We start from the raw sequence: 69,564 nt of genomic DNA, 5'->3' as shown, positions 1-69,564 counted from the left end.
GAGCCTGATTAATCACAAGTGTCAGGATATTTTATGAACAACCCAGCAGCAGCAGCAGCAGCAGCAGCAGCAGCAGCAGCAGCAGCAGCAGCAGCAGGAGCCACCAAGATCCAAGAAGGAGGAGATTCGATAGGAGGTAAAGTGAGAAAGATAAGAAAAGTACATTTATGGTGTTCTGTGCAGCTCTATATCAGCAAAGTGAAATGATGTTCAGTAGTAAGTGGATTGTTACTGCACAGATGATGATGATGATGGGAGATGAAACCATTCATACATTGGAGACAAGAGTTTATAAAGAGAGGGACCAGAGGAGAGTGGAGGCAGACCAGCATCCAGACCAAACCAGAGGAAAACTTAAGGCCCATAACAGTAGTTTTAGTGAGACTGGACTGTGGAGCACAGGATTCATTCATTCATGCTTATTCAGACCTCAAGTCAGACTAAATCCAAACACAAATGATTTCCCGTTCAAAATATGAAGTAGAGCCTTTGTTCTATCAAGTGTGTGACTTGTGATGCTGAAATGGAGATATATAAATCAGAATGCTTGTCTTTAGTATTGGCTGGCAGATGACTATAAAAGAACAAACAGAAACAAAGCTCTTTCAAGCGCTCTGTACTGTATTCAGAGTTTATTCACTGACAGACGCTCACAATCTGTTGTGGTTTCAAGCGAATTTAGAAAGTCTATATGAACGTGTGCTTTGTGTGCCATGAGCACTGAATGTATGCTCTGCCACGTCTGTTTTTTTTGCACACTTGACATGCTGTATTTTCATCTAGCTCTTTGCTGAAGTTGATTAAATAATGTAATTTGTAAAACATAACATGAAAGTTAAAAGCACATTTTAGATAAGAGAAGACTATATAGAATAAAGACGGGCTTTGCGTCTGGAAAAGGCATTTATAAGATGATTTTGACAAGCATGAAATCTACATAATTAAGGCATACTGTGTTCAGACGGGAGCGTGCTCTGGTCCACCCCCTGCTTTAAGTTTGAGGTTTCCTCTTGCTTTTCCCAGACAAAAATGAACCTAGAGGTGAGGCTGATTCTTCAAATTTGATTTTCATGGTCCACTGACGTACAGCCATGTAGAGCAATCATGCATGCACCCTCACACGCACCACTTCATTCAGATTAGCATATTACCAGCAGGGAGACGACAGTACTGGGAGTCAGCTAGTGTCTTTCTTTGCTCTTGATTGGCTGATGTCTGGATTCCCTAAAGGCACGAGGAGTAGTAGGAGCCGGGTTTATAACTGTCTTTGATGCTCGGCAGCTTATCATCACTCTTTTCTTAGCAGTAGGCTATGTTCATGAAACATGTATGCTAAGTATAAAGATGGTTTAAAACACAAAGATAATGTGCAGCCTGGATACAAAATCCTTTTTCAGCTAAAGATAAAAAAAAAAAAGATTGAGAAAATGCGACTAAAACAGAACCTGCACTAAACTGACTGGCCTCAAGCCTATAGTTTCACAATCTTTCAACATGAACATTTCCCTGAATAATATTCATTCCAAGAATTGTAGCTCCACAAAGGATTTCAACACATAATGAATAAATCAGAGTGATACAAATATTTCCATTATTAATAACGTGCGTTGAACGCCTTCATTAGTGGAACCAGAAATTCCCTCTTTAGTTTCACTTTGTATTTGCAGTAATTCTGATCATGTCCATCTACAAAGAACTTATTTCATAAACCAAACTAAACATTTATAGCGTGCTGCAAAAGTATTTGTCACTGATGCATGCCACATTTGACTCTATAGACGCTGCTATTACGCTATTATTATGCACCTTAACGCCAAGACAAGTTCCTATGTTTGCGAACTATATTCAATGACAATGACAATAAACCTTTTCTGATTCTGATCTGATACATGCAGAAGTTTCTTATCCAGTTGTCACATATTGGCATAGTGCAGTACAACCTTCAAACAAAGGCAGTGGAGGATGGAGCGGTCAGTGGTCCGTACAGTGGGGTGTGATTTAACACGTGGAGAACACTCTCATTACAGGCTGTGTCTGAGGAGCACAGGGTCAGACCTGATCCAAAGCCACACTGACAAGTGCAAATGGGATTGTACTGTCTGTCTCAACACCCTCCACACACCCAACCCTAAAACACACACTGCCCCATGAGCCGCCCTCCTCCTCCGCTCTCCCACAGCCATCACTTTGTCTACATTAGAGCAAACAAACACTGTGACACTTCAGCATGACTGCAGAGCCAGGAGCGGCCTCACTTCAATACACATCTTTTACTTTTACTAAATAAATAAACTCTGGAACCAATTTTAAAAAAGCTTGACTAGGCCTAGTACTCATCTGTTACCCCAGAAGGTTACACCACTCCGTTCACATAAATATGCAATTTTCGGAAATGATACACATAAATCTTGCTATGCTCGTGGGACCTGTGTGTGGGGCAAGGTGAGCCACACTGGCCAGCCCAGGCACCAGGCATCTTGATAAATCACTGTAGCCCACTCCTGGTCTCCAGACGGGGTTCTTGTTCACTAGGTGTTCTGAGTGACCTACACACACAGCTTCAAAATACGCCCATTTCCCACATACTTTTGTGCTATGTCTTAAAGACAGTGTATCTAACTAGCCCAGCGTGGAAACAGGAGATGCTGAATGATAAGATTTCTGTGGTTGAACCATGAATGCACAAACTTCTTTCAAAGGCAAACTGCATTTGACTAGAGGCTTTCAGTATTCATGTAAAAGGCAAACCTCAAAATGACCATGTTTCCTCACACCTAAAATATGTCCAAGTGACCAGCAAATATGTATGAGCATGACAAAAACGATGTTCTTAGAAATTTAAATAAAAATCATCAAATATGCAGCTCCACAATGCCACTGCTGCCTCTGAGACAGGCGTTCTCCGCTCTGTTCCCACGACATGTTTTATTCAAGACTGATTCTAAAAGCTGAAATAGAACAATTTCCCCTCGCACTCTTCCTCCCTGTTCTGATTTTCTGGTGAATAATTTAAGTATAAAAAAATAAACTTTATTCTGAAAACTGGCCAATAGATCACACATTTACATTCATCGCTGTTAGGTTTTAAGTGGCAGATTTGTCAGATTTTCTACATGATTAAACAATTTGTGGAGTGAGGGTTGAGGAGCTGGAGTAAGTACAGGCTGGCACAGTTATCATGAGTGTGGTAATGTCTCTGCAAACATAAGTAAAGCCATGCAGCCCACTGTCCAGGCAAACAATCTGGTTCGTTTTAGAATGAATTACAATGTAAACTTTGAGTCAAACTTTGCAATCTTTTTAATGACAGAGTTCTGAATTCCCTGAGAAAACCCTGCAGGTAACTAGATTATGGACGTGTGTTGGCACATCTGCTCCTGTTCTACTTTTCTAAACAGAGGAATGCTTTTGCCTTATCCCTGACTGACACTTCTACTAATGCTTTCACAGGAGGCTATTGTCCCCCCCAAAGTCATGTGCGCCGCTCCGAGCTCAACCTGCAGAGAGTTCGCACACGTGGGAGGAGTGGTACTCACAGGCGTTCAGTGTTGCGAGGGATATTCCGCGGCATGGTCTTCAGTCCGAGGCCGTGACAGTCCACCGTGGTCCCGCTGCAGGTACAGAGGGCAGGACAGGCTCTGGCTTTGTCCGGGAGCAGCACCAGGAGCAGAAGGCAGAGGCACATCCAGAGGGGAGCGCCGTGTACCCCCGTCCCGTAACCTTTCACCTGCATGATCACCTCTAACACTACTTCTCTCTGGGTAAAATCCTCTTTATTCTGTGTCCCAAATTGACTAAAGGCTTTCAGGGCAAATCCTTCTCTCTTCTCCCAGTTTTGGCGATATCCACTACTATTTACCAACGTGCTTTCTTTGTCTTTTGCTCCTGCGCTCAAACTCCTCTGCTGCCTCTTGTCTTGGCAGAGTTGCAGTGCTGTGGCGTGTGCACCTCCCTACCCTGGCGCTCTGCTCTGCTCTGTGTGTATGAGGAGAGAGGGAACAGGGCAGGAGAAGCAAGGAGGAGGAAGAAAAAAGCTCTTCCTCTCTCTCTCACACACACACACGCTCACACACACACACACAGTCATCCATCACAAGGATCTACAAATAGCAAGACCCCCCCACAGGCCCGACTCCACCCCTACCCCTCCCCTTCACACATACCCCCCCACACCCAATACCCTGACTGAACTCCTTCTGGTTCACCCCCCCTCTCGGTTTTCCTCCAGTCTATTCATATAATCCCAAATCTACTCTTCTTCTTCCTTTTTTTTGTTTTTTTTAAGTGAACCTTTTAGCTCAGGTTGGTCCGCCTCCATTGAAAAGAGGCACTATGTATGACACAGTGTAACCTCAGCCTAATGGGAGACGCCGGTAAAGAGACCATGAGAGAATTGTATGTGTGCGTCTGTGTGCGTGTAACGAAGGAAAATCCACTCGGGAAGCAAAGAATCAACACCTTAGTCTATAGAGACACAAAGGCGGAATAAATAATCTGTAATTATAGCTTTTAAAATGTGCATCCTGCAGGGCCACACAGAGAGAACGTCTGGAGAACAATAGTCTGCACTGTATCTAGAATCAAGCTAATATACATTTCAGTCTAAAAAATGCTTTGCAGAGTGAAAAAAAATGACAGCTCGTGAAATCAGGATGTTATAAAAATGCAAACACGAGTGGACAGAGCAGCAAAAGGAAACTTAAAGTATCAGATGGTTCTCATTCAGGTCAAAGGAATGTAGTGTATATTTATACTTGCAGAGGATGTCAGTTAGTAAAACAGTGTACATATGAGGCTATTCACAGTGTAATGAGATATTTCACACTGGTTTCAGGTTTGAGGAACGGGAGAGCGGAGCTGCACTTTGGTTATGGAAAGCTCTTTTAAGTGTGTCTATAATACATCTTGTGCAGGTTTGCTGCAGCATGAATGAATGCACCTACTTTAAAATGTATACAAGTCTACATAACTGATTACATTGTTATGGGAAAGTATATTTTGTGATTTTAGTTGAGAGTTAAAACGTTTCAAAATGTTGCAAGTCACATATGGAGCGTGACGAGTTGTAAATACACACATGCAGGTGTAGGGCCCCATCAGCACCAGTAAAAGTGTCATCACTGCATAGATCTTTCTGCCGTGAATGGCTAATTAAAGAGGAGACAGTGGTCTTTAGTGGTAATGGGGGGTGGGCGGCAATATCCCTCCGCTCTCACAGTCCTAATAAGAATGCACACAAACAGGAATTATTCACGTTTCCAGTGGGAGGGTGAGCTTTACAATGAGGTTATACAATGTGCCGGGAAGTAACGTCTTAATGTTGATCCTCAAAGATATTGAAGAAACGTGCTGTTTTCTTGGGGGTTTGTGTGCTCGCTAGATAATCTGAAGTTGATTAAAGTTTGCCTGAGTCATTTTTCAGTCATCATGCTTTGGAGCAGGAATTCTAAATAAAACGCCCCAAGAATTCTTGTGTGAAACAATAGCAGCCTTATGATGGAAATAGTCTGTCTGATGTGTATTTACAGAACAGGAGAAGAAACGGGGCCATTCAAACAGATGTTTACAACATATACTTACAATCCCCAACAAGCATCAACATGGACATCATAATGACATACTGAGACATTCTTATATTGTGGAGAGCTACATCCACTCAGCGGGCCCTCCCTCGCCCCCAAGTCAACCTGAAGGGAAATGAAATAAGTTTTCTAGTGAGGGGCAACTTCATTAAATTACTTTCAATATACACTTAAAACATGTTATTTGTTATTTCTTTCCTCTTTGTAGACATTTTCTTTGAGGATTTTGTTGTTGACCAAAGCAGATTGTACAACAGGGATGTCCAAAAGAGGCCCCGGGGGTTAAATGCAGCCCTCAGACCAATTTTCGTTGGCCCTCAGGCCAGGTAAAAATTGTAAAAATTCCAACATTTTGATGTTATACCTACCTAATATTAATGTTTCATGTCCTGTTAAAAGGAGTGGAGGCTCATCGAAATGTCAAATGTGGAATGGTTCACTTCACTGTCTGTGGCCCTCTGCTCTGTTTAAGTTTCACAATGTGGCCCTTTGTGAAAAAAGTTTGGTCACCCCTGTTGTAGAACTTATGGTTCCACTGATGCTTAATATATGTAGTAAAATACTGCCACCTGGTGGTTATAACCTGGTAAGATGTTCCTTGTACATTTGCATGAATTACAAAGGCAGACTCGGAGGGACTTGCCACTTGAGGTTTAATGGAAAGCTTGCATCAATATCAAAAATATAGTAACAGAGATAAACTTGTGCCATTACTGATCAGTTCAGTGGTCAACCTCAAAAGTAACACATTTACATTGGCCTTTAACAAAACTGAAAACAAATTGCCAGAAGCATATGAAAAATATATACATGCCATGTTGCATTTCACAAAAATGGACATAAATGAATGAAAAGAGTACAATGATACATGATGTAAAACAAAAACAATGTAAAAGGCAAAAGTAAAAAGCAATAAAAAAAATAAAAAAAAAACAGTAGTTTAAATCTTCTCAGAATAAAACTAAGCATTCATCCCAAACGGCTGAGAATCATATGTCCTACTGTTTCAGTCAAACACACACTAAAGCTAAAAATAATTATTTTAAGGCACATTTTAAGAAGATGTTTCAATTGCATCAAACATCTACAGTATGAAAGTAATAAAGGGTCTGGTTTGGTCTATTTTGGCATTTGCTTTTAAATAATATATATTAAATTGTTTTGCATATTGGGCCATTGCTACAAACAAAAAGTGACTTTCAAGTAACTTTAAACCTTCACAATTGTGGGAAAACACAGTATGAACATCTTACAATAACCTGACGAATAAATATATAAATTTTTTCAAACCTTTGGGGTTTCTAACCCACTGAAACACCAGTCATAACAATGACAGATTTCACAAGCTTTATAGAGAAGCCCACGGAGAAATGGAAAACTCCAGGTAAAAACATCTGAGGAAATCATTTGAATGCCTAGAAAATGACAGATCAGCTTTGATTAAACAAATGATTGAACTATAAGAAACAGATGCTCCAGATGAACTTACCTCCTAATCCTTCTTTGTTGCTTTGGGGGATCCACACATGCTCAGCTGGGGAGGCTTCAATCTGCCGTTTTCTTTATCCATTAGTATCTGGCTTCCCAACACCTTCCTCTGTTTCCAAAATATTTTAAAAAATGCAATTTTGTTTTTACAAGTTATGTCCAGTAGCATTTTGTAAAAGTTGTACAAGAAATGGGACAGTGTCCTTTGAAAAACAAACAACGAAAAAGCAAAAACAGGCAAAAGCTAAACGTAGAGGCACTACCTTGATTTTTTCTCCCAAAGAGCGTGAACGCCAATGTCTCCGGCAGACAGGAGCCTTCGAGTCTGAAGGACTTTGGACTTTCTCAAACTATTGAAACATCACACGAATATTCATCAACACTTGGATGCTTTTGGATTTGCCTGTAATGATTACCTGTTTGATGAGCTTTTTCTTCTTAGCCGACTCTGGCATCTTGTTGACCTGCTGGTAAAGCTCCCTCAGCGCTGACTGTGTGTAGTCCTGATGCTCTGTGTCACTGACCTCTGGCCCGCTCCTTTTTGTTGGGGTGCAAAGTGACACAGCAGCTGTGGGGCCATTTTTAGCTCCGGAACAAAGCGTCATGTCATCCTAAACATTCAGTCCACACGAGAGGAAAGGTTACTTTTTACACCTCTACAACAGCCACAGTGTCACTTATGTCACTAAATGTTCTGAAAAAGTTTCTTCCTTCAAATATAGTTGCATCATAAACCAGCAGCGTAAACATTGGGGTTCTGGCCGCAAGTCCAAAGAAGATTTATTTTTTCAGCCATTCTTTTACAAAGGCTATCATCTTTGTAATAGATACCATCCCATATAAAACAATGCAGACAGTTTCAGGATTTGTATGGGACAGCAGAAAGAAGGTTTGAGAGAATCATGGCGATGAATCCACATTTTTACATATAAATACAGTTTCCTAGTAGCGCCTGCAAAATAGTTGTTTTTGTATAATCTCCCATGGTGTTTGTGCAGTTTTGGGTCAGATACATGGTCATATCATAGCGATACTGAACAATTTAAAAAGCACATTCATGTTTATTGTCCCTCTTATTTATACAAACTCTTTAGGTCAACTTCTCATAGCCCTACTTGAGTGGTAATGGTAAATTACAAATATAATTATAGTAGTAAAATACTCACATTTGATTTTAGTACAGCTGATCCAGTGAAGTACAATCTGGCGTATTCTTTGATATAAGCAGGGGCCTTAAAGAATAAATACGCATTAATCAGTCATCCATAGAAGAGAACACAAAGGTTTCATTAATATACATGACGATATGAATTGCAGGTCATCACACAACATATGCATTGTATTATTTACATGCAAATTGTGTATTCACTTCCTTCTGTCCTTCTTGTAACTCTAGTAACAAAAGCACTTTCCCAAAGAATATAATTTTGTATCCACTAGCAGATGCAGGTCGACACATTTGACAGAATGTAATGTGAAATCTGCCAAACAGACGGGTGTGAAACGCACCTTGAATAACTTTTGCGAGTACCGAATGAGAGATGCCACCCCTTTATTTAGTTTCTCAATGTTTCCTTGCAGATCACTTGCTGTAACCTGTCAAAGCAAACAATACCCACAAAAGAAAACACGTTATTATCACGACAACACATAGACGTGCTGAGACGCGGAGACATTACGTTTTTGGGCCAGATGACGTGTGGAGCAAACATCGTGGCCAGATTTATGGCAGACATCTTGTTCACATGTTGGTTGCGTGCCGTGTGGTACAGAAGGTCCAGAAGTAGTTTCAGTAGGCTGCGGTTGGCGGGGGGCAACAACATGAAGAGCAGCTGAAACGCCTCGATCTGGCGCTCTTTATCGGGGACGGTGCTCTTATTCCCCAGTTCATCAAAGCGAGTCAACTCTGCCAACGAGACAATGTGAGCCCTCATCCAAAATGTATATATTTTATTCATTTAAAGTAGGGTGCACCTCCGATCTTTAGGTGAGCAAGATAGTGCCTGTGAGTGAGCAGGGGCTCTGGAAGTTCTCCCAGAAAGGCTTTGAGGAGAGTAGCAGCGTCGTTTGGATGAAAGTCGCCCGTCTCCAGGTCAATCTCTGCTCCAGCGTTTAGCATCTCTTTGAGGGTTGCTTGGCGTAGGCTGTGGCCTGGTACACGGAACAAACCCTCCACGTGAAGGTCTGAGGGGGAGAGGGAAAAAACAGGAGAGAGCCACAGGGCCAGGTGAAAGGACGTGAGCAGGTAGAGGCTGAATAAAGAAGCAGACCAGGCTCAAAACGAGAGCGTGAATGGGGAAGAGGGATACAGCAGGAGCAAAGTGCTTTCAGATAAATTATTGAAAAGGAACATTTGCTCCCTGTGTCTACTTTGAGCAGAATGACATCATCGGGTCTTAAAATAAGCCCTGACCTAATGCTAATTCACCATTCAAACTGAATTAAAAGAACTCAATTTTTTTTTGACAAATTACAACACCAGGCTCCAAACCAGGTCAAAAATGTAAGAATATGGTTACATCCTGTTCAATCCATTATTACAGTATTGAATAATTCAAAACAAAAAACTTACTTTTACTTAAGTATTCAATAAGTTGGTAGATCTGCGCAATTCCTTCTTCAGTTAAAGGTGCTCCAAAAACAAGGCCTTTTTCTGAATTAGGAAATTATGAAAAACATAATTAACCACATGAATCATTTCGTCACCGAAAGTTAGAGATATTTAGTGTGCTTTCTTAAATCCTGGCATGGCTATATTAATGCTTTTGATTTCTAAAGATTGTAGAAAAAGATTCAGTCGTCGTCATCTTTCAGATCGTTCATCCAAGAGTGATTCTCATCAGTCCTGGCTATTCAGATGCTAATCAGGTACAGTACTCATGAAGGCGCCAGCTAACAATAGGATTCTGATGGCCAATTACAGGGCTGTTAGGGGCGGGGCAAGGCAAGATTATTTGTAGAGCACAATACGTACATAAGCCAATTCAAAGTGCTTCACATAACAGGAAAACTCACAAAGACATGACAGAAATCACAACATTTTTCATTCAATTCAACAGTTTTGCTGACTCATGAGTCATACATTTTGTCTGTGTTTAGTGATCCGCCAGATGGATAACCAAATTTCTTGGACCACACTGGCAGACACGCCATCATATATTTATTCGTCATTGCCAGCGTGCGATGTCTCGAGAATGGGCACATTGCTATTAGATTGAGTCTTTCCCATGTTTGACCGTCCTTAGACGTCAACGTGCTATCTGCCTCTGCACACGTCTGTGCTGAGCGTAGCCATCTTTTACGACTCCACCTTATGTGTGGCGCTTTTGTATCTTTGACGACGGACCCAGCCTCGTCTGCCCCGCTCTAGCTTTAGCTTTTGCTAAACTAATTGTTCCAGACAAAACTTGGCCAAAGCTTTTAGAGTTAAAACTCTTGATCAGTGGGTAGGTAACGCCAGGCTCTTCCTGGACTTTGCAGTGGCCTTAGTGCCGGCTGACAATGTGACCAGCGTGTGTTCTAACCCTCTCCCCAGGCGCCTCCTATGCGGCTGCACTTGGACACCGCCACAATGAGCTATTGTGTCAAGCAGAATTATTTACATGTTCTATTAAAATTGTATCTAAATAGTAGTTTTAGAATTGTGAATTATCTAAAGACCTTTTAATTTAAAGAAATTTAAAAAAGGTGCTATTTTCAGGCTAAATGTCAAATAGTGTAAGTAAAATCACAAAGACATGACAGAAATCACTAAACAGTTTGACCTAAAAGAGTGCAAATAAAAGGGAGACAAAAGAAAATTAGTTTCAGGTGAAACTCACGGAGTAAAAAAATAGGAAAACAGAGCAGGACATCATCATGAGGTTTGCGATAAGGACTTAACCATTTTGCCAAAGTGCCCTGTGATCCAGTTAAAGTATTGATGTAGAAAGATGCTTTGGCTTAACAAACAGTAGAAACATATTATTGTGCTTCCCAGTGATGGGCCAAACGAGTCGAGGCTCACTTAAGAAAAGTCTCGTGACCAACATATCTACTGTGTCATGTGATGTCGCTCGTGTCAGAAGCGCTGCTGACGATGCAGCAAGAGGCTCAAGTCCGTCACTGTTTGTTTTGTGGCTTACTGGTGATAAGCCAGTAAGCCACAGACTGGTGGCTGACTGGTGATAAATATTTGCCGGTTTCTCTTAAGAGGGGTAATTGTGATATTTCACAATAACCCTGCAAGCCACATTATTTTACTATACTTTTTTATATTACAGCCTACTTTATTGTACAATATTGGCTGTTATTTGCTTTTAATTACTGAAATTGAGTTTTTTCACTAATTTATCCCTTTGTTTGCATTTCAGACTGAACGAGCCGTGTATTAACCGTGTCTGTAGAAGCAGTAGTAGACCAAACTTTTTTTTAGACCATCAGATGGCGCAATAGAGTGCACCACCACAGGGTCACCGCTGTGACAACCAGGGCTATGCTCAATATATTGATTTCTTGGCAGACTTCTTGGCAATACGTGCATCGATACAGAGATGCGTATTGCGATACATTTTAACAACATAGTCATTAAAAAGTGCAGAGTTCATCATTCTTAACCTACAGACTGACGCATCAATGCTAAATCCGAGAAGCTGAAAATGTGAATTTGTCATAAGACAGTTGTATTCTGATATTGACAGTGTGAACATGACATTCTAATGCATTTAGTTACTCTACTTAGTTAACACCAGTTTTAAGGGATATCCATGAATCAGGATGCGTATTGTGGACCCTGTAACGGGATACATATTGTATCGTGAGGTACTAGGCAATACCCAGTCCTACTAATGACTGACGTCATGCAAACAAGGTGGAATAGTGCTTTTGATAAGCTGTTTGTGCTGTGCTCCTCTCAGTCGAGGTGAGAAGGAGCTGTGGACCTGATCAGAAGCTGATCTGTGCAGAAGATGCTGCTGCAGCATGTTCACACAAGGCCAATTATTTGGCAAGAAACATGCAATACATTACTAGAATGTGTTACATATATTTCTATTTGATCAATTGGGTGGATGTATGAGGTTGTTAGAGCATAATGGATTTATAAATAAGTGCTTTGTGGATATACATGGGATTTCATACATTTTCTTATCCAGAGTAAATATATTACCCATTTGGTAAATTTTTAAGACACTTTTAAAAAATGTTTTTATCGGGATACATATCGTAATGAGGGGATTGCATCGGACTATACAAGTATCGGGATATATATCGTATCATGACGCACTGCTTCTGACAAAACTGCTGCCAATCTGCTGCTGATTTGGTTGCCATGGCTTCTGCCCAGGCTTTGTCAAGTTTGAGATAATGCTGCAATATCTGGAAAAAAACAGGGATTATTCTTATTTTTGACCCTCTAATCCTTTTAAAGAGGGGTATGTTTATCAGTAATATCATTAAATGTTTCAATGAAAAAGTCCAGTGCCCACTGTGTACAGCCACTTTAGTACAGAGCAAACGGAAATGCTTGTTCATTAAAATGCTTATAGACCAAATTTTAACTGTTATATTTGATGCATTTTGTGTTCCGCACACACCCGATTGGACAGTGGCCCCTAAAATCAAGACACTTGAAACATTGATAAATTTGAGACTTGTAGCTTACGTTAATGTCCAGTAATGTTGCGTTAAGTGGATCTTTAGATGGGGTGGGAGCAGTAATAAGCTGTGTGACGTTTAACTCATGACATTAGATTTCTAGAGTTGGTTGTGCGTCCTCAAGGCTTGAGTGCTAAACCCAAAAATGATAGCAAATTATTTAAAATATTTAGGGATTGCAGATCTTCATTAAAAAAAAGAAAAAAAAAGGATACCTCAAGGGCTATGTATTCATTTGACTTTGGTATTTAAAGATGCAGTTAACCAATATTTTATAGCTATTGCTACTCCACCTCCTTTGCTGGGTCTATCACAACAAAATATATTATAATAATCCAAAGAAATGTTAGCATGCGTAATTTGAATATTGAATAGGGGTAATAGGGTGATGGGCAGGTTGAGGCCCTGGCCCCTGACACTATCATTCTCCTTGTGATCCTGACTGGCTAAACTCTCAAAAGGTCCATGAGCCTTTAAGTTCATAGATATTACACTATGAATTATTTCAGACAGTGCTTGGCAAACCTTTTCGCTTCAGAAAGTTGAGGGAGCGCAGGAAGCCACCAGCAGCAGAAGTAGTAGGCACCCTGGGCTCAGCTTCACCACTGAGCTGTGAAAACTCGTCCCCGGGCAGGTCAATGAGCCGGGTGATGTTACTAAGGACCAGATCTGTGAAGGCCTGGGGATGCTCATGTCTCAGCCTCTCCACAAAGAAGTCCGGGTTGAAGATGACAGGCTGGCTCGACAAGGACTTTTCTTGGGTGTTAAATACGTTACATTTTGATGAGCTGAAAGAAAATGTCAAGATATTAGACAACCATTGAACAGTTAAGTGATTCTGCGAAATAAGTCATGGAAAACTAGGTAAATAACGTTCAACTAGAGTTAGGTCGTTAGTATAGAGGCAGTTGCTAAGGTAGCTAACGTTAGATATCAAGGCTAACTCTAGTTGTGTGTGTAACGTTTGCTCACATACAAAGTGAAAACCAGGCCTAACCTAATTCATGGCGTTGCATAGAACCTTTATGGGCAAGCTTATATATGCCCATATACTTTACAATATGTATAAAAAGCTCTACCGTTTGTCCAAGTTATGATTGTTGTCGGCCGCCATCTTCGTTTTGAATAGTCCACCGTTTCTTTTTTAGCCCGCCCCAGCGCTCTGATTGGTCACAGAGTCATACAGCATTAACTCTAGAAATAAGAGCATTGCTGCCGCGACGAAGGCGGCGGCCATCTTGTAACTGTAAAAGGTTTTAACGTTAGAATTACCTATTTCATAATATTCTAGAACTCAGCGCTCCTTTCAGGATTTTACAAATGCCACTTGATTGGTAGTAAGTAAATATGAAAAAAACATTTTTGCATTAATAACATTGTAGTTTAATGGAGACATATTAATCATTTCTGATACTTAGTAGTTTATTGGACTTATTAGGTCATTGAACTGGTTATAACTATAAGATGTGGATGGGGGCCCCACGTGGGTAGTGCAGTATGGGCCCCATGTGGGTAGTGCAGTATGGGCCCCATGTGGGTAATGCAGTATGGGCCCCATGTGAGATATAAGCAGGGTACGTGGGCATGGGTTATAAGTGGGTAGATGTATGTGGGCCCCACTAGGGTTTACCGACTTGGGCCTCGTGTCGGTGTATGCAGGGTTTACATGGGTGAACAATTGAAAAGAGTAGGGCACGCGGGACAGATTCATTAAATAAGGACTGTACACTTCAGTCAAATGAATAATGAAGCATGTTTTAATGAGTACAGGAGATTGCCTTGTAGGTCTCGAGCAGAGCACTTGGAGGTCACAGCTGCCGTTTCCTTTATTCAAAGGGAATGTTGATGTTAGTGTAGATTAAAGCACGCGTCCCTAAGCAACAACATCATTAATTTACTAAATCAATTGGCTCAATGGGGGTGTTGACAATTAGCAGTCTCAGAGTTCTGTTTTAATCAGAATCAAGGCAATAGAACATATACATTGGTTTACATTTTGTTAATGTAAACCAGAGCTCCTCACCAAGCTCTAAAGTAATTTACGGTGTGCCACAGGGTTCGGTACTCGGTCCAATTCTGTTTACTCTTTATATGCTACCATTAGGCAACATTATCAGAAAGCATGACATTAACTTCCACTGCTATGCAGATGACACTCAGCTGTATTTATCAATGAAACCTGATCAGAGCGATCAAGTAGACAGACTTAGTACTTGTGTGAAGGAGATAAAAACCTGGATGACACTAAACTACCTGCTTCTTAACCCTGAAAAAACCGAGGTCATTGTGCTTGGCCCTAAGCATCTACGAGACGCTCTATCTGAGCAGATAGTCACACTGGACAATGTCAGTGTAGCCTCCAGTTCTACTGTAAGAAACCTTGGAGTCTTATTTGACCAGGAGCTCTCATTTAAAGCTCATATAAATCAAGCTTGTAAAACAGCCTATTTCCATTTGCGCAACATCGCCAAAATCAGAAGAATCCTGCCTAAAAGTGATGCCGAAAAACTTATCCATGCATTTGTAACGACTAGATTAGACTACTGTAACTCCCTGCTTGCAGCGTGTCCTAAAAGCTCCATAAAAAGCTTTCAACTGGTTCAAAATGCAGCAGCAAGATTACTAACAGGAACAAAAAGAAGAGAGCACATTACGCCGGTGCTGAAGTCTCTTCACTGGCTCCCCGTCGAGTCTAGAATCAAATTCAAAATTCTACTCTTGACCTACAAAGCCATAAATGACATGGCCCCATCCTACCTCAAAGATGCTATAGAACCATATCATCCAAACAGAGCTCTTCGCCCTCAGAATGCTGGCCTTCTGGTGGTGCCAAGAGTCTCTAAAAGTACTGTAGGAGGTAGAGCGTTTAGCTACCAAGCTCCTGTGTTATGGAATCAGCTCCCGACCCATGTTAAATATGCTGACACAGTCTCTTCATTTAAGTCCAGGCTTAAAACGTTCCTCTTCGAAATCGCTTATGGTCAGACTAGTTAGGAACAGAAAGATAAACCCACAGCTTCAGCTACGCTGCCCTAGGAGTAACTATGCTGGGGGAAGTATGACAGCTTGAGCACTATCCTCTTCTTCTTCTGACTACTTATGCTATCAAACAATATTTATTTTTTGATTCCACTTGCAAACTGTTCACCGCCTTCTTTTCTTTCTCTCACTCCTGAGGACCTGTGGACCCAGATGCCCCTCCCCTGGTGAAGTGGTCCCTGCCCTGTGTGGACGGTCCCTCATCTGCCTGAAGAGTGGCTCCAGTTCGCCTCAGTCGGTCCCTCATCTGCCTGAAGAGTGGGTCCAGCTCGCCTCCGACGGTCCCTCATCTGCCTGAAGAGTGGGTCCAGCTCGCCTCCGACGGTCCCTCTTCTGCTTGAAGAGTGGGTCCAGCTCGACTCAGACGGTCCCTCATCTGCCTGAAGAGTGGGTCCAGTTCCAGTCTCCTCGTGTCCGTCTGTCCGTCTGTGAGAGTCGGATCTCTCCTTCGTCCCTCGCCACCACAGACATTGTCTGACTTCATCGCCACCTCAGACATTGTTGATTCATTTCTCCCTGTGGCCCTCAGAGGCAACTGTTGTTGTGATTTTGGGCCTTACAAAAATAAATTGATTTGATTTGATTTGATATACATATACTGACAACCAATAGACATACAATATATTTATTAAGACAAAAATTCACAGATTTAGCACCATAAGTGAAATAAACAACTGTAATGAAAATACAAAGGGGAACAAAATAGTGAGTACAATGCAAATCCTCTTAAAGTGCACGATGACATATAATATTAAGTACAAATTTCACTAAAACATAATTAACATAATTACATTTAAGACTTACAAGTTTTTCCAAGTTTGATAATGTTTTTGAAGTTAATAATTTCACTTTGGACATGTGCAGCTGACATACGAACATAAGTCATTCTGTAATTGTTATCTAGCAACTATTCTGTAAAGAAGGGGGCCCAATAGTTATTATTTGACAAATAAAAATTTACACAAACACATTTATTTCAGCAAATTAATATTTGAACTGTCAAAAATGTATGGATAAAATGTTGTGTTTTGATTATATTGATAGAGACATTACTTTTACAACAAGGCTTTTCTTAAAAAAAACTGCCACTTTCCTGATGAAAATCTAGAATAAATATTTACCATAGGTACTATCCCACCATGAAAAGCCATTGTACTACACTTGTACTCAGTGTAGTTGTGTTTTGTTTTTTCTTAAAAATATTAATTTTCATGTGTAAATGTTTTTATGATTTTTGTGCTACTTTGCCCCTGGTCACTCTTGAAAAAGAGGTTAGTGTTGTCTCCTGAGTAAAACATGATGGATATAATCTGAGATGCATTAGTGAAGCCAGATCCATACATGGTATAACCTTGAGTGCCTTCAGAGGAGAGATATGAGGTCTGTCATTATTCTCTATGTGCTTTGAACTACAAGCCATAGCCAATACAATTGCCATAGCAATTAGCAATTAACAATTCAAAACTAAATATTTTATATTTTGAATGAGCAAAAAGTCCTCAAAATAAACATCACTCACTCACAATAACCCATGAACAGGTTGCTTTCGGGACTCTCTAAATATTCAGCATTCGTTCAGGGGCAAGTTGTCCCAAAGCTCTAACCTAAAATAAATGAAGTTCCAAAAGTGAAACCTAACCTGATTGTGATACATTTGCTAACAAAGCCAACAATGCAAAGGAAAGAAAATGCAGAAATCATAGGCGTTTAATCACCTCAGACGAACTTTAGAATATTTCAAATTCCTACCCTAAAAGCATTGAGCTCGATGGTTTATGGTTAATATCTCTATAATGACTTGGCCTATCCACATGAAACAAGAACTGGCCGAAAGTTAAACATCTTCCCTGTCCTCATAGATTAACAAAGTTGTTTTTTTTTTTTTTCAGAAAGTGGTGCCATTATTGAACTCCAGGGATGTGAATGTTGCCAGTTGAAATTACTTTAAGTCGTGCTGCCCATTGGTCGAGTGGTTGGGACGAGGCGCACGTGTGCTCTGGGTGCAGTGTTGTGGGTTCGGGGCCCAGCCCCGATGGTTTGCTGCATGACCTCCCTTCTCTTTCGTCCCCATTTCACACTGACCTTTACCGTCCAGTAAAGCCTACGGGCCAAAGAAATCTTATACATTTTTTTAAAACTTTGATTCATGCGGATATTTGTGGATTTCTATTCTGGAGATTTCTTTCCAAAACAGTAAATCTCCCATCGAGTTATAGGCCCTTTCCCACCATCTGAGATTCTGACATCTAAGTCTAGAATGTGAACACAACCTATACAATCACAACACAATAACAAAAATGAATGTACAGTATTCAATCTTCTGTGTAAAGTATTATTTGCCTTCTTTTCAGAGGTGTCTCATGTGCGATAGACCTCATAGTCAGAATTGATAGACATTGACAAAGCTTTCTTGGGTTTGTTTGTCAGATTTGGAGGTCTTTGGTTTGCAGGGTGACCGTTGTGAACCTCTATTTTCTCTGGCCGATGTGCTGCCCTCCTCTCTGGTGCTGCTCTGCCTCAGACAGGACCTGCTGTTGTATTTCTGGAAACAGTCAGGTTGGAGCCGCTTCAGAGTTCTCCAACACGCTCGACGGAAAGTGTGAGAGGACATGCAGAAGAGTAGAGGGTCCAGAGCCCCGTTGATGTACCACAGAGGCAAAGACAGGTACGACTTTAGGATGGTGTAAACCGTGTGGACCGTGTCAGACCACACAACCACGTAGACCTGCATCAGGGACGAAGCAATGTCCGGGAAGTTACACACAAAGAAGGCCACCAGCACAGCACCTACAGCAAAAAAAATGTTATATTATATCACATAACGGCAGTTTTTTTACATTTAATTCTTTAGATGAAGACCTCGGTTGGTTGAGAACATAATAATTTTTCTTGAATTAAATCAATTTTCAGATGATTTATCCACACGATTTTACCACATTGCAAAGCCCTTGTCTCCCTTTCACTATACTCACCCATAAGTTTTAGAGCTCTTCTTTCATTCAGCAGTAACTTTCCGTTCTGATGGCACTGGACATCTCTCCTCTCTTCTGGGTTGGGACGTGTTAGGCCCATGTTTCTTCGTTGGCGACTATTCTTCTTGAGGTACAGTAAGATGAGCAGGTAAAGAATACTGATGGATACCAATGGGACCTGCACAGACAATTAGGCCATAGGCTGTAGCCTGTATCGTCCAAGTTCGCTACACCTGTCAAAGAACTAAAAAATGACTTCAAATATAAAATTATCATTGTAATATTAGCTCATGACCAAAAGTTCTCCACTCGCATCGCACCAGTTTTTTTTCTTCAGAAATGGCTGCTGATCAGTATATCTCAGAGCGTTTGGTGACCAACAAACATGATGTATTCAGGCCGCTTACGAAGATGAAGATGAAGACTTTCAAAGACCATGAAAAAGCCATCCAAAAGGTCTACCAAAGATTCTGATGTGAAAAGTGATCGCAACATATTTGCCAGGCTTCTCATAATTGGTCAAAGCAGCAGGTTAGATTTGCATGAGATTCTGTCCTATTCCCTTGGGCCAGTGTCATATCCTCTGGATGCGAATGATGGCACTCAACTTGCCAAGACTAACAAGGCAGCTCTCTTGGGTGTCATAGAAGAAAGGGTCAGTGACTGTCTGTTCAATGGAAAGCCTGATAAGGCAGCTCTTATGATTGATGGTATGGCTGTTTTGCATTCTCTTGGCTCTGTTCCAGGTACATTTGGTGAGATTGCTGATAGAATACTCCAGGTAGTCATTAGCCTTGCTTATAGGTATAGCTGCGATCGAGTGGACTTTGTGACTGACAGGTACCCTGAAATAAACATCAAAAATATTGAAAGATTACGCCGAAGTTCTTCTGGGACCCAAAAGATAAGCATATACAGTAAAGAACAGAAAACTCCAAAACAGTGGAATAAATTCCTTTCAGATGGCGACAACAAAGAAGCCCTTGCAGAGTTTTTGTTCTCTGTATGGAAGGATGCTGATCTTAGCTCACTGAAACAAGACACCTTTGTTACTCATGGAAAGGATTGTCATCTCTTGAGGTGTATCGGTGGACAAGTACATGTGTCAGTTGTACCAGAGCTGACTTTATGTGACCACAAGGAAGCAGACACTTACAGAGTCTTACTTCATGCTAAACATGCTGCTGAAGTGTTTAGCTCTGTGATCATCAGAAGTCCTGATACAGATGTTGCAGTCATCGCCATCTCACTGAACTCAAGCTTGCCCACTGACTTAAATCTGTTCTTCCTAACTGGTTCCCAACAACATACCCGCATGATTGATATTGGCAGAGTTACTTCTATTCTAGGCCATGGAGGAGGACTATCGGTCGGCCCCAAAGAAATTCTGGCAAACCGTCCGGTGCCTCAGGAGGGGGAAGCAGTGCTTCACCAAACACCGTTTACGGTGCGGGTGGAGACCTGCTGACATCGACTGGGGATGTCGTCTGACGGTGAATTCTTTGAGGATCTCCTTAATCCCACCGTCACGTATTCCGAAGAGGAAGCGGAGACTGAGGACTCAGAGGCTGGCTCGTCCATCACCCAAGCTGAAGTCACTGAGGTTGTTCGCAAACTCCTCGGTGGCAGGGCTCCGGGGGTGGATGAGATCCGCCCTGAGTACCTAAAGTATCTGGATGTTGTAGGACTGTCTTGGTTGACACGTCTCTGCAACATCACGTGGCGGTCGGGGACAGTGCCTCTGGGCTGGTGGACCGGGGTGGTGGTCCCGCTGTTCAAGAAGGGGGACCAGAGGGTGTGTTCCAACGACAGAGGGATCACACTCCTCAGCCTCCCGCGTAAGGTCTATTCTAAGGTACTGGAGAGGAGAATGCGACCGATAGTCAAACCTCGGATTCAGGAGGAGCAGAGTGGTTTTCGTCCCGGTCGTGGAACACTGGACCAGCTCTATACCCTCCATCGGGTGCTCGAGGGTTCATGGGAGTTTGCCCAACCAGTCCACATGTGCTTTGTGGATCTGGAGAAGGCTTTCGACCGTGTCCCTCGGGTGTCCTGCTTTGTCACCGGTTCTGTTCATAGTTTTTATGGACAGAATTTCTAGGCGCAGTCAGGGGTCGGAGGGTGTCCGGTTTGGGGACCACAGGATCTCATCTCTGCTGTTTGCAGACGATGTTGTCCTGATGGCTCCATAAATTCCCGGACCTGCAACATGCACTGGGACGGTTTGCTGCCGAGTGTGAAGCGGCTGGGATGAGAATCAGTACCTCCAAATCCGAGGCCATGGTTCTCAACCGGAAAAAGGTGGCTTGCCCTCTTCAGGTGGGTGGGGAGTCCTTGCCCCAAGTGGAGGAGTTCAAGTATCTCGGGGTCTTGTTCACGAGTGAGGGAAGGATGGAGCGTGAGATCGACAGGCGGATCAGTGCAGCGGCTGCAGTGATGCAGTCGCTGCATGCACTGTTGTGGTAAAGAAGGAGCTGAGTCGAAAGGCAAAGCTCTCGATTTACCGGTCAATCTACGTTCCTGCCCTCACCTATGGTCATGAGCTTTGGGTAGTGACTGAAAGGACAAGATCGCGGATACAAGCGGTCAAAATGAGTTTCCTCCACCGTGTGGCTGGGCGCTCCATTAGAGATAGGGTGAGGAGCTCGGCCACACGGGGGGAGCTCGGAGTAGAGCCGCTGCTCCTCCACGTCGAGAGGAGCCAGCTGAGGTGGCTCGGGCATTTGTTCCGGATGCCTCCTGGGCTTCTCTCTGGGGAGGTGTTCCGGGTATGTCCCACCGGGAAGAGGCCCCGGGGAAGACCCAGGACACGCTGGAGGGACTATGTCTCTCGGCTGGCCTGGGAACGCCTCCGGATCCCCCCGGAGGAAGTGTCTGGGGAGTAGGAAGTTTGGGAGTCCCTGCTTAGACTGCTGCCCCCGCGACCCGGCCCCGGAGAAAGCGGTAGAAGATGGATGGATGGACTTCTATTCTAGGTGCAAAGATGAGTGAAGCATTAATTGGGCATCATGCGTTTACAGGCTGTGACTCAGTTAGTGCTTTCTTTGGCAAGGGTAAAAAAAGAGCTTTGGAAATATTGACAAGGGAAGAGAGATTCTGTGATGCTTTTATCAGACTAGATCAAAGCTTTGATTTAGAAAATAATTCTGAATTGTAAAGGTTTGTTTGTCATTTGTATGGTCAGCAAGAGGTGTCGAGTGTAAATGAAGCACGGTACAACTTATTAGCCCTCTACCAGCACAGCTTACGAGCCAACTATCAAGCAGCTATTCAGGAGATCACTTAAGCAACATATCTGTGCACCTTCGTGGATGTGGATACTACACCTGATGAATTATCCCTCCAGTCCCCGGAAAACATTGACGAAATGCCAGACTCTGAATCAGATAAAAGTGATTTAGATTACTGAAGCAACAACTGAGCCTCAGGCTGAGCAAAATAATATGTCTGTTTGCCGTAACCCGACCGACCCGTTATAAAACCAGCCGACTCAAACATGATTATCAGCATTTCGTTAAAACAACGTTAAATTATTTTATTTCTCAAATAATTCGCCGACTCACCGACCCGGTATTTCCTAATGTTCATTGTTACTTGTTTATCGAGCACTAATTAGGTTATCTTTTGTCCCTGAGGACATACAACGTAAAGCGCAACGCATTTGCGTTCTCATTTGCGACACTCCACGTGCGACAGTATCAGATAATTCATGTAAAAACCTATTTTGCATTAAATTTGTTGACTTCTCTCTGTCAGCGCCACTGGCCTGGCCACCTTACATGTTGCTCTGTATCAAGGTGTGGCCGGGTGTGGCTTGATTTAAATTTGCCTCGCGCATTGCATTCTGGGATTGAAACACGCCCAGCAGCGACATCACAACAAAGATGGCGGCGCCTGCATGTTCCCCCGCTCGCCTTCGCTACCAAAATAAAGGATAACGACGTACAAAAGGTCGATTGAAATATCTTAAAATCTGGAGATTTAGTCTCCCGATTGGGATGATAGTGACATTTTCCATCATTGACTGTTGAAACCTGACCCCTGGCGGTCACTCCGAGGCAAAATTTGAATCTTTTTTTTTTTTTGCCTTCAAAGTTAAAAAAATAAAAATTTACCTACCGACCGACCCACTTGAAAAAATGTTGGGTCAGGTTACAGCAAACAGACAATTTATTTGGGGTAGCCTCATATTAATGTTGTACTTACACATTTTGATATCAATCATACTTATATCCTCTGTTTATATGTATATACTATTCTGCAGAAAGTTTGCCTTATACTAGATCGAAAGATACACTGTTAATTAGCCTGTTTATCACGATGTAAATGCTGCTATTATGATTGTAATTATTTGTTTATATTGTAAATACATTGCATAAAATGATATCCGTTCTATAGAATAAAAATCTAACAACAATACTTGCTTGTTTCAGCAATTAACTTTTATCAATAGCCTATGTTTACTTTCTTCAAATGGGCAGCTGGTGTTGAAAGTGTTAAAATAGTACTTTTAGATTATGTTTTTATAGTGTAGTATGAATCAAAAATATAGAATTTGTAATTGTTGATGCATTCAGTTGAATACTAAATGTGGAGTAAGAGTTTTCAAGTGCGTAATGATAACATGCAGAATTGTTAAAACTGTTTTTTTTTTAATTACGTTTGCATATAAACTAAAGCACCCAGAGTCTCACCACTTTACAACCTACAAGAAAGTAGTTATGTCTCTGAGAATCAGAATTTCTGATGTAATCAATCAAAGAATTAAAAAAATAAGAAGGTATGAAGATGGGTGTACACCCCAATTTGTCACATATTTGGGTAAACTGGCAACTTCGGCACCTATTTACTGGGTGAAATCATGCGGAGAACTTTTCCCCCCAGCTCAAGTATATATTTGAGATTAGAAAACCACTTTTGAAAAGTAGTTCTAGTGTTCTGGGGAGAAATTAATTTTCTAGCCACATTCTGAGTTACAGCCTATGGCCTAAATAAGTTCAGTAAGTACAACGAGGAGCCAAGCGTTAAGTAGGTTTAATGCACAACGTGGAGTCTTAGCACAGAGGAGTGCATTAAAACTATAAAACGCATGGCTCCACAGCTTTATACGCTTAAACCTGGGCCGCAAACAGAAATTCTTCACCTATGAATCTTAAAAAGCCTCCATTTTACATTCATAGCAGTGGAGCATTTGCTTCCCCGTTGCTACGGTGATGGCCACAGAGCAAATATAGAACAGTGAATTAACTGCCGGACAACTTCTGCGTTATGCAAAAGTAACCCTGTCATTCCCCAATTTGAGTATTTGCAGAATTTGAGTGAATCATTCTCGTTCACACATTCAATATTACACAAAAATCAGTTGGCATCTGTGTTTCCCTGCACTGATCTTTTGGCTCAGGTTTATTAACAGTGAAATCTTGTGTTTTTGTGAATGTTGAGTTCATATTTAACTTAAAAATACACTTTAAAGATAAATGGTATGCACAGATACGCAGTTTTAATTTTGACACAAATTCGGCACTGATTCAAATGAGGGAATCGCACGGCCGTTAGCTTTGGGATTCTCATGACCACCATGGTAAGCCAAATGAATCAACTCCATAATGTTGTGTATTCCGTGTCTGTACTCACCAGGAAAAACAAAGCCGCTCTCAGAATGAGAGCCCCCTTATAGATGTATGCAGGGTCCGGCTCGGTCATCTCACACATGGTGGAGACATGGAAGGCATCTTCATATCTGGCTGCTGTGTAGTCCAGGATACAGACACGGGCCTCATCGTACACCAGAGCAAATGGGATCGCAGACACTAGTGAGATGATCCAAACTACCATGAGGCAGGGCACTCGAGACCTCTGTGGAACAACAATACATGACAGCTTTCATTAGTTTCATTAGTTCATTAGTTTGCTTTTACCTTCTACAAAAGCGTGTGCAAGTTTTATAATTGCTCCTTAGCATGCTGCAGGCAAACTTGAGCTATGTTATTTTGCTTTAAATCCTTCCATCAAAATTATCCATTTACAAATGAAGAACAATGATGACATAAAAACAATCTCTGGCGTTCCTTTAACTATCTGCATAATATTTCGCACAAATGAGAATCAAAGATACCTTCAAACTGGAGACTGACCACATTGTGTGGCAAATGGCTGCGTAGCGCTCTGTGGTGAAGGTCATGATTACCCAACTGGTGGTGGCACAGTACACCTGCCGGACCATGAAGTAGACTTTACACACAGTTTGGCCCAGACGCCATGGGTAGCTCTCCCAGTAGTATCGATACAGAGTGACCGGTATGGTCATCAGCTGCAGAATGTCTGTAAGTCAAGACAAACTCATCAAAAGCACATCCAAGCGGTTTAATCACAACACCTGCTAAGTACATTGAAACTGTAGGGAAGCAGCGGAGTCTTGCTCAGTCACAGCAGTCATTTGGTTGATGAATAAACACTTGAATGGAGTAAATTGGGGAAGGGATTGAAATCAGCACCTATAGACTTGAATTTGTTGTGACTTGTGAGTCCATTAACTTGCGTCCATTGACTTGTGTTTATATTAATAAACAGTACACAATTACTTACAGACACTAATATCATTTAAATATTTGGATGTGTTGTTGGATTATACACTTTCTTTCAAAAACATGTCAAAATATCATCTTGTAGAATTGATTACGAATATTTTAAATGTTAATAAAATAAGCTTTCTGACTGATGAAGCTATGATGTTTTTGCATTGATCTTTTCCCATGTAACTGTTGTACAACAAGCTGGTCTCAGGACAGGTGCAAGGATCTTAAAGCCAATACAGGGGCTTTTTAAAAACGCTTTGAAGATTTTGTACTAAAGCCTTTCAATGGGCTGGTTCCACCACCTCTAAAGGATACATTAAATATGGGACCACTGCATCGTGAACCAACAGAGCCATCAGCTGGGGTGATGGAGAAGTTCCTGTGAGAAAAAACAACTTTCTGCATACAGTGGAAGAGTGCCAACTTCTGTGAGGAAGGCCTCCACCTTTACAACATTCAAAAGTCATTTAAAGTAGTGGCTAAGATCAACACAAACCGGTGAGCACAATTAAAATCAGTTTAGCCCTTTAGGGCATGTGCCATACACACAGCACATTAGGCTGCATATATTAAATGAATCATATTATCATATTAATAAAAAAAATAAGAGCACATTTTCATTACTTTTCTAGCTGCACCATGTGAACGTCTTATTCTGTAACATTCTGGAAAAGGCTTCATGTGTAAATAATTTGCGTTTGTTCCAACACTTTTATCTGTGTGGTGACGGTGGTTGTACAGTGAAGGTGAAGAACGCAGCGAACCGTCTCGCTCTCAGATAAGAGAGATTACATCTGAGTGCTTGCTGCAAAATCAATTTGATGAGCTCCGCTGTAGTTCAAACAGAGATGTTTCTAGTAGTATCGATAATAAAGGTGTTATGGAAAACAGTTACCATAAATCAAGATTGTGCCATGAGGAAAAACAATAGAATGTAACATGGAGACAGTGGCTTGGTGGTCCAATAATCTGAAGGCTGAAGGCAAGACACTTTCCCACCTTGTCTATTTGTGAATGTGGCGTGAAAGTGAGGAATTGGTGGTTGTCGAAGAGGCTCAGGAAATTTCTGAATTCTACCTTCTTGCGTTTAACTTTTGCATCATGTGTGCTTGATAAATGTTCCATAATGCACCTTCTACAGGCGTTTGACCGTTTCCATTGAAAGTCTGTTAGATCAAGAAAAGTCAATATTAAACAGTTCCAACTTCCAGCCCATGTTTTTGAGGAATGGTGGTGTTTATTGTAACTGTCAGCAGAAATCTATGGACAAGAAGAAAATAATTGCCTGTTATGGATGTGAGTGAACAAGTCAATTCACATTATTGGTTTCATCCATGTCGACTCTGCTGCTTTAAGAAGAAGTGGTTAGGGCTGAAGGATTTAGGAACAAGATTTGCCATTAGATTTGGGATTCATGTTTTAATAAATAAATATTCTATTCCAGGTTCACATTTAATTTAACTGACATTTCCGCACTTTGGGACAATATAATTTACTTTGGAGGATTGACACATATTAATAAATAATCAAAACAAACACATTTTTATTTCAGGGTTAGGGTTTTTGCAGAATAAGACAGGATATTTGAATGTTATTAAAGAACATGATTGTGCTTAAATAATTCCAGCCTTTGCAATTTCCCAAAAGTGTCCAATTTAAATTGTGATGTCAATTCGTTCGCGATTGATCTTGCGTTGTAGTAAACTAAACGGTTTTAGAAAATTCTTACAATGACAAATGTACCAGTAAATTACTAATTCCTGTAATAATGAGTTTTTTCTTAAAAATGTATTTGTGTGGTTTAAAAAAAAAAATGCGATCTCTGTTTATAATTGTCTGTTGAGAGCTTAGAAGACCAGCTGTGGCCAAATCATGTTGTGTCATTAGACTTTTTAATATCAACGTAGCATTCGATTAAAATTCAAACATTTTTTTTTACAAAAACTGCCATGGTATTCAATAGCCTTGTTGGCAAAGGAACAAAACAATCAAGCCAGACGATGAGCCAGCGATACAGGTGTTCAAGAATGAAATGTGTGTTTGAGATGAGTGTTTTGGGACTGGCTGATTAACATTTTAATAAATGTACCTGATATAACAAGGCTGAGGAGGTAGAAGCGAATGGCGCTGACTCTCATGTGTGCATCCAAGAGCAATGTCAGTATGCTCACACTGTTAAACAAGACCTGCGAAAAGGTTACACATTTGCATTGTAAATCATGCTTTTTACTTTATACACATCCCTCCCACATATTCTCAACAATAAAAGACCTGTCATGTTATTACCACCCAATGCAATTTGGATATTTTGGTGAGCTTGTCACATTGTGATTCAGTGTTTCTGTGCTCAAACACTTTGACCTGCACACTCCTCCATCATGCAGAATGTTTAGTTTAGTAAAGACTGTAAAAGCGACATAATGTACACAAATCAACTTGAAATTGTGACTGAATTTCATTTTTGGCATATTGCTCACTGCTACCTCAGCATGTTAATCAAATTCAGTAGCTTTTGACGTATAGACCATCATTTCCCCCCATTTCTAGCCTGTTGAGCTCAGACTGTTTCATTTCTTTTACATTTGCATTTAACATTTGCGTTAAGAACAAAATGTTCACCAGATGGCCAACCTACGTCACGCTTGATTTCTGATCCTGTTTGATTCAGACCAACAAGAAATCAACAAAAGCAACAGGCAACACCCAGCTCATAATAACTGTTCCTTTATGTCCACAGCGCAGGGATCACTAATGGTGAACATCACACTGAACATCACAGGAGGAAATGTTTAGCCTGGCTCAGAACATAGTCAATTTGGACAGGTTTGTATCATTCACTGTGGCGAGTAAAAACACACTTGATGATAAATTGCATCTGAAACGGGGACAAACATGAAGTGCTTTTTGTCGATAAGTGGTCCAAGAAAAGAAAAGTAACGAAGCCGCAACAGGTGATGCGGAGTGCTTTTTTAATGCTGCTTTCACACTTTATTTATCTTTATTTTATTTCTCTATTGATTTATTTCTGTAGTTAAATCCTACACTTTTGACGCGGTGTTTGAACGCTAAATAAGTGAATTGTGATTCTGTCTGATTGTTCAGTGGACACAAACTCTTGGAATAACTGAGCACACAGGAATAATCAGTTCGTATATGACCCGATGTCCTCTTACCCCGCAGAAGAAGACAACACTGTAGAAGAGCGTCATGGGGACAGCGATAATGAGTGGTTCTGTCTTTGTCACACTGATGTCCAGCTGAGGCGCGTCACTCGGGCTGACGTTACAGCTCAATGAGAACGGGATCCGCGCCGACAGGTTCATCATGGACCTGGGGAATGTAAGACATTGGGGATATGACAATCACGTGCGCAATGACAGGATTTGAATTAATAATGCTTGTCAAGAAAACTGCAGAGCTCTGATTTTGCCTCCAAAGAAGAAAAAAGTAAATAAAAAAATGAATATACAGCACGTGCTTCAAAATAAAAGTGTCTCCCATATTTAAAACATCTAAGCAAACAGGGGAGCGACCTACCTGGAAAGGACAAAATGCTGAAAATGGGAAATCCACAGAGCTTTCCGCAACGGTGACTTTGGTGATGTCAGTTGTCTGAGCGCAGCGCCTGGTCGTTTCCCTCGGATACCTCGACCTGATTTCCTCTCTCTCCTCCATTCACACAGACGAATAGAGGAGCAGATGGCTTGCCAGTTCAGTAATGTAAAAGGAAATAATGTATGCATTGATAATCTATTAGAACATAACCTTGTGGTGCACGAACAGGCTTCTGCTGTAATAATCTGTTCCTCAATTGAGTTGTAAATTACCACTTCTCAGTATCGCCTTCTTCGGTGCAATAAAACTAATTGCGCTTAAGACAATCAAGTCAGGGCCTAAAACTACAAAATGGCATTGCATTTCTCCTTAGTTGCTGTATTAAATTATAGGTTGAAAATGAAATAGGGTTGGTATATAATATGAGGTTCAGACAGGTGCCCCCTCTGTCCCAGAGGGATGAGTCCAAAGCACAGGATAAACACCCCTCAATCGCTTTGCCTGTCTCAAAGGTGTCTACTTTGCTGACAGCGGTACTTTTAAATAAACTCGGGCCAGACCATGCTCTGGGGATGTTGCTATGACACTGCAGGGGTTTTTAGAGTGAGAATGTAAATATAGGCTATGTAGGCTGATGTTGTGCATCCTCATTTTAGTGCTGGTAATACATCACTTGTATTTATGACGGTGTAATCCCTCATTCGTCCAGGCGTGTTCCATAGTAGAAAAAGCTTCAGTTGTAGTCATCTGGACTCAGTTTGAAAAATAGACGTTTCGACTCTCATCCAAGAGTCATTGTCATTGACAATGACTCTTGGATGAGAGTCGAAACGTCATTGACAATGACTCTTGGATGAGAGTCGAAACGTCTATTTTTCAAACTGAGTCCAGATGACTACAACTGAAGCTTTTTCTACTATCACTTGTATTGTATTACAGCCCCAACACCTAATCAGAAAGAGGGATGACATAGGTCCTATGAGAACAGCAAAATGATCTGTAAACGTGAAAAGTCAACTGCGGAAGGCATTTCATGGTCATTTTCTGATAAATACTTGGTGGTTTCATACATTACTAGACATATTGTATGCCTCATCAATTAATTGAAATAAACACATTTAGATGACAAAACTGTTTATTACCCTGATTAACAAAATAATTTGAACAATGCACAACATAAATATAAAATACCAATAAAATTAACTATAAAACATAATTAAAATATAAATTCAAATATAAAATACAAGTCTCTTCATAAAACTGTGGTTTCTGTTTGTGTAATCCCTGCGTTCTTTGCCATGGAGTAAAAATGGCCTTGTTTGTTGAGTAGGTTTGTTGGAGTATCAAATTCCACTATTTTTCCTGCATCCAGCACCATTACTCTGCAAGAAAAAGAGGAGAGCAGACTGTAAGACAGACTGTAGAGGGACGGGATTCTGTTTTTCGATCAGAATCATTTGATTTGGTCAGTGAACACAATTCACAAACTACAAATGTGCTTTGACGATGTGGAGAAACATAACACATTTACAATATGGACCGAGCAATAGTGCAAGTAGAAAATGCATTGTTCAAGTGAGTTATTAAAGTTATGAGTGAGTTAGCCCTCAGCAGTGAAGATTCATGTTTAAATGCATAAAATCAGTTTTCAATTTCTTTAAAAATACAGCATAAACAAGCTGACATATTTCTATTTCAAGGGTGCCTCTGCCCCAGGGTTTATGCGCATCAATAGAAGAAAGTCAAAATAACCCTTTTATGTCACATTTTCACAGATACAAATATGGGACTGCACAGCTGTGGCCATCTGCCAGGTATTTAAAAAAAAAGGATATGCCTTAATCTGACCCTTGAAACCTGAACCTGATGCTGCACCAAGCTAGCAGCCATTTCAAAGTTTGAACATAAAACAATATCCACATCACACGAACAATGAAGCAGAGATACATATGAGATGTAATAATGTACAATATGTAAGGCATTTCTGCTTTATTTTCTCTATTTGTATGTTTTATGGAGAACGAATAGGAAAAGATACAGCGGTGGGTCAGCACTAAATGGGAAGATCTTAGAAAGGATTGACATTTGAGTGGTGGGGGGTATAAGTCATCTAGCGTTTGGCTCTGATTACTGCTTTCATTAACTTTAACTGAAGATTGGAAAATAAATAGTCTGGACTCCACTGGAACTCACCTGGAGTTGTCCATTATGGTGTGTAGTCTGTGGGCGATGGTGAGCACCGTGCAGTGAGAGAACTCTTTGCGGATGGTGTTCTGGATGAGGTCGTCCGTCTCTAAGTCCACAGCAGCCGTGGCTTCATCCAAGATTAAGATCCGAGACTTCCTGAGCAAAGCACGACCCAAGCACAGGAGCTGCCTCTGACCCACACTGACAAGACAGAGACGTACATGGTATTTATAATGAGGCTACCCCAAATAAATTGTCTGTTTGCTGTAACCCGATCCAACATTTTTCAAGTGGGTCGGTCGGTAGGTAAATTCTTATTTTTTTTTAACTTTGAAGGCAAAAAAAAAAGATGCAAATTTTGCCATTTTTTGACTCGGAGTGACCGCCAGGGCTCAGGCTTCAACAGTCAATGATGGAAAACGTCGTTATCCTTTATTTTGGTAGCGAAGGCGAGCGGGGGAACATGTGGGCGCCGCCATCTTTGTTGTGATGTCACTGCTGGGCGTGTTTCAATCCCAGAATTAAATCAAGCCACACCCGGCCACACCTTGATACAGAGCAACATGTAAGGTGGCCAGGACAGTGGCGCTGACAGAGAGAAGACAATAGATTCAATGCAAAATAGGTTTTTACATGAATTATCTGATACTGTCGCACATGGAGTGACGCAAATGAGAACGCAAATGCGTTGCGCTTTACGTTGTATGTCCTCAGGGACAAAAGATAACCTAACTAGTGCTCGATAAACAAGTAACAATGAACATTAGGAAATACCGGGCCGGTGAGTCGGCGAATTATCTGAGAAATAAAAGAATTTAACGTTGTTTTAATGAAATGCTGATAATCATGTTTGAGTCGGCTGGTTTTATAACGGGTCGTCAGGTTACGGCAAACAGACATATTATTTTACTCTGATTTAGCAGACATGCCTGCCTTGTCTGGAAATATTATTTTTGTGTTTACACACCGGTATTGAAATGGATGAATTGAAATCAACAAGACAAAAGATATTATGATTTTGTTCAGCTATTTTTTCTTCTAAATATATTAAAAAGCTAAGATATTTTTTTTCCATTACATTTGTGAAAATGGGTCTTTGTTACTTCTTAAGAAAACCATTATTTGTCCCACAATGGGGACATTCCAGTGTCACAGTTTAAGAACAGCAGGAGAAAACAAACATGCAATTTAAAAATCTAGATATATTGCTATTAAAATAAAATAAAAACACAGACTATGTGCAGGGTTTGTATGCTTGGCAGATATTTACCAACTATTGTTTAAAAACACAATACATTTCAATTTTAAAAAATTGGTGTCCGACCTGAGATTTTCCCCCCCTTCAGCGACCTCATACTGCAGCCCCTCCTGAAGCCCAGACACAAAGTCTTTAAGGTGGGACAGCTCCAGCACTTTCCAGAGCTCTTCATCAGTGAATTTGTCAAATGGATCCAGATTCATCCTCAGAGTGCCAGAGAACAGCACTGGATCCTGCAGAGTGATAGACAGGTCAGTGAAAGCCACAGGCAAAAAGTGGCCTTTGTGTTTGGATTGTACCTGTGGAATGATTGTGAGCCGGCCTCTCAGGTCATGGAGACCTAATGAAGAAATGTCAACGCCATCAATAAGGATCCGACCCTCTGCAGCTTCAATAATCCGGAAAAGGCAGTTTGTAAGGCTTGATTTCCCAGCTCCTGTTCGCCCCACAATACCGATCTGAGTACGAGATGAGAGAGAATCCATTAGAATATGCTTTTGATCAATCTGAGGCAAACTCTATGGCCTGAATCAAATATACAAGAAAAGTAGGACAAATACATTTAAGAGAAGCACTGAAAACATTAGTTGAGAAAAAATAGAATCTTATAAGTGCACTGCAAAATCTTCTGGTGAATGGTCCAGTGCATTCTTGTCTCCATGCAGATGTTGGTGCAAAAATAATGAATATTTTTTAAATAAATGCTATAAAAATGCTCAAATGCTGTAGAACAATAACATCTCTATGGAGACAATGAGCAGACTGCCCACCAGAAAAGTTATAGTGCTCCATTAAACTGCTGATTCCTGCTGAAGTGACAGAAGTAACTGTCATAGTCTGATCAGAAGAAACTCATTTTACAAGTACAATTCTCCTGGTGTTAAAAATCACAGCGTAATGCATCATCTAATTGTAATATATCCTGTACATAATCAGTGTAGCGAGAACAAGCAGTTTATAAATACTGTTATCAAATGACAAAATAATACAAAATATTGAAATACTATAGCCTTGATAATAAAAAAAAAACAAGATGGCTTTACCTTTTCATTGCTGTCAATGGAACATGTGACTCCATGCAGCACCAAATCCAGTTCAGGTCGATAGCGAACCTTATAATTGTCAAACTGCAGCTTTCCTTCCTCTGGCCATTTCTCTGGTGGTCTTGTGTCAGTTATCCATTGTGCCTGCATAAATGAAGATACATGATTTAATTCTATAGGTAAGTGTCAGGAGGGAGCAGCAGCATTCAAATAACTGAGGGCATCTATTTAAAGTGAATAATGTTGAATGGATCATTTGTGGAAAACACTTGCATCATACCTCATTTTCGATCTCAGCATATTCACTCACTCGCTCCACTGCAACAATATTGGTCTCCAGTTCTGAGGTCATTCTTACCAGCCAGTTAAGAGTCTGGGTGACCTGTTCACATTCGTATCAGACAGAAGAGTGTTAAAGCCGGCACTAAATATTCAAATGTAAAATAGGCAAGGAAATGTGGGAGAATGTGACTAACATTAAGTGCATAGGATATAGACAATCCCACTAGGCCACTGTCAAGACTGTCCCTGGAAATGACGGCAAGCAGCGCAGAAAAAAACACCACCAAGTTTCCGACCAACTCCAGGCGAATGGCGACCCATCTGTCACATCAAAATTGTACAACACATAAATATATAGTTATTTGTTCATGGGATTTATGACACAATAGATCTTTTTTATGTGACTGTATTTTTTTATTTTATATTATTATTTAATTGTATTTATTTTGTGGAAAGCCCCTTGAGATGTGCCATCTCTTCAGTGTTTGTCTTATTTTAATGTATTTGGGAGGAACTCGTAGTAGTTAAATTTTCCAAACACAAAACACAATAGAATGATCACTAAAACAATCAGACATAACTTCAGATGAAGATATTCTTTATGGGTGGGTTACCCATATTCAGTCTTAAAGTGACGAGGAGATGATCTATTCTGGTGGGTTCTGTTTTGAGTTGAGTGAACACTGTATTTGGCTTTAGCATGAACATAAGTTTTGCTGCTCAAGATGGTTACGTCACCTGTTAGACACAATCCAAGGGTAGACACTCATCAGGTTTTCATCAATAGTTTTCTCGTTGTGTGTGAGAAATCTGTCTTGATGACCATAGGCTCTTATCACGGACAGACCAGACACAGTCTCTCCAAAATGAGAGTATATTGGAGAGCGAGACACTGAATCCAGGCGACGTAGCTGCCTTGAAGTGGCTACATAGAATCGCTGTATAGAGAGAAGAGCGCAATGTCACAATAACACAATAAGTGTCACATTCTTTGTTCATCAACGCCAAGTAATATACACTCACCTGTACAAAGTAATAGATAACAGCCAGGGGGACAATGATGATAGTAAATAAAGGAGTGGCCAAGCAGATTACAAAGATTGTACCCAAGACTCCAAGAAAACACAGGATCCAAGAACGGACTGATTGTGGGATTGCTTCATCCACTGTGAAAATATCCTAAAGGACACATAATAGGTGAGACGGTCTACAGGCTTGCCTTGTACCTCAAAAGTGATTATTTTAAGTATTAACAGCCAGCATTGAAACTATATAATTCATATCACTTCAGACCAGCTTGGCACCCAGCTGAGAAAAGTATAATAATATATAATATTTCAGCACAGAGTGAGTCGGAGGGAGAGAGGAGTAGGGTCAGGGACTGTTGGATCTGTCCTGTTTCATGTCCGAATGAGAGAATTAATGGATCGTTTAGTCTATTTTTATGTCATTGTACTTGTTTGTGTTATATTGTCTTTGATTTTAGTGTAATACATTCTATTGTTATACCGTGTTCTGTTGAGTGGGTGGGCATTTTGGAAGTTTTGGAAATGTGAAAAGCAATTGCTCCATCCCCTTTTAAACCATGCATGTGCGTCTGTAATAGTTTGTTATGAGAACTATATGTGCAGGTTTAAAATGAATAGATTGACTGATTGATTGATTGATTGATTAATTGATTGATTGATTGATTGATAACCTTGAGAAATGAAGACGGAAAGGCCCTTTGGTCTTGTTTAACATGTATTAGTGCCATTGCCACGAGAGAGAGCTGTGAGAAATACCTTTGCAAAGCGGTTGAGTATTCTGCCTGTGGGGGTGGTGTCATAGAAGAGCATAGGCACTCGCAGCATGTTATTGAGGAGCCTTGAGTGCAGGATCCGAGAGGCAGACACTGACGCATTGGCCAGAAGTAATGTTGCCACAAACACAAAAATGCCTAAAACAAAGTGGAGAGATTTGAATTAACTCAACTCCGAAATGAGAAGTTTATAGAAAATGTAAAATGTTGAGCTCTGTATGATCACACTCTTTTCCTTCAACAGTCAGTGCATTTTATTTATTTATTTAAAGACACACTATGTTACTTTTCTAGTGTAGAGTCCTTCCTTACTTGGAATGTTCTATAATATGGAATTAAACTCTCTCTTTATTCAATTACAGGTTTATATACCTTGCTTAACTCCATATATATATTAATTGCCATACTGTGAAACATTAAGTATTTCACAAGTACTAAAATTGTAACATTCGTATGGTATAATGTTCAGCTCGAGTCTTGAACATAAATGCATGAACTTTCAGGCCAAGAATGCATTGATTTTGTCTGTTGCTCTCCATTCTAAGACGTGAAACCTATGAAGCTACTTTTGTGTAATTACAAATCATTATTGGGCTATCGTGAGTTAATGCATTACCCTGAGCAACTCCCAGCGCTCCAAACACTCCAATCCTGGTGTCTCGTTTCCAATTTGGGTAAGTCATGTTGGCGTAGTCAATAGCATCATTAGTCCAGTCACTCAGCCACAGATTTTGCCCGATGAATGCAACATTTTGTATGAAATATATGACAATCACAAGGAAAGTGTAGCCCCAGCCCATAGCGCGCATGTACTGGAGGAACACCGACAATTTGACCTAGGGAAAAACAGCATTTGTTTCATATTAACACATTTGTTTATGTACAAGTGAATTAAAACACAGTTAATCAAAAGAAAAATGTTATTATTTCTGTGGGATCATTATTTGAGATTTATTTTAAAATACATGACCTACTTCCAAAATCTTCACATTTTTGTCAAGAACTCGAGAGTGAATTCAAAAATATGAATACCTGTCCAGATTCCATAGCTTCTTTCTCAATCAACCTCTGTCCTTTGTTGAGTTCATCTTTTGGTTCTTTTAATGAACTTGTAGACCTCAACCTCACACTGACGACAAAATGAAGAAGCATTATATGAAAAATCAATAAACAAAACAAAAAAACACTGTAAACTCCCCCTGCTTATACCTGCCACCACGTTGACTTCGCCTGATGCTGTTTTCTCGCTTCAGTGTAACAGAAATAGCGTCTTCAAGGGGAGAGTCCATTTGAATGTCCTCTACGTCAGGAATCAGCTCTACATCATTGCCACCTACAAAATAAAAATGAATAGTTAGATATAAGCAATCAAATAACACCACATTTATTCGAATGTGGAGATGTTCAAATTTAGACTCAAACGTTTTTTGACACAAATGTGGTTGTTACCTTGGGGTGATTGATCCTGATTGCTTTGCTCTTTGGCATATGTGTCTAAAAACTCAGAAAAAGCTCCTTTGCTCGCACGAAGGCTGTTATAAGATCCAACTTCAGAAACATTTCCATCTTTAAGTACTATTATTTCATCCACAAAAGGCAGAAAACTAACAGCATGAGTAACAAGGACGCGAGTCTGTAAGACACACAAAGTAAATTAGAGTTAGCTCTTGCTATGAAGTATATTCACCAAACTCCAAAGCTCCTAAACAGAAGTTATGAGCCAACCTTGTCTTGAAGAAGACCATTTGGTCCAATGACTTTGTCAAAAAGATGTTTTCCAACATGCGCATCTACAGCAGACAAGGGATCATCTAACAAGTAGATATCAGCTTTACTATATGTAGCACGGGCCAAACTAACACGCTGTTTCTGACCACCTGAAAGGTTGATACCCTGTGAACAGAGCAAAACACAAGAACACATTCACTGTAAATGAAATATTAAAAATATATAGGACAAAGTAAAAAATGGCAATGACCTTCAAAGCCATTAAGCATCTTGTACTATTGCATAGAATGCATAATATAAACATAAAATGTCACCCTAAGAATCAGAAATTACATAACACAGAACACATAACACTAGAAACTTTGCAATGGCTGAAGCCATTGCTAGAATGTCTGCGTCTCTCTCTCTCTCTCTCTCTCTCTCTCTCTCTCTCTCTCTCTCTCTCACTCTCTCGCTCTCTCTCTCTCGCTCTCTCTCTCGCTCTCTCTCTCTCTCTCTCTCTCTCTCTCTCTCGACTGGCTCCGTCACAAAAGCCTAAAGAATAAAGCCTAAAGAATTCCCCAGACACTCATAATGCCCAAATTCTAAAATGGGGAAAAAGTACTAATACTTTTGCAAATTCTGTAAAAAGTATAAGTTTTTCAAATGTCAAAAGTAATAACACACGTACTACTGCGAAAGCGATCATAATGAGGTATAACATGTTGAAAACGGTTGAAGCGTTAAGGAGTTGAAACTGGCTAAATGGAAAATCATGGAAAACATAATATAGTGCCTGCGTGACATCACGCAGACACTCAATTAGGTCTACCTAGATGCTGTATGCCCTGCCTGCACCTAATACACAGCCTTAATTGTGCTTGTAAAATACACAATGTACATCTTGTATTCTGACACATCTCTATCAGCACATTTAAAAACAAAATGTTAACCAAGGAACTGCGATAAAAAGATAATGTGTGCTATTTACGGTGGATGTTCCTCTTGCTATGTATTTTGCAAAATGTACCTTTTCTCCAATCTCTGCAAGGTCTCCTCCAGCCAGCAGTTCAAGATCAGGACCAAGGGCACACGCCTTAATGATCTGCTGAAACTGGCCCTCTTCATAAGCAGAGCCAAACAGGATGTTGTCTCTCAGAGTGGCGTTTTGGATCCATGCTTGTTGCGGAACATACGCTAGTGAACCCTGTGCAGAAATATACCAGGGCCTTGTTTACTTAACCTCGGCAATAAGTAAACACACCAACAATGAATCCCAGAACTCCACTTTAACATGGTCTAATTTGCACAATTTACTGTTTTACTGTATAACATTTGTAGTGATTGTTTTAAACCTGGCTCATTACCTGGATGTTGACAAAACCTTTTTTCTTGAGCATTTCACCCAGAAGAGCTGAAATGAGCGAGGACTTCCCTGAGCCAACAGCTCCCACCACAGCCACCAATTTGCCTGGTTTGATCTCAAGGGACACACTAGAAATCACAGACATTAAAAAAAAAATTTACAATGACTTTACTTTATTGGTATTTACAATGTCCAACATACTTTTTCAGTAGTGGAGCTGCGTCTCGTTCCCAGGCAAAGGAGCCATCAGAAATAGTAATAGCAGTGTCTATGAGGTAAACAGGTCACACAAAGGGTCAGAAATTACCATTTTTAAATAGCCTTTTTTTTTTATTAAGCATATATATTGCTTTGGTTTGCTTCACATGTTTATCCCCATAAAAGAGGCAGCTTCTGCAAACCTAATGATAATACATTTGTTATGGTAGGTTATACAATAACTAGTAGTTTTGTAATAATTAGAAAAACATAAAACCTTGTCATACACACTTTAATGCCAACTTACTGAATGAAGGGTCATGTTGCACAGTGTCTAAGTCCAGGTCTTCACCTCCAAGAAATTTCTCAAGACGCTTTTTTGATACACTTGTCTGAGGAACAAAAGTACATGCAGGGGCATCTTAGTTTGAATGGCTGTGAATACTGAAATGTGGTTGGTGGTTTACTTACTTGCACAATGGCTGCGATTAGCATGGGAAGCATTGCCAGAGGAAAACGAAGAATATTGAATAGAGAAATAGATGTAAAGGCCTTGGCTGCTGTCAGCACGTTATCCGAGCTCACTCCAACAAATGTTGCGAATGTGGCTAACGACACCTGCAAAGCACAGAGACGACCTTAATGAACAAGAACAAAGAGCAATGTGTTTATTCTTTCATAAGACTAACCAGAGCGGGTGCACAGCTCATGATAAATGTAGACACAGACGAGAGATAGGCAAATTTCTTCAAAACTTTCAGCTCTTGCTCTCTTATTTCTTCTACCTGATTCTGAAAAGACGGCTCCCATGCAAACAGCTTCAAGATCTAGGACATTAGAAGAGGAAATGTAAGATAGATAGATAGATCATTCAAATAATCCTCTGCATTTCAGCAAAAACAAAAATTGCCCAGCATAGACCAATAATTCAGACAAATCAATGGTGAACTGTGGTAAGATGCACTTCACTTAATCTATCCTAATGCCCTGCACTAAGTGCACAGGATCAGTGAAATACTTTGAAATACAAAGCAATAGGAGTTTGCTTTGGATTTTTTGATTGTTATTTATTTTTTACCCTTCACAAAAGCTGTGATCAAAAATAAATGTTCACCTTGACTCCACTGATTATTTCATTCATAATTTTCAGTCTCTTGTCTTTGTACTTCATGTTGTCAATCTGAAAAAGAAAGAAATGCACCCTTCACACTTTCATAAAGCGTTCTTCAAGCTCTCGACACAAGGCAGTGAAAACTAGTAGAAAACAGTATTATTTAAATAATTTAAGTTGTAATTATTCTATTTAAGAACTCAGGAGGCTTTAGTAAAGATGTGACAGTAATCTGCAGATAAGCAGTTTGATGCCTCTGTGTAAACTGTAAAATGTTTAACTCAAACTGACTGTTTGAGTAAAACAATTGTGTAAATTAATTTATTGTAAATTGTGGTCACCTGTTTTCTTCTCAGTTGAGCCAGCGCAACTTCACAAGGTTCTAACTGAACACGCTACCGTTCCTGTACTATATTTAGTCAACTTGAACAAAGAGTAGTCCTTGAAACATGAATCCAATCTAACAAATGGATTCATAAATTAAATAGGAAAAAAGAATATCTCAAACCTGTATTTTTCTGGCCTTGGTGGCCAACAGTCCATTGATTGGTACCATTAGGACCATAACTGCCAGACCTGCGAGCACAGAAGGCCCCAGCTCAAACCAGAGGAAGACGATGGCCAGGGCGATCTGCAGCGGGCACGACCAGAGCAGGTGGATGAAATTGATGACGTCATTGAAGCGCTGAGCATCAGCTGACATCAGGTTAACGGTCTCCCCCACCGTGGACTCTTTACGTACATCATTTGACACCACCAAGGCCTGAGGTGAAAATATAACATATTTAAAAAACTAAATAAATACAATACCATTAAAACTTGTCAAATAAAATTGTACTGCTTCCTTTGAAACCATTAACCAATTAAATATTAACATTTAATTGGTTAATGGATGATTGCCACGAGAGGTTTTTGAAACATTTGTTGTTTCTAAAATCACCCCCTCATATTCACAAGTGTTAGCGGGGGTGTAAAGACAACATGTGGCAATTTACTTTTCAAATTTACTTTTTTTCAATTTACTTTTCATTTACTGAGCAAAATAATATGTCTGTTTGCCGTAACCCGACAACCCATTATAAAACCAGCCGACTCAAACATGATTATCAGCATTTCGTTAAAACAACGCTAAATTCTTTTATTTCTCAAATAATTCGCCGACTCACCGGCCCGGTATTTCCTAATGTTCATTGTTACTTGTTTATCGAGCACTATTATTTATCTTATCTTTTGTCCCAGAGGACATATAGAGTATTCATTTGCGTACTCATTTGCGTCACTAAACGTGCGACAGTAACAGATCAGATAATTCATGTAAAAACCTATTTTGCATTGAATTTGTTGACTTCTCTCTGTCAGCGCCACTGTCCTGGCCACCTTACATGTTGCTCTGTATCAAGGTGTGGCCGGGTGTGGCTTGATTTAAATTTGCCTCGCGCATTGCATTCTGGGATTGAAACACGCCCAGCAGCGACATCACAACAAAGATGGCGGCGCAAGCATGTTCCCCCGCTCGCCTTAGCTACTAAAATAAAGGATAACGACGTACAAAAGGTCGATTGAAATATCTTAAAATCGGGAGATTTAGTCTCTCCCGTTTTCCGTCATTGACTGTTGAAGCCTGACCCCTGGCGGTCACTCCGAGTCAAAAAATGGCAAAATTTGAATCTTTTTTTTTTTTGCCTTCAAAGTTAAAAAAATAAGAATTTACCTACCGACCGACCCACTTGAAAAATGCTGGGTCGGGTTACAGCAAACAGACAATTTATTTGGGGTAGCGTCACTTAAAACATAGCAATTAGAGCCACTTTATGGTAAAACTTCACCTTTTTATAAACTGCTGCTGTGATGGCAGTGCGAACTTTCATGCCCAGCACAAAGCAGCGCTGGAAGTACTGCTGTAGAAACAGAGACTGGAGCACGGCTACGAACAGCAGAAGCAATGCGTACAAGTAGCCTTCCCAAACAGGACGACTCGTGTTCTGGGTAAAGTCAATCATCAGTCTAGGTAAAAAAAAACATATATACAAACAGGGAAAATGAAGTATAATACATCTTATTAGCACATAATCGCACCAGACAATTTGTTGTGTGTAAAAAAGGGGAAGCACATCAGTTAAAGTTGCAATGGGCTGTGGGTGAATCTAGTTTACATGAGTTACAACAGACAATGTTTACAAGATCAAAAGGTGATTGCGCTGCTGTCATATTGGTTGACATGAAAACTCTTGTGTCCGATTTGTCCAAGGCTAATTATTGATCCAAATAACAGACAGACTTCAAAGTTTCACATATCTCTATCTAGTGTATTTCAGTGCTTTTGACCAATGGCAGAGGAATAAACAAATCCACAGCTACAATCATAAAAGCTGGATTACAAATATACATGTTAGGGCAGAACAGCAGTAAAAGAACACCAACTTGATCCATGGTACTTACTTGAGAATCTGAGGACTGACAAAAGCAAGAACGTCCTGCAGTAGTTTGAAAAAAGCTGACTCAAATAGAACCCGCTTAAACGTTTTGTAAATGGTAGGAATCAACCAAGAGTTGGGATAATCTTCTTTGTCCTCTTTGTTTTTTTCTTTTTTCTTTTCTGTATTTTTAGGTGTCCCCTTTTCTTCCTGAAGCAAAGACATTAATTAGTGATATTTACGTGAGGCTACCCCAAATAAATTGTCTGTTTGCTGTAACCCGACCCAACATTTTTCAAGTGGGTCGGTAGGTAAATTCTTATTTTTTTTTACTTTGAAGGCAAAACTGATCCCGATCAGGAGACTAAATCTCCAGATTTTAAGATATTTCAATCGATCTTTTGTACGTCGTTATCCTGAACATGCGGGTGCCGCCATCTTTGTTATGATGTCGCTGCTGGGCGTGTTTCAATCCCAGAATGCAATGCGCGAGGCAAATTCAAATCAAGCCACACCCGGCCACACCTTGATACAGAGCAACATGTAAGGTGGCCAGGACAAAAGATAACCTAACTAGTGCTCGATAAACAAGTAACAATGAACAATAGGAAATACCGGGTCGGCGAATTATTTGAGAAATAAAATAATTTAACGTTTTAACGAAATGCTGATAATCATGTTTGAGTCGGCTGGTTTTATAACGGGTCGGTCGGGTTACGGCAAACAGACATATTACTTTGCTCAGCCTAATTTGTCAGTCAAACAGTGGGACGGTGACAAAGTGAAGCAAGAGGTGTACTTTATGTGAATATCTTTCCCCTCACCATCATGAGACCGTTCTGACTGACACTGTTACCCAAACCGTTGCCATTTTGAAGTGTCTCATCTATGTCTCTCAGCTGGTCACTTTTCTTTTGTCTTCTCTGGTGTTGAGTGACCTGAGCTGCAGTCAATTCTATCATCATGTTGGACTGGAACTCCCGGTTGATGTAAGGCGTGCTGTCTGCCTCGTTTAGGTCCCACATGTCTTTTTGGACCAAAGGACGCTTGTAGCCCGTAATTACCATACTGAAAGGAAGGTGGAAGACATTGAAAGACATATTGAGCCTTTTCTGGTATCTGGTAATAATTGTTACATTTAGTTCATTATAAACCACAATATTGATCAAAATTGGGTCAGTAATAGAAATGGGGGCATTAACTTCCAGTTCAAAAGATCCAAAATTATTCTTTGCCGTTGGCCTCACAATTTCAGTGGAGTTTAACAGTAGAAAGTAGCAGATATAAATGTTTCAGTTATGTGTATGACACTCTAAAAATACGAACAGAGGTCTGGGAGGGGAAAGGTGCAAACTGAACACTTAATTAAAAATCTACATGTTTATGATGTTATAATTATTTACATAATTTACCTGTTAAACCAGTTAAAAGTAATTCTACTCAAAAAGGCTGCACCCTCTTCAGGATTCTGAAAATATAATTTGGAACACACAAGTTGGCTGAAAGTTTACAATTTATGCACATGATCAGAACACAGACTTACTTAGGTATCTACAATATGATTACAACATAATTCGGACAAATATTTACCCGTTTTACTCTCTCCAAGGCTTCAGGTGGAACATCGGCTATAGCAGAGAGGATAAACGCACACACCTCCAAAGCAAAAGTAATGTAGAAAAGACAGAAACGTGGAACATCCATGACCTCCCCCTGAACAGAAGATAAACAGTATTTTGTTTGTCCGTAAATATTTGAACATCAAAATCAATGAAGTGGACATTTGTTGTGTACAAGTGATGGGTGGTGCAATGTTTACATGTAAAAATCTCTATGTAAATGAGCACACTTCACACCTGCTTGAGGGCTGCTCTTAGCAGAGTTTGAAATGGAAAGACATGGCAGAAGATTTGAAGCAACCAGAAGAGGAAGAGTGTGGAGGAGTCCACAGCCCTTCTCCTTCTCACTGCTTCCTGGCACAGCATGATCACAATCTAAAAACAATTATCAGAATCACTTTTTAGTACAAAAAAGACACCTTGTGCAGATTTATGATTACAGCATATTTACCCATGAGACTATATAGACAACAGGGTTTGCATAGTACACGCCGGCGTTATTTGCAGTATTTGGATCTTTGCCCGGACCAAAATCTTCCCCCAGCGTGACCGCGAGTGCTGCAACCGCAGCCAGCAACAAGAGGCCTGTAACAAGCTGAGAGGAAGACAGACAAGGACTAATTAAATTTAATCAAATCAAAGGACTTGTTAATTAGTATGCATATAATAATGTAGACGCTTCCTTAGCGGCCTTCTAACCGCTGGCACCAAAAGCTACATCTCAGAAAGGGCAAGCACTATTTTGTTTCTGTGGTTGTGTATGTCACCTGTTTGCAGATGTAGAGCTTGGATAGATATTTTAAGTTGACGTTGGTCCTTTTGCACAGGCCGACCAGGTGCAATGGTGCACAGAGCCACAAGAAGGAGAGTGGGATCCAAACAAGCACCGTCTGCTCTAAACACACCGGGAGATCCGGGGTTTCACTGTCCAGGTACGAGGCATTCTGCAAAACAATCAAGAAATAAAGAATATAATTGTTACTATGTGTGCCCACAAAGCCCATGTTGGCTCTGTATATTCAAAATGGAATGTTATTAATCTGTTAATATGTAAATCCTTTATCATGGTCCTGGTTCAACCCTGAGGTGTAGAGATGTGAAAAACCCTTCACGGGATTAAAGCAGGTTAGAGCCGTGATCTGACTGTGTGAGGGTGACACTTAAACCCTTCAATCTGTAAAGCAGCCGCCTGATATTCTACCACTTGCACACTGCATTTACAACTGAGTAGCAGATATATTTGAACTTATTTGCATTGCATGATGTATATTGGTCCTTTAAAACAAAGATGTACATTTTATCATGCATTTCAATAATTGGCTTTAATGTGTACAAACGTGAAGGCCGTTGTTAGTAGCTCTTAGTAAACCATTACTAGCCTTTTAGAGTCTAACCTTATGATTACAGTACACCCACATATATTTTACTGTTCAACAACTTTTGAAAGTATTCTAGAACAGATAGTAGACATAAAACATGCTATAAATACACACTATATACATGTTCTTGTCTTCATAATTATGCGTCTTGTTTTTTCTAACAACAGTTATGCCAAGTCATGACAGCCAAGTTGTTTATGGGTTAATGGGTACAGAGGTGAAATCACTGAAAGTCAAGGCAGAATCAAGATCTAAAGCAATTGAACAAGAGAAATATCTATGTTCATACTTTTACAATATTATTATTATCTACCGCCCTTCTTATTTCTAATATTTCAATCTTAATTATGTTTTACTTCAGTATCTGAAGCTTTGTGTGTGTTCAATTCTACCAACTGAAATCATATTAAAATCTTGATATTAAAAACACAAAAGAATAACTTGTGTTGTGGTTCATATATGTACAGATTATTTACCCAAAAGGTGGAGCCACAGTACTCTTCAAGCGCAGCAGCTGACATGGTCCCGCTGGTGACTTCACTTTTTAAACAGAAAATCTTCTGTCCAGTGTCAGGCTATTTATGCTCTCTTCTGTTCTCTCACACTGCAGACAATCACAGGATATGATTCAAAACAGAAGCCTTTGAAGCACAAGGCAGCTCCTCCAAACTCCTTTTGAAATGGAAGACACTTATAGTCAAGTGACTGCAAGACCACTTTAGCCTGAGAAATCAGATTCAATGTTCAACTATAAAGTATACAGCACATACATAATCATTCCTCAAACCTCACATTCATGAGTTGTTGTCTAATCTTTAGACGACGGTTTTGTTGGGTGTCCACAGGCTGCTACATGCCTGTATTCTTCTTTGCTGCAGTCATAAAGTGAATCCTTTCACAGCTCCACAGAACGTTTAATGCTCGTGTTTAAAGTCCAAACTCTCAGGCAGATGACTGCGCAAAAGAGAGAAAACACACACAAAGACCAAGCCCTCCCACTCTCCAACTGTGTGAGTTGTGTTAGGGGCAATACAACCCCCAAAAAGGGAATGTGTTGAGGAAATGGATGGGAGGGGCTCGTTTAACAGTTTTCCTGTGCTGCTTCTCTGTTGCGCGCAATCATACTTTTCTATTCTAAAAAGGTGTCTAAAAGTCAACATTTCAAACTTCAGGATATCTCTGCAGGCTGCGGAAATGTTCATGCACTCAAGTCTTATTACACATTACTTATATAATACATAATAACTTGGTCCCAGGCAAACAAAACAACTCTAAAACCCATAGAGTCACTTACCAAATATGACAAAATACAGGATAAAAAAAACAAATGAGATATCATCACAAATATAAAGAAGATCCTCCATGGACAGTCATCTCCTCCACTCAGTTCAACATTAGAAACACCACACATCACACTCGAGGGGCTTCACATGGAGACTGTGTAGTTCCCCTAAGGAAAGGTGCCTTTTCAGTTACAGCCTCTCAGGAGTGGAGCTCAGACCAGCATTAGAGAACTCACATCATACACTTTATTCAAGGCCGTGGCTAGAGAGCCGCGGCGCGCCGTTTTTTGACCGTGCCGGGTTAAGGTTTAGGGTTTAGGGTTAAGGTTAGGGTTAGGGTTAGGGTTAAAGTTAGCGTTAGGGTTAGCCATGAGGCTATAAAGGGCTATGAGGTAAATGCCGCGGTCCCTGAAACTGCGCGGCAATTTGACCGCGCCGCGGCTCTGCAGCCACGGCCTTATTCAAAAAGAACCTCTGGTCACTTATGTACTCTCCGTACGAGCTTCTCCTGTCTGTTGTCTTATGTTCTATGTCTTTTTTTCAATATGGTTTGTTTTACAATGTGTACAATGATTGATTTGTATAATCTTTACTTGTACTGTTTGTATACATTCTATTGTGTTTTGAGGTGACCATTAACCATCGGTCCAGAAATTGCAGATGAGAAATAGCCTTTCTGGTTAACTTTGGTATTTACAGAAATGTTAATTAATGTCCCCGGTTCCTGTTAAATAATCCAAATAAAGATGGTATAAATTCCTTCCTCGGAGCTTGCATGCAAATGTAATATTTGGTCAAATTACTTCCAGATGCAGCTACACTTCTTCAAAAGTACCAGATGTAAAAACTAACCTGAAAGCTCAACTACGTTAAAATAACATTGTACTGTGTTCAAACCATACAAGCAGTTATATTACGGTCAGTGAATCGTGCATTTGGTCGATTTATTTTAGTAAAAGTAAATCAGAGTAAAATAGAATGCTATAAGTGCCCTGTGAGATTGAAATGAAACATATGATTCCTAAGAAACCCCCTCGTCTTACCTTGCCTCCATTTGTAGGTACTATATAATTGTTAATCATTACCTCACAAGGGCTGTAATTGAGTTGACGCACTGTTTGTGAAACAGCTCTCTGACATGTGACTACAAAATACCTAAATTAGTCAGCACAATATTGATATAAAACATTAGACGTGTACAAAAAATAACAGATTTATTGTGATGTAATCATAAAGTCAAGACTTACCACATTTGGTCTTTGCTTTTTTGATACAAAATGAGGGAAATTGAAGTGACATGAACCACAGAGTCTCTCTGAATAATTAGGCATTAGTAAATAATAATATTCTTGAACTTTTAAACTAATTGGTGACCAAGAACAGGTGTTAGTTTTTGTTTTATTGTTAATCATCAACAAAATATTGTCCCTGAGTCATAACTTCAGTCAATACAGAATCAAGTAATATCTGTTATGAAAAAATATATTAGGACCCATTGAGTAATGAGTAATTACGACAGAGTATAGGAGCCAACCCCCCCCCCCAAAAAAAATGTGGGGCACTAAGAGAATGACTTTTTTCTCGTTATTTAATGAGTTTATTGTCGTTGATTTACGACTTTTTTCTGATTTTGAATTTTTTCTCAATAATTAACGTCTTTTTTCTCATTAATTAATGACATTATACTCGTAGTGCAGCGCTTTTTTTTTTTTTTGGTTGACCCTTATACTCCGTCGTAAGTAATGGACAGAACATAGCTTCACAGAGTATTTTTGGCAACTGCATTAAGTGTACGGATTTTGCTCACATCTGCCACCTTTAGGCCATATTCTGGCGCTGAAAAGGATGCTCCCATTGACACACTGGTATTCCTGCAGAAGATAACACTGGTAAACAAGTGTTGCCCATGCAATATTGTGGTCTTAATACAATACAACTCACCTAAACTTCATGTTAGACTCTTTGCTGGAGCGAGCCGAGCAGTGAAACTCCTGAGCCCCAGAACCCTCCAAGATGCGCTGCAGATTTCTCTCTGTGATACCTCCTCCTGCAATTATAGACAAGACGCAATGTATAAGAAATCATATTTATTATAAGAATGATTTAATGTAATAAATAACAAACCTGGCATTATGCTAATTCTGCCTTTTGCCTGAATGGTGAGCAAAAACAGATATTTATTGGCAACATAAATACACTTAAATATAATGCAATTTTTTTTCCCTTTTAAAAAACTAATTCTAAACTCAATAATAATTAGCACAAACAACAAATAATAACACGTCTAAAGGTAAGTTTTGACTAAATAATTCAAAGGCTGACCAGGTCTTGTGAGAGCTGTGTAGAGTGAGGTAATAAGACAAGGCACCTGATCCACGAGGCGTTTAATAAGAGGGAGTCCCTCCAGAGCAGAGCTATCACAGCCACTCGTAAGCACACGCTGGAAGCCTAATGAAACCAGTGTCTCAAGGGCAATGGTTGGGTCATGAACCATGTCAAAAGCTGCAAAATAACAGTAAAACAGGCTTAACACAATAATACCTCCATTATTAAACCACTCCTATCTGACAAGACTGACTAATGACAAACAGCATAAAGATCGGAGAAAAATTACCTCGGTGAAAAGTGACAGGTAAGGGACGAGCAGCAGCTGTAAGTAAGACAAATGTTATTGCACCAGAAAATTTTACAGAATTTTACAGGCATAGCGTTCATAAAATAAATCTCTAAATGGAGAAAAAGTAAATATACTTCTGTTCAGATTGTGTGGCATGCTGTTGTATTGCCCTTAATATGCTGAATGTATAATATATGTGACTTTGTAAATACTTTCAGCGTTTAGGTATACAGCAGTATTTATTTAGAAGCATGATGTCATACCCAGTAACTCTGAACACAGCTCTGTATCCACTCGCCCGTCCTCTGTCAGGGCTCCCATAACCAGCCCATCAGCTCCATTGAGTTTCATCAGCTCTATGTCCTTCTTCATCACCTCCACTTCAAAGTGTGAGTACAGGAAATCTCCACCGCGAGGCCGAATCATTGCATACACTGGTATTTTAACATACTGCTTCACAATGTGTAAAAGACCTGCAGCACAAAACCACACACTTCAAGTATATGAATAGACAAATGTTTCTTAATCTTAAATATTTGATTGTATACTTTTAAAATCCACCTATAGGCCATATGCCAGACTCTGTAGAGTGAATCTCCATAGAAACGAGATGGGGCATAGAAAATTTCTCCACTATAAAAAACGTTATGAACTAATAAATCTAACCTCGAGTTTCCACACGGAAAATTTCTGCAGTTTTCGCGTACTTTCTAATCGAAGGTGGAACTATTTTTCGTCTGTCGCGGACAAGTGAAGAGGCGCGGAGCAAATCTGAACCAAGCAGAACAGCGCTTCTTGGATATAAACTCAGTGATCCGGTCTGTTTATCAACAAACATGGCGTCGAATTTGCGAAAGCGGTCCCGTGGATCTTCAGAAAAACCTGCCTGTTGTAAGCATATTTTAGAAAATTGCACCGAACAGACATGCGTTATGACGAAGGTCAGATGAGACACGTTTCGGCTGATTGTGAAAGAGTGTTTATCGCTCAATGGGAGAGAAGCGAACTGCTGAATTGTTTGGATCTGCAATACACCGAGCTCGAAACTTTGCAGAGTTTCCACTCATCGTGTTACAAACGGTTTACAGACAAACGCCAACTGTACTATGCCAAAGAACGCCAGCAAAAGTCACTCAAAGTCCTGGTGTAGTCTGGGTTTAGACCGGGTTTAGACCGGTTTAAGTCTTGGTGTAATCCTGGGGTAGTCCTGGTTTAGACCGGGTTTAGACCGGTTTAAGTCTTGGTGTAATCCTGGTGTAGTCCTGGTTTAGACCGGGTTTAGACCGGTTTTAGTCTTGGTGTAATCCTGGTGTAGTCCTGGTTTAGACCGGGTTTAGACCGGTTTTAGTCTTGGTGTAATCCTGGTGTAGTCCTGGTTTAGACCGGGTTTAGACCGGTTTTAGTCTTGGTGTAATCCTGGTGTAGTCCTGGTTTAGACCGGGTTTAGACCGGTTTAAGTCTTGGTGTAATCCTGGGGTAGTCCTGGTTTAGACCGGGTTTAGACCGGTTTTAGTCTTGGTGTAATCCTGGGGTAGTCCTGGTTTAGACCGGGTTTAGACCGGTTTTAGTCTTGGTGTAATCCTGGGGTAGTCCTGGTGTAGTCCGGGTTCAGACCGGTTTTAGTCTTGGTGTAATCCTGGGGTAGTCCTGGTGTAGTCCGGGTTCAGACCGGTTTTAGTCTTGGTGTAATCCTGGGGTAGTCCTGGTGTAGTCCGGGTTCAGACCGGTTTCAGACCTTTTGTATCATATTCCTATGCTCAGTTGTTGTTGTATGCTGTTGCTCATTTGTCTTGTTTCCCTAGAATCCACTGAAATTGTCGATGTATCATCCCCGAAAAGACTCCGGTCAAAGACAGAGATTAGCGCACCGCGACACCAGGCTCCTCCCACAAGTGTGCTTGATATGCAAGAAAAAAGAGATCTACATTACAGTTAACCAAAAAAGAGTGAAGGATAAATTGGCAAAGGCTGAAACAGAATCATGTGGTATGTATAGGCTTAAATTATAGTTCACAATCCACCATTTAATACCACATACATGTCACAGCAGCTCTAACAAGTACACAAGATACCATCACAGCTGCTCTAAAAAGTACACAAGATACCATCACAGCCATCACAGCTGCTCTAACAAGTACACAAGATACCATCACAGCTGCTCTAACAAGTACACAAGATACCATCACAGCCATCACAGCTGCTCTAACAAGTACACAAGATACCATCACAGCTGCTCTAACAAGTACACAAGATACCATAACAGCCATCACAGCTGCTCTAACAAGTACACAAGATACCATCACAGCTGCTCTAACAAGTACACAAGATACCATCACAGCTGCTCTAACAAGTACACAAGATACCATCACAGCTGCTCTAACAAGTACACAAGGTACCATCACAGCCATCACAGCTGCTCTCCATCACAGCTGCTCTAACAAGTACACAAGATACCATCACAGCTGCTCTAACAAGTATACAAGATACCATCACAGCTGCTCTAACAAGTACACAAGATACCATCACAGCCATCACAGCTGCTCTAACAAGTACACAATATACCATCACAGCTGCTCTAACAAGTACACAAGATACCATCACAGCTGCTCTAACAAGTACACAAGGTACCATCACAGCCATCACAGCTGCTCTAACAAGTACACAAGATACCATCACAGCTGCTCTAACAAGTACACAAGATACCATCACAGCTGCTCTAACAAGTACACAAGGTACCATCACAGCAATCACAGCTGCTCTAACAAGTACACAAAATACCATCACAGCTGCTCTAACAAGTACACAAGATACCATCACAGCTGCTCTAACAAGTACACAAGGTACCATCACAGCCATCACAGCTGCTCTAACAAGTACACAAGATACCATCACAGCAGCTCTAACAAGTACACAAGATACCATCACAGCTGCTCTAACAAGTACACAAGATACCATCACAGCAGCTCTAACAAGTACACAAGGTACCATCACAGCCATTACAGCTGCTCTAACAAGTACACAAGATACCATCACAGCTGCTCTAACAAGTACACAAGATACCATCACAGCTGCTCTAACAAGTACACAAGATACCATCACAGCTGCTCTAACAAGTACACAAGGTACCATCACAGCCATCACAGCTGCTCTAACAAGTACACAATATACCATCACAGCTGCTCTAACAAGTACACAAGATACCATCACAGCTGCTCTAACAAGTACACAAGGTACCATCATAGCCATCACAGCTGCTCTAACAAGTACACAAGATACCATCACAGCTGCTCTAACAAGTGCACAAGATACCATCACAGCCATCACAGCTGCTCTAACAAGTACACAAGATACCATCACAGCTGCTCTAACAAATACACAAGATACCATCACAGCTGCTCTAACAAGTACACAAGGTACCATCACAGCCATCACAGCTGCTCTAACAAGTACACAAAATACCATCACAGCTGCTCTAACAAGTACACAAGATACCATCACAGCTGCTCTAACAAGTACACAAGATACCATCACAGCCATCACAGCTGCTCTAACAAGTACACAAGATACCATCACAGCCATCACAGCTGCTCTAACAAGTACACAAGATACCATCACAGCTGCTCTAACAAGTACACAAGATACCATCACAGCTGCTCTAACAAGTACACAAGATACCATCACAGCCATCACAGCTGCTCTAACAAGTACACAAGATACCATAACAGCCATCACAGCTGCTCTAACAAGTACACAAGATACCATCACAGCTGCTCTAACAAGTACACAAGATACCATCACAGCTGCTCTAACAAGTACACAAGATACCATCACAGCTGCTCTAACAAGTACACAAGATACCATCACAGCCATCACAGCTGCTCTAACAAGTACACAAGGTTCCTGTTCACCAAAAAAACAACACAAGATGAGAGCACAAGGTATATTAAGATATGATATTTATGGAAAATATATATCTTGTTAGGCCTAGAAATGGTTGAAACAGAATAAAGTTACTCTAGAAATTATTTTCATTTACCATATAATTTGTAATGAAAAATGTATCTTTTTCCAGTGAAACCAGACATCCCTTTGCAGATACGTACAAGCTCTTTTGTGATAGTGTGATAACAAACATTTTCTGGAAGAGCAAGAAGTCATGCGTATGACAAAGTTATTGAGGATATTCAAAAAAATGGTTGCAACACACGAAGCTTTGGATGCATCATCATACGGGTATGTATTTATGACTACCTAATTTCAAACACAATATTTGTATCAACTGATAATCTGTATTCACTACAGTAACTATTTCTAAGATGTTTAATTAATTATTTATTTTCCAGGAGGTATCAATTGAATAGAAGACTAAAAGCTGACTTCCCTCAGATATCATTTCATCGACCAAGTCAACAATATGCTAGCGACTTTGTGTATGTGGAAACCTCAGGATAATGATTCAACTGTCTTTAATTCATTATTAGTGTTTCATTTGTCTTGTTGGTATTGGTATTGTTAATGGATTTGTGAAAAGTTATTCAGGTTTGATGAAAATTGTCAAAATCTAAAATCGTTTCTAAATGTCAAATTTTTCATTAATCCGATCCGTCTGAGGTTTTATATATCCAAACTTCTGTTGTCCCTTGATGTGTAAACAAAAAAAATATATCTATCTTGCCTGCATCTGGAGTTTTAATGCCAGTAAAAAATGCCACAAGTGCCAAAATGGCATAATTTACACTATTTATTGAACTTCTATTGGGCTATTTCTAAAAAAACTGCAGGGATTTGGTTTGTGGAACTTTTTTTCATGTTACCTCAAGTATTTACTTTTAAGAAAACACCAAAAGAAAGTATCCCCCATAATGTTGCTACTGAATCGACTTTCTTGCCACTTTTCTGTCTTTGGCAAATGGCCTATGATTTGTGTGTATATTTCAGATGGCGAGCAGTCTTTATTAAATACTCTTTACCAATACTAGGGGTGAGGCCTCCCTCCAGAAGACTAGAACATAGCTCAAGGCGACTTGCACCTGAGTAAAGGAGGACAACATGGTTATTTTATCTATGCAATGAATGTAATTAGTTATATTGAGGGACACTGCGATTCAGAGCTATGTAACAAACCTCCTCGTTCAGCATTGACAGCTGACTCCACAGATTCCACACACACCTCCATCATCATCAAAAAGCTGTCTGCCATTCTAGAAAAAAACATGGTCATTAGATAGGTTCCTATGTATTTTATTAGGGGGGAAAACATGTAAACAGTAAACACGTTTGTTTCAAAGTACCTGCAATGAAATTTCTATCGATACATTTGACCTTACAGCAAAATTAGTTGCATTTTGTTTGGGTGACAAAAACACTCCGTGGCACCGATGCGGTGACCAAACAACTGCTTCCGGGGTGTTTGATTTGTAAGAACGCTTTGCCAGATGGGCGGAGTTTATTTAAACCAAACGTGTTGCCGCCCGCTCAGAATGTGTTGATAATTATCACAAACACCCAACGCTTATTATAAAATATTTCCTCGTGAAAAAATATAACGCTTGTAATTACGTGTTGTAGGTAATTAATCACATATAATTTAATGTATAGGCATAATGACAAAAAGTGTGAAAAGGTGTGTCTTTCGTGACGTTCAGGTCAAAGTTGAACAGTTAGACAACATAGGAAGTGTGTTGTGTAAATCAAGTACACATGACCCAATGTTATCAAATCCGCAGGACTAATTATTTCACTCTTGGAGAGTTTGCCGGAGAATTATGATGATTTCCACGTTTAGGACAGCAGCGATGTGCTGCAGAAGAGCAGTACATGGTCATAAACCAAGCACTGTGAGTAATGCTAACCGCTAATCTCTGATAGCTCTGTATATTAGCATGCCGTTCATCTAAGGTCATGTGTAGACATGAGCCACTAAAATAAAAGAGTCATTTTAGTTTAGAGAAGGTCATAATGTTGCCCAGGAGGGCTGAAATATGCTGCTAGCATCTGTGTATGATGGATGAATGTGTGAACTATACTATAGCTGTGTAGTGAATGATTACCTCAAATTTGATATGGATTTAAAATAATATAAAATATGCACAGTATATCTTCTAATGTTGCCCTTTTACAGCTGCGATTTTTCAGAAGAAACCAGGGAACCATCGCAGCAGAAGCTGGAGTTTCGTCTGGTTCAGCCACTGCCACTGTTGTGCCCAATGCTGCATCAAACCGAATAGTGGGACGCTGGCTCGTGGGCTGCAGTGGCCTTGTTATTGGAGCTGTTGTGTTAGGTGGAGTTACAAGGTATAGTTTATTTATGTAAACAACTTTGGGGATTTATTGTGCTGTTTGTTATATTTTCTATTTCCTTCCAATAGACTTACAGAATCTGGTCTTTCCATGGTGGATTGGCATCTGGTGCGGGAAATGAAGCCGCCACAGACAAAAGAAGAATGGGAAGAAGAATTTTCCAAGTACCAGCGGTTTCCTGAATTCAAAGTGTAAGCGCTGCATCTATTTTCAGATATATCCAATGAATAACTGATCTAACGCAGTGAAATATGCATTCACACATTTTTTTTAATATATATTCCAGATTAAATCATGACATGACTTTGCCCGAGTTCAAGTTTATATTTTACATGGAGTGGGGTCATCGTATGTGGGGCAGACTTGTAGGACTTACGTACGTTGTCCCTGCTATGTACTTTTGGAAAAAAGGATACTTCAGTCGTTCAATGAAGGGGAAAGTGCTTGGTCTGTGTGGATTTGTTTTCTTTCAGGTAAGACTTGAGCTAATTAAATTGAGAACAGACATAGATGAACAAAAACAATTGTCCTCGTAGGGTCTCCTTGGCTGGTATATGGTTAAGAGTGGGCTAGAGGAGAAACCAGACTCTCACGACATCCCCAGAGTGAGTCAGTATCGCCTGTGTGCTCACCTGGGCTCTGCTCTGCTGCTCTACTGCGCCAGTCTTTGGACCGGGCTAACTCTGCTGCAGTCACCACAGAAGGTTAATGTTTTTGCACGCTCATTACATTTTTCTTTAAAGAATGTTATAAAATTATATTTGAATGTTTCAGCTGGTCGAGACTAAGCATTTAATGCTGCTCAGGAAGTTTGCCAAGGGAACTGGTGCACTGGTCTTTCTTACTGCCCTTTCAGGTAAATACCAGGAGATGTTTAATACGTTTGATTGGATGTTGTAGACTATAACTATAGTTACAAACATAGTTATCAATAAGAAACCTCAATAGAGCTATTCTCAGATGTGTCCTGAACCTTTGGTCTTAGGTGCTTTTGTTGCCGGTTTGGATGCTGGATTGGTCTATAACTCTTTTCCCAAGATGGGTGAGCGATGGATCCCTGATGATTTGTTTGCTTTCTCTCCAACTCTGAAGAACTTCTTTGAAAATCCCACAACGGTTCAATTTGACCACAGGATTTTGGTACAACACTTACTATAATAACTATTTGTTGCATATATTTTAATTAATGCTTTTATGTTATTATGTATGTTTTTTATTTTTAGGCTATCTCCTCTTTGGCAGCCATTACAAGCCTCTATCTCTTTTCAAGAAAAGTGATGCTTCCTAAAAGGGCTAAAATTGCCATCAGCCTTCTTACAGCAATGGCTTATGGACAGGTATCGTTCTTTGTACATTTGTGTCATCTCTAATGAAATTTAAATAATGGTTGCCCTTTTTAGGTCGCCCTTGGTGTCAGCACCCTGTTATTGTATGTGCCCACTCCACTCGCAGCGACTCACCAGTCCGGATCTCTGGCTCTGCTGTCTCTGGCTATCTGGGTGTTGGCAGAGCTCCGCAAAGTCCCCAAGTAAATACCATTTGTAAAGAAATTCCAAAACAGCCACCACTTCATGGCTTAAGGTTAGGGCTAACCCTAACCTTAACCCTTCATGTTTATACAGATACATTTATTATTTAAATGCTGTTCACAAAGATCTATCACAACCATTCAAAGTTGCATCAAAGAGTGTCCCATCTCTTCAAACGGCAAAGATAAACAACATTGACAATAGATCTCTTCATTTAATAATTATGTGTTACTTTGTATTTTGATGTACATTTAACTTATATAACTTTTGTGTTAATAAATTATGTAAAAGTTCCTATTGGAATCTGGCCTTTCAATGTTATCTATCCACCGAGAGGTCAGATTGTTTCTTGAATAATAAAAATGTACTAATGATTCTAAAAATGAAAATCCAATCTTGTTGCATAGTAACTCTTATTTATTATCTCTGTACAAAATATACATGTTTTAAATATAATGCAACCGCTTGAGGCTAACTAACTATACAGTCAGTACAACAGGTTAGTATGTTCAATGTTCTGAGGACACAGTACATGCGGGTAAAGACAGTTTTCTTGTGATACTAACTGAAAATCAGATATTATTGGCAAGGGACAATCCTAGCCAAACCAGGTTAAATAAAATACACAAAATAAACCACAAGTTGGAAGTGCATATTTTTACTAGGGTATTATTCCACCCTTTTTGAGGATGAGAAGTACTGATACAGATGGTTATTGCTATTCAAGGTATCCCAGTGTACAAAAACATCGTTCAACTCCTGCTTTGAATGTCTTCGGGTTTAAATACTTTAATATTTTAATGACAGCGGGGATAAAAATTAGGATTTAAAGAACACTCACATTTTACCTTGCTCACCTACTCAACTAAAAACCTTTATAACTAATTGCCTCCATTCTGTTTCTCATTGTACACGTTTCCTCTTTGGCGTTACAGAAAAAAAAAAAAAATTGATTGAGCAAAAAAATAAGTATCTCTCAACACAAAACACAGACAATGCACCTTGAGTTGAATTGGTCGAATTCAGGGCAACTACTGTATTGTCATGGGAACCGCAGTAGTAATTTCACAAAAGCAGCCTGCTAGAGGTACAGTCAATATTGAGTAGCTATTGAAGTTTGCTCTTGAAACGGTGACAGCGGAGATGTTCCAGTCTTGGCTTGTTGTATTGTCTAGTGTAAGGTCACGTCACTGGGAATGCTAGAACGTGTACAACTGCAAACAGACACGCATGACTTGAATTGGAATTTGAAAGGCCTGGAATGATTCTAAAGCTTAAGAGGTGGGCTTTATTTCATTGAAGACGTACATGAATGGATGTCTTCTACACATGCACACACACACACACACACACACACACACACACATATACAGAGGGCGAGGCACCTGTGAATGACTGGGTATAGATAGACAGGCAGACTTTGGAGTATCTCTGTAAATACATAATCTGATATTAGTGACATCATCATGCGATATTCAGTTCCTCTTGGAAAACAACAGCTAGGAGTCTTGTTTTCCCCCCCAAAGTGTCACTCTTGGTCCGTCCACTAGATGGTGCAACATCCATTTATTTATTTGGCAGCAGGCTTGTAGCTCCAGTGTCACCTACATGCACAGATGCAGGAAAATCCTAAGAGCTGGAACAGGTGAGAGGTCAAATGTGATCTCAGTGGTCGTTCCTCTGCGTTTGGTGTCCCCCGTCATTGGCAGGTCTCTTGTGGTCCCTTTGATTCTTGTTGTCAGTCTTCCAGGGAAACTAAGGTTAAGCATGATGAGAAGTGAACTTGTTGGTGGACGATCTCTGTGCCTTCAGTATAAGGGAGAGTTCAGTTATGCCCTCTGGATTCACAACTCTGGGAGACAATCGCACACTCACACACTCGTACAGACACGCCCTCTCTTTCTCTGTGTAGTCCTCTGGTTCCTGTCACACACATCCCTCTGCCTGGTGCCATAGTCCCCTCTAGGCCACAAGTTCAGATGACGTTGTCAAACAGCTGCATGGAAAGCATGATGTTCTCGTCCTGCACAAAAATATGTCTCATCAACAGGCCTGTTCATTGTATTCAGATTAAAAATGGGAACAATAAAGAAGTTGAAGAGGTTGGGTTCACGAGCTACAATTTCAGATGCAGGGCTGGGGTATATGTGACTTAATGGGAGATGCACTGTTTTTGAAAGAAATATCCAAACATGATCAACAAATGGTGAATCTTATCATAAGGCTATTTGGGATTGGCTACACAAATTTTAGGGTTGCACAATTTAATGTATTTATGCAAGTAAAGACAGATATGAACCATAAACCCGCTCAACAAATCTGCAATCTGACCATAGAATTCTGACCCGCTCCAGCTACATTTGAAACTAAAAGATGTTGTCATGTCATGTGAACGCAGCCTATTAATTAATGAAAAAGGCTAAAATAGTCTTTGCATGATGTGAAAGATGTATGAACAATATTTTATTTTATTTGTTTACCTTTTTGCAGGACTCAATAAATTCATCTATAGTGACCACACCATCTTTATTTCTGTCCATTTTCTGAAAAGGGAAATATTAAAAGCATATGTCCTATTTTAATTGAGCGTCAGAAGAAGTGTTTGGACAAGAGTTGAATCTGACCTGGAAAAAAGTTTCCACGTGTTCCCTCGGGGCATCTTCCAGCATTGAGGGGTATGTGTACTTTCCCATCATGTCATAGATGGACTTCATAATGTCCAGCATCTCCTGTAGCAACAACACACACAGATAATCAGTAGTAAATACTTCAAGTGATTTACTGTGTAGTCGATTACATCTTTGGTGATACAGCCGTCCTTGTTGAGGTCATAGAGATTGAACGCCCAGTTTAGCCGGTCATTAACGGTACCTCTCAGAATGATCGACAGACCGAATACAAAGTCCTATACAAACATATGAAGCATAGTATTAAATGCAGTTTCACACGTTTGTACAAGTGCATGTTAGTTAAAGTGCAGAAACCAACCCTTTATGTACAAAAGTAACAATAAAAGCGCTTACCTCAAAACTAACTGAACCATTTTTGTTTGTGTCAAATGCTTCGAACAGGAAATGTGCATACATACTCGAATCTGTGAAAGTAAAATACGTTCTTGTAACCACATAAGCTCCACACAGTTTTTGAACAGCTGGAGTCAGCAGCAAGTTAAATATAGACCGGATTTGAAAAATACTTTCAAATATAACTGGAGGCAAGTGGGTAACATTTCATCAACAGAAAAGTCCTTAAGCAAAAAGGGCCTGCTCCAGCCAGTACAGCTCAAACAGACTGTGTATTTGTACTCAGCCATTCCTATAAATATAATACTGCCATTTCTATTAAAAATGTATTGTTCATATAATGTAAGTTTACTCACCTCCCTGAGGGAAGAACTGTGAGTAAATATTCTGGAAATTTTCCTCGTTAACCACACCGCTGGGGCACTCCTGGACATGGAGACATTCATAGACATTATCCCAATGCTTTACAGACAACATCAAATGGTTATTGTAGGTGTAGCATACATTTTTGAACCCCCTGTAGAGGACCTGTAGCTCCTTCTTGGTGAACTTGGTCTGCTCCTGCAGCTTTTCCATGCTCTCAGGACGCTGACACACAGTGGACAGCTCAAAGTCATCCTCCACGCTGTCTGTGGGAGAGATGAGCATAAACACATTCATCACGCCACAGTCATGAATCTGCTGACATATTTAACACAAGTAAGTTATTGTCGAGCAAAGTCTTTGGCAAACTACTGTTAAAACACAAAAAACATAAATGACTTCATCTTTACAAACCGACTAAATAAATAAAATCCAGATTATATTTTCATCATAGTAGTTGCTCTTGAGTGGAATGTGTTGAACAGCAAGTGAAGTTTGGATGCATTTCAAGTAACTGAGAACACTGTCAAATACAGTTCAGTGGAGAACCAGCAACAGGTGATGCACATGTGAAGTCCTGAACCATCTTAGAGATGAGATACGTGCTTCAGTACTGTGTACTGTGTACTGTGTACTGTGTACTGTGTACTGTGTACTGTGTACTGTGTACTGTGCACTGCGTACTGTGTACTGTGTACTGTGTACTGTGCACTGCGTACTGTGTACTGTGTACTGTGAGCTTTAGATATCCTGTGTTCTGAAAAGAAGATGCCAGAATGGTGAACAGAGTTGCATATGGAGCTGAGGTCATAACGACACGTCTGATCGATGTGCATACACTCATGTTATCAGAGTACAATACAATGACAGTTGTCCCAGACAGTATCTATCTGACACGTAGCGTGTTTACTTGTCAGAGCAGTCTGAGCATGCACTGACAGAAAAATGCTCTTGCTGTTTTTTCCTTATCCACATGTGCGCCTGAGAAAACCTGAATAAAATGATAGTGTGACAGTGTCAGACTTTGCACATGTAGCACAAGGCACAGTAGAAAATGACACAATAGAAAACTTTGCATATCCTTTTGACAGTGACGATCCATTTGTAGCATTGTCGGTAGATCTGTGTGTAACATGGGATTTTCCGGTAATGTAGAGTGTAGTGAGACTTGCTTTGACTTATTGAGGGGGCCACCGTGGGTTTGCAGCATGGAAGAAGCTTGAGGAATCGCTGCTTTATGGATTTTTTGCTTTGGTTGTTTGAAGGATTACCTGCAATCACCAACCAATAGCACAAAGGTTAGACAGAGCTACCATTTCCAAGTGACCTGTTGATCCACATTCACACGGACAAAGACACTTCCTCATGCAACCCACAGTTCAATTTCAGTTCAAATTCAATGTATACTGGTTTGGCTTAGAGATGGAAGACCACAGGTAAAACGACACGCAGGAGGAACCTCACCAAAACGCTCCAGATTAAACAAAATAATCTAGTAATTCTCAAACATTGAATGCATCATCGTTTATCATTCTGTACGCCTGCATAAAACTCTTTGTGGAAATTGAAACCATATCTGAACCAGGATACAGGGCCAAACATGGACAAAACAAGACTTGCTGAAGTAAATATGGCACTTAAACTGACCAAAACAAACGCAATAACACACAACAAGAATTGATCAAAAGCGATGAATCCCTTTCATCTGGATACAGAGTTAGAATAAGAGCCGTACTCGTGTCAACGCTACAGTCTTTTCTCTTTGTTTCCATGGCAACAGGTCCCTAAACCCTTCTCATTGCGACCCCAGTGGTCTGAAGGATGAAAGCAGTGATGGGGTGAAAACCAATACCGCCCTGTGCATACTTCCTGCTCTGAGTATGGAGCACATGTGAAGTGTGGCTGTATTTCCCCGCTCACAGTGAAGCCTTAGGGACCAGAAACATCCCAACAATCGCCCCCCCAGAGCTTAGGTTCACTGCACGAGGAAGGAAAAGGCAAAAATAAGACATCACAGAGTAAAAGGCCTACATCAGGGCTTCATGCGCAGTACGTCGAAACACAACGAACACTGCATCATCCACGGGTTATAGTGTGGACGTCACAACATCACAGTTTAGTGTCACAATTATAGTGAGAAGAACCCTCACAATTGCATGTTTATTGGTTATTGACAACACGATCAAACAGCCTAGTCCTTCAGGTCCTTTCATTCACGTCATAAACCCTTCCTCATGTCACAAGTTTGAAGAAACCATATTGTGTTTTCTCGTTCACACACCACCATTTGTCTGTCCCAGCACTGCCCTGACAGATGGGTTAAACCAACTGCAATGAATGTACACTTTATTGCCGTTGGTTGCCTTAGTAACATCCTCAAGGCAAGAGAATGATACTACATGAATTGTGATAGAATCAAAATCATGAGAATCCAGAAAACCATGATACACATCTGTTGTCATATCGCCCATACCTACTGTAACATGAACTTCTTCACTTCTTTGGGGGGGCAATAGGTTGAAGTAAAATGACTTAATATATTCTAAATGTATTGATTTGATTAAATAACTATTAATATTGTGACCTGAGTCTTCACAAATCTCCATTCACTGAATAATCTTGACATGTTGTAGTTAGTACGTTTTTATCAATTGACAGGTGGATCAGGCTGGGTAAAAGAGCACACTTCTTATGCATATTTAATGTACTAGTGAAGGATTTTCATGTCCAATAGGAGAAAGTGAGTGTAAGTTTTAATAGTAACAACATTATCCAACATCCAGAACTAGAGAGTAATGAACTATAACAGATATGTCCTCACTTTACAGTCCCAATACTCACAACTGTCTTTGAAATAATTTGAATTTTTAATGTTGAACGTGTGTTTCTGAATGAATTAGTGCTATTGCCGACCCTGAAGATGTGACAGATGTAGTCCACCTCCAATAGTTCTTAGAGTTTTGAGAGAGATTCCGCGGATCACTGCGAGCTGTCAGGGCTCCGCTGTGTTTGTGCTTTTTCATTGCTGTATTTTTGGTCTTTTGCTGACGAAATTCCTGGTTTGTTTGTGATGTTTTCTTCACCAATTCTCAGTGAATATGTTTGATCACAGTGGGAGTACCAGTTGGACAGTGGGAGAACCTTATTTCTTGTAAGACTGACAAACATCTATCATTTCTATGTCATCATGTGTGCATTGCTAATATCAGTTAGGTTAGTAAGTTTTAGTTTTTGGTCACATGCAAAAAGCTGTCACTGATCTCAGTCCCAATATAAGTAAACAAATGATACATGGATTCATATATATTCAGAATTGCACAACAAACTGAATATATTGCAATGGCAAATAATCCATCTGATAGAAATGTTCTGTTTTTAAAAGAAAAAATGTCTAGATTTGACGGAAACATTAAAAGGCATGAATAGATTTGTTTTTAACTAAAAGTACATTCATATTATGGCAATATTCTCTATATCGCAGTATTTAACAGCCATATCAGTCATTTCTAATATTGTGTAGCCATAGTTTTAAGGTTACACAGACACACCAAGACGACTTGATACTGATCTTACTGATATTACAGTTGTGCCGAGGTAGAATAATAGAGATTTTAAGATACTATTTTCTTAATGTTCATTCAAAAGTATTCTGACACTAGTATATAGTGTTGAATACATTAATGTACTAGAGATAATCCAGCATTTTATTTACTATTTTGAACGCATCTCTGTGAAGGTTTTGCACATCTGGCCAGTAAAAAAACAACAATTTGACGTTCAATTCCAGATTATTCTTTATGGCTTTCAAATTGTACAACCTTAAATGAACCAAACTCCTCAAAGTTCTTGTGCAGATCATGTGCAGAACAAAAACGGACCATTCTCATCATCTGGCCGCAAATATAACACATCTGACGTCAGCATGTGTATTCAGCCACACTTCCCACAATTCCTCGGGGAGAATTATTACTACACAACTGTCTGTAGTGGTTTGAAAAGCGCCCTTTTCCTGGATGAATGAGCAAAACAAAAAAACAAAAATAGTATGAAATTCCTGGATTGTGGAGAGCAGAGCTTGATCCAAAAATGACGTGCCACTTCAGAAATCCATAAATAGACGTGACAAAAACGACAGTGACGAAATCAGGCCGAGCAAAAACACACACAAACAACCACTTTTGCTGCTTGACGAATCATTTCGACGTCTCTCTTTTCTCTTACCTTCCACGGACAGATCGATAAGCCCCAGAAAGTGCATAAGTTTTAGCGAGCTGCACACGACCAAGAGGATGCCTATAGTCTGCAGCCCCTCCACTTCCCATTTTTCCTGGGAGAACAGAGGCATCCTTAAACGGGAGCCTTGTCCTCAGGTAAAAAAAAAACGCTCCACACCCGGGACTGCAGCCCGCCTTCAGCTGCTTCCATCCGCTACCGCTCGGGACATTGTTATTCCTGTTGTATCTCCATCTTCACTGCGTGGAAGCAGAAGTGTCGCCTGCATGGTCCGCTCCGCTCCTCTCCTTTCCTCCCCCTCCACAATCTCCCCCACCATTGATGTCCGCCTCCTTTCGCTGTCACACGTTGTTTAAGTTACAGGTAAAAGTTGGGACCTGAAGCGAGCCTCGTCCTGGCAGCTCCGTGGCAGTTGTTGGGTGTTTTCTTTTCCACGACTCCCATCCACTCCGAGTCACAGTCAAACTAACTGTCCTCGCCGCGCCTCCCGTGTCATTGTCACCTTTGCACGTTTTGCCTCGTTACTCCACCACGCGGGCGCATCCCCTCCCAGGATATAATTGGGTCAGGGATGGGACTGACTGAAAGGAGAGGAGTACCGTAGTGAGAGAGAGGTGGAGTTATGGGGAAGTGCAAAAGACGGATGAGAAATGGGAATAACACTGACTGTGAACGCAACACGAGTGATGAATGGAGTAGGAAGGAGAGAGAGAAAGGATGGAGGCAAGTTTGGATGAAAGAAAAAGTAGCGAAGGGAAGTGGTCTGGGGGGAAAAATATTATTATTAAGCCAGCACTACTAAGATGATAAGTTGGTTGAAGAGAGTTTCATGGCAAGAGTTTAAAATAAATAATATTAAATAATTTATCCCTAATCTATTACTCATGCTATTGAAAGATTACGAATATTATGAATTTCAGATATAATTAAGCTAATTTATAAAGAGAATTAAACAAACAATAAATATGATAATGATTCAGCTAGATGTCTCAAAACCTCCATAATTTAATAATGAAGTTAATAAATAGAGTTATGAATTGCTTAAAAGTTTGATTAAAAGTTTGAATTGCTTAAACCTTTTGCTTAAACGTTTTGAAAGAGTACATTTTAAATACTGAATATTGAGTAACAAGTTGTTTTTTCCCATGAGTTTCAGAGTGATGAAAAAGTTGCACTGTTGGCTTCGCAATGAATACTTCAAACTACCATGTTACATCTTTGGGCGAAAAGCTGAAACTCATGAATATAATGCCACGATAGAAAATATGTGATGTATGTAAAAAGTTGGATTGCACTGATATACAAGCAATGATACAAGTGATATTGAAATATCTTGACAAATATAGTTACAAAAATGAAGAGTAGCAGACGGGAGCCGTGACGACATGTGACCCAACAGCTCCGGTGGACACACTCCAGATGTGGCAGAGTCCCATGAGTGTAACTAATGCGCTCAACGCAGACTCAACGCCACAAGGAAAATCTGTCTTTTACATGCGCCGTCTGAGCAGCAAAGCCAACAGTGTGGAGCGTGAGAGCTCAGCTGCACATAAGATCACTGGCACGTTCACCCCAGCTAAAAGAGCAATTTCAGGGAATAATGAAGAGCTTGTTTTCCCAGCTCAGGTTGAATATAAAGGGACATTCAAGGGATAAATGTTATTTGCACGTAAAGAGTAGTGGCTCGTGGTTCTCTGAAGTGAAGATGAATAAAAATGAACCATGCCAAGAAGGGCCTGGTACACCAGCAGCATCTAAGGTAAGGTAAGGTAAGGTCAGGTGTAAGGTCTGGCCGTCAGTGAAGGCCACTGGGCTCAGAGTGGTGAGTGAGGCGACTACATCCATCACAAACGCTCATATAAATGAATCCCCCCGTAATCAATCAAAGGTGTTTCTGTTCAGCAACCGGATTTGAATTTACCTGTTAAATACTTTTTTGAACAGGTTCTTCAAAACCTTTACTTAAGTAGTTTTTTTTTTTGCTCTGTATCTGTACTTTTACTCAAGTACCACATTGAGTAATTGAGTACACCACTGCATAGTACCAGTACCTTGTAAACTTTGTAAATACAGTTTATAGAGTATGTTTATAATGCCAAGGCAACAGCGCACGTGTCTGAACTCTGAACATAAATGCATTAGTCAGACTCATAAGTAATCATGATGAAGTGAGGTGCCGTTTGTCTCAATAAGTGAGAACATGTCATCCAAACAGAGTTACAGCTCCTGATTAATGGTGTGAGCTGTGCTTCTCATTGTTTCTTTAAATGATTACATTGCTTGGCAAATATGTATCATAGTCAGTCGAGTGGCGCAGACAATTTACAAGCAACTGACCATTTAAACAGTCATAAATGAGGTTATTGGGTAATCTTATTAGTCAAATCATAGCTATTGTGTAATTTAAATGGAGTTTAGCCCTTGGTTACCATATGGTTGCTAGGTAACAGTTGTGAAATTACCTGTGTCACACCTGCAGCTCACATCCAACCAGGAAGTAACATTATAAACTTCACCAAAATTGTCAAACTGGGGAAAAATACACACATTTTAATACAATTCTAAATATAAACATGACATTATGTTTCAGTGGAATCATGTATAATCTAACCGGTTATGTGCACTTAACACTGTTTGAAGTATTTCATTGAACAGACAACTATAGCAATGATTAGGTTTGGAAGAAATGCAAAAGTGTTTCGATTTAGGTCACAGCACACATTTTAGACATGTCCAATGGCATTTATTTGGCATTTGAGCGATTACTGAAATATTCAAGAACCGCATTCATTTCAAAACAAGTCTGTACATCACATACAGTCATCTTTTATGTTACTTTTGGCTCTGCCTGACATTAGCACAGCTTTTTCCATCCAAATCCAAGAGGCTAACATGTGAACACGATGCGATACTGCAAACTGCTTTGAACATTTTGGCGGGTGCAGTATAAAATCAGACCTGAATGACTCAAATACACTTGTGACATGACATATTCAGGCCACTAAACCCTCAAACCTGGGATCAAAGTGTGAAAGATCCAGGCTGCACGAGTCGTAGCCTCTATGTGTCAATCAAAACGCAAATGTCTCGCTCATTCAAAAAGAAAAATCAACCGAATCAACAGAACTGTGACTTCAAGACTAGGTTACGGCGATGAACTGAACTCTGACCCCACTGTGACGTTTAAATTAAAGGCAAGGAGGTTTTCAGGTTACTCTGTCACGTCTGAATCCTTAAAATAGTGACCGGGGCAAAGTGTGTCTAGACATATTGGGTACAACAATACGTCTGAATGCTAAAGATAAATGAGCCTGGACTTTGTGATACGAATTGTATTGTTGCTAGTTTGAATGCAGCACAGACTGAAAAACGTATTGAGAAATTGTAGCGCAAAACACATCAAAGTATCTGTTCATGGTGCGTCATACTTTAAGAGGAAATTTGAGATTTATTTTAGTGCCTGTCCAGAAAAAGGGCTTTGTATCACAGAAACGTTTTGTTTTTCTGTTTCCTGCAAACCATCAGGACAAAGGGCACTTTAAACCACACCTTTTCCACCATTAGTGTGTGATCATCTCGTAAAAACAAAGAGATATATGTGTTCATTGTAAACATTTCACGCAAACACTGGAGGCAAACTACACACTTACACATAATATGCCTTCAAAACAAACAACAAACATCCGATCCGCTCTAGTTTTCACTCACGTACAATAAAACGTTAGCTTCCTCGTTCTTAGCGGTCTGTGTGTGGCAGATTTCGCCTACAGCCAGACACCGGTCCCCGACTAATTGAAATACCGCCATATTTAGACGTCTACCTGAGCAATTATTCCTCTCAAAACTGATTAAAATGTCTGAGGCAGGGGGAGGAGATGGGGGTGTCTGTGTGAAGGAGACCCAGCGGAGGTCACTGACAAATGGTGCTCAAAATTGGCTAGTGTGTTTCAAATTAGGTACGCGAAAGAAGAACCCATTTGCATAGATCATTAGTTTGGGATATTTTTAATACAGGGAAAAAAGAGAAGAAAATTAAAGAGGATTTGTTGTATTTTTTTTTTTTTTTCTTTTTTACTTTACAGGGAGCAGCTAATGTACGGCGTCTGACAAACAACGCAGTTCCACAATCTGTCTTTTAAACGCAAGCCTCATGCCAGAAGTCAGTGTGAAAAGTTATGGGAGAGAACAGTGTTTGTTGATGAGTTTACCATTCTGGCCTGTAGAGGGCAGTGTAGCTCAGGGCGCGTGCAGTGCTGTTCACAAATGCACCTCCAGCTTGTGTTCTCTTTTCCTAGTGTCCTTCATTGAAATTCAAGTCCAGCGACAGGTCTAACAGTGGGAGAGTAATGACGGAGCACAAGCCATTAACAGAGAAGATGATGTTGTGCAGCTTGTTTGGAGTTATATAACGCGGCTTTATTGACGTTATGGTGGCTGCATCAGATATGTAGCACATGGCCACCGAGAGACAGTGTGGAGAGAACATGAATGAATTAAACTGTATTTACTTACAGACTACTGACTGAAACTCAGAGAGAAGTAGCTAAAAAATACATTTTCACGATGTTAATGTTGAGTAACTGTTTTCTGGTACAGTTACTCTTTCATTTGGTGGTATTCGGAATACAGTTACTTTTCTAAAATTAGAGGAATACATTACAATATTTGAGCACACAATTCAGGCTTCAAACGGCACTGGATTAGTGAGAACAAGAAAAACGCAGCTCTTAAAGTGAGTGTGTGCCGTTTTTCATTCTCTAATTTGTGATTAAGGCTCTTGTATCTTATTAAACAAATGCATAACAAATGGTGAAACAAAAAGCAGTTTTAATTAAGAGTATTATTATTCACAGTACAGAATAATGCAACGTGAACATGTGCTATGTATTCAGGACACAGTACTCTGATTGGACCATATAATACATACATAACAAAACACATTTTATGCAGGTATTCAGTATTCTGTACAAGTATTCTTCCCAAAACTGATAAAACTGCATTCACAT

General features: G+C 40.2%; 7 protein-coding genes across 12 annotated transcripts in view; 1 reads left to right on the top strand and 6 right to left on the bottom strand.

Annotated features, from left to right (window-relative positions):
- slit1a (slit homolog 1a (Drosophila)) overlaps positions 1-4,079 on the bottom strand; it is a 61,999-nt gene extending 57,920 nt beyond the window's left edge. For both annotated transcript variants that reach the window (XM_072437629.1, XM_072437630.1), the window contains exon 1: positions 3,537-4,079. In XM_072437629.1, the coding sequence (XP_072293730.1) occupies positions 3,537-3,733 (197 nt within the window). In that variant the 5' untranslated portion in view covers positions 3,734-4,079. The remainder of the gene's footprint in view (positions 1-3,536) is intronic.
- Positions 4,080-6,633: 2,554 nt separating this feature from the next.
- On the bottom strand, positions 6,634-13,855 carry LOC140351618 (rho GTPase-activating protein 19-like). Its single transcript, XM_072437519.1, has 11 exons — positions 13,784-13,855; positions 13,230-13,492; positions 9,643-9,723; positions 9,045-9,254; positions 8,750-8,976; positions 8,580-8,666; positions 8,237-8,302; positions 7,487-7,681; positions 7,334-7,420; positions 7,072-7,179; positions 6,634-6,997 (listed from the first exon to the last, which is right to left on the bottom strand). The coding sequence occupies exons 1-10, from the start codon at positions 13,816-13,818 to the stop codon at positions 7,075-7,077; spliced, it is 1,356 nt and encodes a 451-aa protein (XP_072293620.1). The 5' UTR covers positions 13,819-13,855; the 3' UTR covers positions 6,634-6,997; positions 7,072-7,074.
- A 4,264-nt stretch (positions 13,856-18,119) lies between these two features.
- LOC140351692 (pyrokinin-1 receptor-like) lies at positions 18,120-28,613 on the bottom strand. The gene is made up of 6 exons (XM_072437647.1): positions 28,464-28,613; positions 27,380-27,476; positions 24,831-25,036; positions 24,350-24,571; positions 18,716-18,893; positions 18,120-18,530 (listed from the first exon to the last, which is right to left on the bottom strand). The coding sequence occupies exons 1-6, from the start codon at positions 28,611-28,613 to the stop codon at positions 18,124-18,126; spliced, it is 1,260 nt and encodes a 419-aa protein (XP_072293748.1). The 3' UTR covers positions 18,120-18,123.
- A 1,404-nt stretch (positions 28,614-30,017) lies between these two features.
- abcc2 (ATP-binding cassette, sub-family C (CFTR/MRP), member 2) lies at positions 30,018-45,896 on the bottom strand. Its single transcript, XM_072437646.1, has 32 exons — positions 45,687-45,896; positions 44,599-44,775; positions 44,283-44,426; positions 44,069-44,206; positions 43,803-43,925; positions 43,625-43,680; positions 43,037-43,280; positions 42,238-42,422; positions 41,625-41,802; positions 40,307-40,561; positions 39,802-39,867; positions 39,377-39,514; positions 39,159-39,305; positions 38,995-39,079; positions 38,691-38,757; positions 38,491-38,617; positions 38,154-38,330; positions 37,142-37,309; positions 36,866-37,049; positions 36,626-36,749; positions 36,449-36,545; positions 36,033-36,252; positions 35,400-35,554; positions 34,639-34,794; positions 34,354-34,553; positions 33,810-33,936; positions 33,614-33,715; positions 33,334-33,477; positions 32,590-32,748; positions 32,357-32,523; positions 31,039-31,233; positions 30,018-30,227 (listed from the first exon to the last, which is right to left on the bottom strand). The coding sequence occupies exons 1-32, from the start codon at positions 45,729-45,731 to the stop codon at positions 30,098-30,100; spliced, it is 4,680 nt and encodes a 1,559-aa protein (XP_072293747.1). The 5' UTR covers positions 45,732-45,896; the 3' UTR covers positions 30,018-30,097.
- Positions 45,897-48,208: 2,312 nt separating this feature from the next.
- On the bottom strand, positions 48,209-54,421 carry cutc (cutC copper transporter homolog (E. coli)). Of its 2 annotated transcripts, XM_072436669.1 has the most exons (9): positions 54,402-54,421; positions 54,235-54,311; positions 54,081-54,140; positions 49,374-49,583; positions 49,108-49,143; positions 48,862-48,995; positions 48,618-48,645; positions 48,435-48,540; positions 48,209-48,364 (listed from the first exon to the last, which is right to left on the bottom strand). In XM_072436669.1, exons 2-9 carry the CDS (start codon positions 54,308-54,310, stop codon positions 48,253-48,255), a joined length of 762 nt encoding a protein of 253 aa, XP_072292770.1. In that variant the 5' UTR covers position 54,311; positions 54,402-54,421; the 3' UTR covers positions 48,209-48,252. The 2 variants fall into 2 exon arrangements, with proteins under 2 accessions (XP_072292770.1, XP_072292769.1); XM_072436668.1 differs by lacking the exon at positions 54,402-54,421 and having other exon boundaries at positions 54,235-54,331.
- Positions 54,422-54,766: 345 nt separating this feature from the next.
- cox15 (cytochrome c oxidase assembly homolog 15 (yeast)) lies at positions 54,767-57,236 on the top strand. The gene is made up of 9 exons (XM_072436861.1): positions 54,767-54,947; positions 55,232-55,404; positions 55,479-55,601; positions 55,697-55,883; positions 55,947-56,114; positions 56,185-56,266; positions 56,396-56,550; positions 56,634-56,747; positions 56,811-57,236. The coding sequence occupies exons 1-9, from the start codon at positions 54,876-54,878 to the stop codon at positions 56,940-56,942; spliced, it is 1,206 nt and encodes a 401-aa protein (XP_072292962.1). The 5' UTR covers positions 54,767-54,875; the 3' UTR covers positions 56,943-57,236.
- A 99-nt stretch (positions 57,237-57,335) lies between these two features.
- Positions 57,336-69,564, bottom strand: part of LOC140351150 (A-type potassium channel modulatory protein KCNIP2) — a 95,766-nt gene continuing 83,537 nt past the window's right edge. For 2 of the 4 annotated variants that reach the window (XM_072436866.1, XM_072436865.1), the window contains exons 2-8: positions 60,467-60,591; positions 60,319-60,388; positions 59,963-60,033; positions 59,737-59,844; positions 59,564-59,668; positions 59,420-59,482; positions 57,336-58,962 (exon numbers count right to left, since the gene is read on the bottom strand). In XM_072436866.1, coding sequence (XP_072292967.1) covers positions 58,915-58,962; positions 59,420-59,482; positions 59,564-59,668; positions 59,737-59,844; positions 59,963-60,033; positions 60,319-60,388; positions 60,467-60,591 — 590 coding nt within the window. In that variant the 3' untranslated portion in view covers positions 57,336-58,914. Of the gene's footprint in view, positions 58,963-59,419; positions 59,483-59,563; positions 59,669-59,736; positions 59,845-59,962; positions 60,034-60,318; positions 60,389-60,466; positions 60,592-61,493; positions 61,597-64,546; positions 64,850-69,564 lie in introns of those variants that run through there. The other 2 variants (XM_072436862.1, XM_072436863.1) reach the window with 2 other exon arrangements.

Source organism: Eucyclogobius newberryi, unplaced genomic scaffold (assembly GCF_026437365.1).
Source record: "Eucyclogobius newberryi isolate DKJ021-1_F unplaced genomic scaffold, fEucNew1.0.hap1 SCAF_8, whole genome shotgun sequence".
Taxonomy (NCBI): Eukaryota; Metazoa; Chordata; class Actinopteri; order Gobiiformes; family Gobiidae; genus Eucyclogobius; species Eucyclogobius newberryi.
Note: the sequence above shows the minus strand (reverse complement) of the source record. Positions and strands in the feature narration are given on the sequence as shown.

What these genes read in the sequence shown, in the direction of transcription:
- cutc (XM_072436668.1), bottom strand. Translation starts at nt 54,331, where the DNA reads ATGACCATGTTTTTTTCTAGAATGGCAGACAGCTTTTTGATGATGATG. An exon ending in TTAAACGCCTCGTGGATCAG is followed by an intron (nt 48,646 to 48,861) that starts GTGCCTTGTCTT and finishes CTCACCATTCAG; the next exon opens with GCAAAAGGCAGAATTAGCAT. An exon ending in GAGTCTAACATGAAGTTTAG is followed by an intron (nt 48,365 to 48,434) that starts GTGAGTTGTATT and finishes TATCTTCTGCAG; the next exon opens with GAATACCAGTGTGTCAATGG.
- abcc2 (XM_072437646.1), bottom strand. Translation starts at nt 45,731, where the DNA reads ATGTCAGCTGCTGCGCTTGAAGAGTACTGTGGCTCCACCTTTTGG. An exon ending in GCAGCTCCACTACTGAAAAA is followed by an intron (nt 38,618 to 38,690) that starts GTATGTTGGACA and finishes TGTGATTTCTAG; the next exon opens with TGTGTCCCTTGAGATCAAAC. An exon ending in TACTCAACCGCTTTGCAAAG is followed by an intron (nt 34,795 to 35,399) that starts GTATTTCTCACA and finishes TGTGTCCTTTAG; the next exon opens with GATATTTTCACAGTGGATGA.
- LOC140351618 (XM_072437519.1), bottom strand. Translation starts at nt 13,818, where the DNA reads ATGGCGGCCGACAACAATCATAACTTGGACAAACG. An exon ending in AATCATAACTTGGACAAACG is followed by an intron (nt 13,493 to 13,783) that starts GTAGAGCTTTTT and finishes ATTTTCTTTCAG; the next exon opens with CTCATCAAAATGTAACGTAT. An exon ending in CAACTTTCTGAAGCGAAAAG is followed by an intron (nt 9,724 to 13,229) that starts GTTTGCCAAGCA and finishes TTCCTAATTCAG; the next exon opens with AAAAAGGCCTTGTTTTTGGA.
- LOC140351692 (XM_072437647.1), bottom strand. Translation starts at nt 28,613, where the DNA reads ATGAACCTGTCGGCGCGGATCCCGTTCTCATTGAGCTGTAACGTCAGC. An exon ending in CCTCAGCCTTGTTATATCAG is followed by an intron (nt 25,037 to 27,379) that starts GTACATTTATTA and finishes CTTGACTTACAG; the next exon opens with ACATTCTGCAGCTGATGACC. An exon ending in GGTCAGTCTCCAGTTTGAAG is followed by an intron (nt 24,572 to 24,830) that starts GTATCTTTGATT and finishes GTTGTTCCACAG; the next exon opens with AGGTCTCGAGTGCCCTGCCT.
- cox15 (XM_072436861.1), top strand. Translation starts at nt 54,876, where the DNA reads ATGATGATTTCCACGTTTAGGACAGCAGCGATGTGCTGCAGAAGAGCA. An exon ending in GTGTTAGGTGGAGTTACAAG is followed by an intron (nt 55,405 to 55,478) that starts GTATAGTTTATT and finishes TCCTTCCAATAG; the next exon opens with ACTTACAGAATCTGGTCTTT. An exon ending in CAGCAATGGCTTATGGACAG is followed by an intron (nt 56,748 to 56,810) that starts GTATCGTTCTTT and finishes TGCCCTTTTTAG; the next exon opens with GTCGCCCTTGGTGTCAGCAC.